At 24.6% G+C, this 72089-nt stretch overlaps 5 non-coding genes across 5 annotated transcripts; 3 read left to right on the forward strand and 2 right to left on the reverse strand.

Moving 5' to 3' along the window:
• Positions 1–26891: 26891 nt before the first annotated feature.
• Positions 26892–26965, forward strand: Trnai-aau (transfer RNA isoleucine (anticodon AAU)). The gene has a single exon. It is a non-coding gene; the product is annotated as a tRNA-Ile (tRNA).
• Positions 26966–26972: 7 nt separating this feature from the next.
• On the forward strand, positions 26973–27044 carry Trnad-guc (transfer RNA aspartic acid (anticodon GUC)). The gene has a single exon. It is a non-coding gene; the product is annotated as a tRNA-Asp (tRNA).
• A 223-nt stretch (positions 27045–27267) lies between these two features.
• On the forward strand, positions 27268–27341 carry Trnan-guu (transfer RNA asparagine (anticodon GUU)). The gene has a single exon. It is a non-coding gene; the product is annotated as a tRNA-Asn (tRNA).
• Positions 27342–33139: 5798 nt separating this feature from the next.
• Trnan-guu (transfer RNA asparagine (anticodon GUU)) lies at positions 33140–33213 on the reverse strand. Its single transcript has one exon. It is a non-coding gene; the product is annotated as a tRNA-Asn (tRNA).
• Positions 33214–33411: 198 nt separating this feature from the next.
• Positions 33412–33483, reverse strand: Trnad-guc (transfer RNA aspartic acid (anticodon GUC)). The gene has a single exon. It is a non-coding gene; the product is annotated as a tRNA-Asp (tRNA).
• Between the last annotated feature and the right edge of the window lie 38606 nt (positions 33484–72089).

A 72089-nucleotide genomic window follows, 5' to 3' on the forward strand; every position in this document is an offset into this window, starting at 1 on the left:
AAAGTTTCCCAAGTTTGATTCGTCTCTATAAGATTCTGTTCTAAATTGCCGAAACTTAGCTAAAAAATTGTACTTTTAAAATAAAGAAAAATAGAGCAATTCATATTAAAAACGATTATTAAAAAGTTTTAAATTGTTAAACAAATAATTATATAATACTCAATATCATGATATTAAGTCAATCATTTAAACAACTTTTTTAACTAAGCACGTTTCAGCATGTAAAAAGTTTTCTAAAAAATAAAGATTATTTTTGTATTATTATGTTCACTTTAATTGACAGCATAAAAAAACACTTAAATTATTTGGTACTAGGACCTTGTGCTTAAAGAACTTTTCGGCTATCGACTCACTAATCAATTTGATACCTTAAACATCTTGTCTAGAACAATTAAATAATCAAAAAAAAATTATTCTGTTTTTAAAAATATGTAGCTTATGTCATAACATGAAGTATATAAATTTTGAATAAAGTTTTACTGTGTGCAGTTAACTTTTAGTTTAGGTTGCTATACAATTCAAAAACATTAAATTTAATATGCTACGTTGTTAATACTGTGATGCTCCATCAAAGTTTGTAATAAATTAAACATTGTAGAAAGCTTATTACATTATGTAGGTATTTTACTTAGCACTCTAAATTAATTAAAGCCTAATGGTTAACATATACTAACAGAATTAACAGTTCATGAAAATAGAAACAAATAATCTTTTAAGTTAAGGGTTAACCTAGCCTAAACCGTATGGTAGCAAAACTGTTTTTAATTTTACAATTTATTGGAACTTAACCCGGCAAATAATTATTTCACACTTTATAATTTTATTAGAAACTATTTTAAACTTAAGAAAATTCTTAAAAGTGCAAACAAAAATGTAAGTAAGTATCAAGATTACTTGCAACATTTTTTATACAGTAGATTATGTTTAGAAACAAATTATTAATTGCTTTATGGTTTACTAACCTCACGTTCTCCATTTGTATTCAAAACTGAACCAGCTGTATTCATTGCTAACTTTATTTAATTTTATGATATGTCTAAGTAATAATAAAATTGATTTACTTTGGTTTCATACGTTTTGCTAATATGAGTTGAGTTCCACTAGTTTTTAATAAAATAAAACACTCATTTTAAATTTGTTTTCATTAAAAACTAGCTTAATATAGTGAACTATACCAGATAGTATTTTTTATTTAGTATTCTTTAGGCTGACAATTGTAATATGAAACTTCAACCTAAAACAAGTTTCGTTTCTATGATATTATGTAAAGTAGATTTAAAAAAAAAGAATTATTATAAACATATTTAAAAAGTACTTAAATGCTGCTTTGAAATGATTTTATAATCAAAAAAATTGTATATGATAAAAAAAATGTATACATCAGGTTTTTTATGTAACAAAAGTATAGTTATTTTTATTTAAAAATTATTTTAAATTCTTAGTTTATACTTTCAAAATATTTTCAATTCCAGGTTATTTAATTTTCTTTGCTTTGATTTTAAAATTAAAAGTTTTAGTGGCAATCCTTTCCTTACTCAATTTATCATTAGTTAAGACAAATGATAAGTACAAGCCAGTGACAAATAATAAATGTTACAGCTAAGTTTTAAAACAGTAGTTTATGAAATCTACTATTAGTCAAAACTTGGAAATTTAAACAAAACAAGTTGGGTTAAACTACCGTAGAGATTATAATAAAAAACAAATATTAAAAAGTAAACATTTATTTTATATAAAGTCTATACTTAAAAACTGAAATTAATCATCTATAGTTGTAACCTTGGGTATGTAACACTGATCACTTTAGTAAAGTTAAATTTTGAACAGTATTTCACCAAAATGAAACTGCTAAATGTGTAGGAATATGCTTTAAAACAACCAATCTTCATTCAAAAATATTTTCTCAAGCTTAGTTTTTTCATTAATACCAGAGGAGAAGGAAGGTAATCTTATTTTTAAAAGTTGTGTTTTAAACTTTAACAACTATGCTACAAATTATTTAGAGTATATTTAAAATAAACTTTTAAGATATAAGCTAACAAAGTTTGTAGGCTCAGTAGGTTAATTTTGTTAAGTAAAAACTAATCAAGTAAAAATAGATTGCTTCAAAATATATAAATCTTCCCTCTAATTGTGTCAACTTTTTTATCAATTTTTAATTAGGGTAGCCACAGATTTTTGAAAAAAAAATTGTAAAAACATATTTTATTGTGGTTTTAGTTTACTTATAAAAAAGAATTAAACTACTTTTAAAAATGTAAATTTACTACAAAGGTTCTGAAGTGATTCTTTAAGTATCTTAATTCTATAAAAGACTCTAAAATGTTATTTTTTTTAGGTTTAGTAGTTTTTTATCGTACATCCTTTTTTCATATGAATCATTCTAGATTAACAGATTTTTTAATTTTATTTGCGTAAATTTTCAAGTTAAAGTTTTTTCCAGATTAAAATGGCCAGCCTGTAACTAAATAAATTTAAAAAAAAATCAAAATGCATTTTCAAAAGGATGCTAAGGATGCAAATGGATTATCAAAAGGATAGTACTAGATAATTTATATAATTAATAAGATTTTTGAAATATAAGACATAATAAAATATTATTAACTTTAATTAAGTTAATTTAAAGTTTAATATTCTTAAAGCAACTAACTTCAACTTCAGAAAAATATAATTATAAGTTTACAAAATAAAGATTATACTGAGTAGCACTAAAATATTAAAACTGTCTGATTAGCCTAAATCTAAAGCAATTTTTTTGGAATTTAGCTGTTAAAATGGCTAAAAAAGAAACATTTTTTTATTAAATTTAACAGAATTATTAGATTTTTAAAATCCATGTAACATTCAACCCTAACTACTTACCTGACAGCTAAATAAAAAAACTTGGGATAAAAAAAAACAAAATAAGTTAGTCTATTAGCTTAAAAAGTCAAAAAAACTTTAAAATGAAATATTAGCAAAATATGGTCAAAACTATTGCTTTCTAAAAACAAACATCCTGTATAGACCTGAGCTTTCCATAAATATATTCAAGCTGAACTGACGTGCCTTGATAATGATCTTACTAAACTGAATAGAAACTAAAATCCAAAATGGATTTTTTTTTCATATTTTCATAGGGGAAAAGCCAGAATATTAATTAAACTTGAAGAGGTTCACGAGCAAAGACTAAAAACAGTTATGACGATTTCAATGTGAGATTATTAAGTAATAAATCTAAGACTAAACTTCTTGTTAAAAAATTAATGTATGCGGTAACAATTGTTATTATAAAGTTTTACAATTTAAAAAAAAAACGAACATTTTAAATTTTTTAAATTAAACTGAACACAAATTAATAGAAAAAAAAATAAATTTTATTACGATTATAATGGCTAGATAAATTTAAATATTAAATATAATTTATTTATAAAGTTTTACACGATTTATTTTATGGTTGAAATCAACAGATGATAGTATGAATGTTATTACTTATACACTAACAAAATGCAAAAAAAAAAATTTTTTAAGACAATTAAAAGTTTAATATTGCTTAATAAAAAAACTATTTGTGATGAACATTTTTGATTTTTTAAATTAATTAATTCAAGAAAATACATTAAGTTTAAAGACATTTTGTATTGTATATTCAGGTTAGTCAAACTGACATATCGATCCATAGCACTTAACGTTAATATTCAACTGACTAGGGCAATGTTTTAAATACATGAATAAAGAAACAGTAAGAAGTACATATTTAAGAACTCATTGTATATTTATGTTTTACCCGCGACTTATTTATATTTGAAAATAAAAAAACTATATGTAGATAAGTTATAACTTTTTAATAAGACAAAAACAAACTATGATCTTTATTAAGTCTATACTACACATTTATGCAAAACTACTTTATCAAATTTTTTTTAGAATATCGTTTAACTTTTATAGTTTTTTTTTTATCAAGTTAAGATCCCTACAATTTTTTAAAGTTATTTCTACTATAAAATGTGCCTATCTCTATCTTAAGATATTAAAATTAAATTATTATGTTTTTAAATAAATTTAAAAATAATCAAAATACATTCTCAAAAGGAGGTTAATATTTTTAGTTTTAGATAACTAGTAAAGTTATTAAGTTTTTTGAAGTTTAAGACATAATTAAATATTATTAACTTTAATCATGTTAACTTTGAAGTCTATTATTCTTAAAGCAAGTAACTTAAACTTCAGAAAAATATAATTATAAGTTTATAGAGTGAAGATTATACTGAGTAAAAAAAAAATATAAAAACTCTATGATTAGCCTGAACCTAAAGCAATTATTTTCGAATTTGGCTGTTATAATGGCTGAGAAAAGAACAATTTTTTTTTTATTCAACAGAACTACTAGATTTTTAAAATTTATGTAATATCCAAACCTAACTACTTACCTGACAGCTAAAAAGTATAACTTGGGATAAAAAAACAAAAAAAGTTAGTCTATTAGCTTAAAAGATCAAAACAAAACTTTAAATATGTCATATTAGCAAAATAAGGTCAAAAACATGCTTTCTAAAAACAAACATATTGTCTAGACCTGAGCTTTCCATAATTAACTTCAAGCTGAACTGACATGACTTTAGAATGATCTATACTATAGATAAACTGGTAAGAAACTAAAAACCAAAATGGATTTTTATTTGCAAGTTTTCATAGGAGAAAAGCCAGAATGTTAGTTAAACCTGATAAGGTTCACAAGCAAAGACAAAAAACTGTTATGATGAACTTAATGTGAGATGATTAAGTGTTAAATCTAAGATTAAACTTTTAATCAAAGAACTTTTTGTATAAGGTTGTTATTTTGAATTATTTCAATTAATAAAAAATTAAATTTTGGAGTTTTTTTCTATTAAATTCAAAAACTTATATAACTTAAAAACGAGATAACATTTCTTACGATTATAACAGCTAGATGATTTCAAATTTTAAAAATAATTAATTTTTAAACATGTACACCATTTATTTTATTGTTGAAATCAACAGATGATACAAAAAATATCATTAATTTTACACTACCAATTACAAAAAAAAATGTTTTTTATAACAATAATTAGTTTGATATTGCTTAAGGATGTTTTCTAGGATTTCTTAATTTTTTCCAGGTTTTTTAAGTACAGTTTTTAGTCAGTTTTTTGTACAAAACTATCTTAAAACTTGAAAAAGTGTGTCTAATAGTATAAGAATATTTAAAAAGTTCTTAAACGCTGCTATAAAAATGTTATATAATCAAAAAAGTCTTAAAAGATACAAAAACAAAACTGATTACTTAAGATATTTTATGCAAAAACATTTTTATTATTTCTATTTAAAAATTGTTGAAAATTCTAAGGTTTTTTTCAATACTTCAAATATCAAGTTTTTTTTTTGCTTTAATGATACAACTTAAAGTTTTTGTGGTAATCCTCTCCGTACAACATTGATTTTTAATGAAAATTTAAAAGTACAAGCCAGTGACAAATAAAAGAAGTTACAGATAAGTTATGCTTTAGTAGATTATGAAATCTACTATTAGTCAAAACTTTAATATTTAAACAAAACAACTTGAAATTTAAAAAAATATATATATTTAAAGTACTAAAAAATAAAGTATATACTAAATTAATCCGTTTACTTCTAAAAAATACAAAATACTTTAAAAAACAAACGATAAATAAATTGATGACTAAGAGTTTGTGTTCTAATTAGTTTAAAAATATTAGCTCTCCCAGATTAGTAAGAGTTAGTTTTTATACTAGACAAATATTTATAGTTACAAAGCTGGAAATGGATAGAATTTTACATCTAACAATTTGTTTTTAAACATCATAGGCAAAATAAAAATTCGTTTAAGCTTTTATTATCTAATAAAAACTCCACTTTCTTAGTAGTTTCATTAAAGTAATTATAAATATAATGTCAGCAGTACGCACTACTTTGTACCTTAAGCTTGTTTATTACACATTAAATAACTTCTAGCAAAAATACAAGTGTTTATTAAATGAAAATTTAGAGAAAGGTTTTTTTTAATTTTTTTTTACAACACTTGAATATCAATGCCAATAAGTAAAGTTATATGTGTTAAATGATATATCAAACATTCATTATTAAAAAAAAATGACACTGTTTCAATAATAAATACTCAAAACAAGGCAACGATAAAAAAAACTACTAAATGTTTAGCAATATCTTTTAATAAAACATTTTTTTTTCTAAGTCTTTACAATTTATTATAACTCAAAATACAAATTTATGACACAAAACTAACTAATACTAAGACTAGGTATATACATTTTAAAGAAAAGTATTATGATTTAAAAAAACTTGCACGTTTTATTAATTTACTAATTTCTAAAACTTTAAATTGTAAAAAAAAACTTCTAATTAAGCTTTATTTAATATTACTGTTATATTTTTAATTAAAGAAAAAAGATAGGCCAAATACTTTTATTTATGTTTTATCAAAACTCTGTTCAAACAAGTTGGGTTTTAAGTCAGCTGTATAAACATATGTTTATCACAGATGTTCTTGTGCTAAAACTTTATTTCAACTAACGGCGTTTCACTGCTCTCAAATAAATTTAAGAACAGATCTACGGAGTCTATAAAATGTTAACACACATTAGAAAAAAAGCAGAAAAAGCATGTATAATTATGTATAGTATTTATCTAGGTAGTAACTATAAATGGACTTTATGGTTTAAAAACAAAGTTTGGGATAAAAGCATAAAATTATAAAATTGTCTACAAAAAAAACAAATTTAATAAAATTAGGCACTAACCTCAAAAAGCTCTAAGAACAGGCGAGTTTTAAAAATGAAAATTAAATTGAGTTGTGCAGAAATGTTACGTCATAATAATTTTAACAAATAGTTCAATAATTTATACAGCTTAAAAACATGAAGTATTAAACTTGCAAGTATATGTGAGTTTTGTGAAATAAATTAGTACATAAATAGAAAGAGTTATTTAAAGTAGAATCGTCGGTTATGGGGACAGATATTCGATAAATCTTGCCGCTTATTTAGAAGTAGGTCTTTATCTTTCTGTATTGCAAGTTGGGCAAATTCTACTTACTCCGTTGGATGCATGTTTGATCTTTGAAACAATACTCCACTCCATGTTTGGCCTTTTACCGTACCTGTGAAAAAAGCTCCAGACATAATCCGATAAACGCGTGCTTTGTTTTTTATTTATATTTTTAAAAGTATGTTTATGATTAGCATATCTATCCTTGAAACTACCTGCTGTACTTCCGATATAAATTTTATCTGGGCCCTTACTTTCAACTTTAACTTTATAAATTAAATTTTTAATTAAACAATTACCTTTTAATGGGCAGTTATCTTTGTTTAGTTTACGGCAATTACATGTTTTAGGCATATTACTTAACTTATTACTATTAGGGTTAGTTGGTTTTGAATATTTATTTATAGTTTTAATGTTATGCATTTTACTTATACTTTTAGCGCTATTATCACTTACTTGTTCTAAGTTTTCTTTTATCATTTTAGAAATACTTCTAGTTATACGTTGATTATTATAATCTACACTATTGTTAGTACTATTGATATGGATATTTTCATTATCATTAATATTAAAGTTATCATTATAGCTTATATCTTTAATGTTTAAAGTTTTAATATATTTTACATTATTGTTAATATAATTAAAATTTTTACTATTAGGATTATCATTATTATTACTGTTATTAAAATTAGTATTATTATTATTTTTACTGTTATTGTTAATTTGATTAGTATAATTAGAAATATTATTCATATCTACGTTATTACTAACTTTATTACTAGAGTTATTATTTGTGTTAGCTTTGATATGTCTATTTTTAAAATAGACTGTCTTTTGCACTAACTTGTATCCTGTTTTATTAACCTAATCGTACAATTGAATTTCTTCCTATTTTTGTTACATTTTGTTGTTCAGTTGTTTTTTAAGTTTAATCTATTTCTACTTTGTGTTGTGATATATTGTTTAAATTGAAATCTTATAAATAATGAAAGTTAAACTAACACTTGTGAAACTTTAAAATTTTGTTGGATACTATAAAACTTTACTTTTAAGATTATATTTAGTAGATATCCATTTTTTATTTGTTATAAATTGCCACGTAAAATTTATTTAACCTTGGTTCAAACTAATTTTAAAAATAATTAAAATGTTTTTTTTTTACCAAGTATTGATATTGTAATTTAGAAATTGTTATCGTATAACATTATTAAGAAAAGTTGTTCTGTTGAGTAATTTATTTGGGATTTACAAATATTTTTTTTGAAAGTAAACTTTATATATATTTTCAATTCGTAGTACACGAGCGACTCTAGACTAAAGACTTAAAGCCGGTACATATAGCTCTAATGAGTTAAAAAGGTTAAAGTTTTGTTGTAAATTTAAAATTTTACTTATGTTAGACTACTTGTTTCTTCTTTTCATCTAGTTTTTTGAATGTTGAACATTAAATTTATTAACTGATTTGTCGGCGACAAACATTCTGTAGAGAAAAACCGTAAAATGCAGCACTACCTTTCAACTTAAACTTTAAGTTTCACTTTTTTTGAACGTTTTACTAACAGTTTTATACGCTAAGTTACATTTAGGAAATAAAGTTTTGTGCAAATGTTTTTCGTAAAAATAGCATTTGAAAATTTTTAAGTATTTTTTGTATTAAAGTAACTTTTCAAACACCTTTTTCGATATTTCCTGGTTAAGTTCTGATTCTCGTATTGAAAAAAATAAACGGATCGTGTTGTTTTAATTATTTAAGTCTTTAAAATAACATAACTACAGTGTTACATTTAAGCCTTCTATCCTAAATATTTCCATAATATTCTTTTGATAAAATATAGCTTAAATAATGGTTTTATTTGTAAATTTAAACAAATAAAAAGTTGCAGAGACACATAAGCTTATAATTGTTATAAATTTATGTAAATAGAAAAATGTCAAAAAACTAATTTTCTTTGTTGAGCACTATAGTTGTTTTAACAATCTGAAAAACCTAAAAAAATTAATTATGATTAAATCTTGAATTTTCAATTTATATCTGGTGAAAAAAACTCAACTGTTTTAAAAGTTTAGGCCAGGGTTTCCCAAACTCATTTTCTTAATCGCCCCCTTTTCAGAAACGTGAAAAAAAATCGCCCCCCATGATTTTACACAGTAGTTTTTCTCTTGAGTACAAACTATTGAGCCGAAAAAGTTGTGTTCGAAATGTAATTTAGACTAGTATTTCTTACGCACGCACTTGTGGGCTGTGTTCAAAGTAGTTTGCAGGGCTTGAGAAAATAAGCTACATTTGTTTTCTTATAAGCCCAGTTAAGTATATTAAAATACTCAAATATTAAAAAGCCTCATGTAATCTGTAATCAATCCTGTTTAGATATAAATTGTTTTGAAACTAATAAAATTTTTAGGGTAGTGGTGGACAACTATTGTAGTCAGCAGTTCATATTTACTAAAAAATTCTTTTTTAGTGTCAACTCGTTAAAAAAAATATAGTTACGGGCTGCATAATTTAAAAAAATAACATATATAAAAATTAAAAAACTCGAACAAAATTGTAATAAAATGATTTAGTAATATTGTAATCTTGGAAATAATATTGTGAACTGAAAACCAAATTCAAAGTGTATTTCAAAATATTAAGTATTAAAAAACTAAATTTTGTTTATTTTGCACAAGTAGTTTTTAAGATACTTAGCGGGTCGAAATTTGACTGTATATTAACCGTACATTACCCATCTGAAACCTCAACTGAAACCTGACATTATAATAAGTTCTCATAATACGAATTTCGGACATTTAGAAGTTAATACTAAGTAACTTATTTAAGCCGCACAAAATACTTAAATTACTTTATAAATAGGCATAATCTAAAATTACTATACCAGAGAAAAAAACTATAAAAAATGAACAGTTTATTTTACACATAATAAATTAAATATTAAAACATAATTTCTGATCTAGTTTGAGGAAGTTAGACCGACTGGCTGATTATCTCTTATGAAAAGTGGTTTCATCAACAGCTTCAGTTAATGCAGTAAAATTATTAAATTCAATGCTAAGATTTATTATAGGCAAGTTAGTTGTAAAATAAAAAACTTAAGTTTAAACTTTTTAAACTATATGTTTTGTAGTAGAATACCATTGAATAGTATATGACTTTGAATAACCTTTAGGAAACTAAACCTTAATTTCAATTTAAAAACAAAATCTAAAGTTTTACAGTTAATTCTGTGAACAGAAAGTTATCGATTATAAAATGCTTTTAACTATATTAAAATTTTGTTTTGTAACTGTAGCAGTCTTTTTGATGGCTCATTAAATAATGTTTAAATTTTTTTTCTCTAGTTATTAGCCTATAATATTTTACCAGAAAAAAATAGTGAAAAACCTAAAGCTAGTGTTGAACTATTAAAATAAACAACACATTCTAATTGCTAATAAATTAAAAATTAAAGTAAAACGAAAAACAGTTGTATTAATAGTTTAAAACTCCTTAATATATAGATTTTTTTACAATAATAAATAAAGTTAGAAAATAAAATTGAACTTAAGAATCTTTTAAAAGATAAATTTGAAGTCATTTCAAATAGAGACCTCAAGTCTATACTCTTTTAAAATCAAAAAAAAAAAAATGAAATAAAAACTTTAATGTTTATCAATATTTTTTTTATTTATACAGGTTAAACAAGTAATAACAAAAATATGTCAAATAAATTTTTTTAAAACAAGTACTTTAATCACTATGCTATAAAAACTTTTAGTGTAATGTAAAACGACAAATATAAACTACGAAATTAACCAGGTCAAAATAAAAATATTAACAGATTTAAATATACCATTTAATAAATACAGTAGACTTCCGCTTGAGTTCGCACTTGGAACAAAATCAAAAAGTGCAAACTCAAAAATTATTACCATTATTTTTTTACAAAATGATAAGTTTAAATATGTTATATGCAATAACGTTATGCATATGACATGAAATCAACTAAAACATAAAACAAACATTCATTAAAAAATAGATCTATATAAGCTATTAAATATTATGTAATTTTTGTTTTATTAATACTTTATTAGTAATAGACTTTATTTAAGTTAAATTTTAGAAAATACAGATTTGCACTTTTTTTTGGGTAAAAAGTGCGAACTCAAGAGGAAATCTACCGTAATTAATATTTATTAGGCATTATGCAAACCTGTTTTAGATTAAATAACTTAGTAATTTTTTTTATTATAAAGACTACTTAAATACGATACATACCAGGTTAAATAAGAAGTATTTTAAAAGATCAAACAAAACAAAAAAACTTTCATAAATAATGTCTGCTACTGAAGTCTAATATAATGTGAAGGATGAGGTTCATGACTGCTTGCAAGTTTTTCTAATCTGATTCTTAATCAGTAAATAAAGCCTCCTGTACAAAGATAATGATAACTGAACTGAAAGCTTTCTTCAACAACATAGCTAGAAGGAAAAACTATAAACAACAATCTAAATTCCTCTCAAATTATTAAAAACTTTTGCCTTAGTTTTTAATGAGTTAAAAAGCTTTCATATCGTTCTTAGGAAAAATAAACTTTAAGTTCAAGGTCGGTTTGGAAGTCTGAGAAGGTTTCCTGTAAGTCGTTTACTTAAAAAAGATCTGCCTCGAAGGGATCCATGTTTTTATCTATATGATAGCTTTTTTATGTCAAATCGAGATTTTACTACTTAATATGTTGAAATTGTTAAAAATTCTAGATTTTTTAGGTTTTTTTTTTGCGTAAATTGTCAAATTCCAGGGTTTTCCAGGTTTCTAGGTAAACTTACAACCCTGTATAGTTTTATTTCTTAGTCTAACTTAGTGACTTTTCAAAAAACAATCGGAAATATCATGACTATCACCTCATATAACTATCACCTCATGATATTTCCAAAAAAATAAAAGTATACAGGGTTGCCAGTTTACCTAGAAACTTAATTATATAACATAGATTTTTACAAACCATTTATGATCCAAAATAACTAATATGTAAGGTTATTAAATGGTGAGAGGGATTCCGATCATCTATGTGATCAGTTAAATAAAAAATATATGAATGTAAATATGTAATTTACTTGAAAATAGGAGTCATAAGTACTTGATATTTTTTTCTATACTTTACATAAACAGAATAAACTTTTTTAGTTTAAGTTTTACCTCAGGGTCAAATATTTAAACGCAAGCCAAAATTAGTAAAATAGCAATATAAAAAGTAAAAACTTTATGACAGTCCAAAATTTTAAAATCGCCCCCATTTCGCCCCCTTACTAGTTATCGCCCACCCTTTCGCCCCCTTACTAATTATCGCCCCCCAAATTACTCAAATCGCCCCCAGGGGGGCGATATCGCCCACTTTGGGAAACCCTGGTTTAGGCTGTATTGAATGTTTCTAATTCTCATGCTAGTAACAACTTTTCAATTTAAATTTCAAATTATTGTTTTTTGAAATGTAGTTTAATTTTTTCTCAAGTTTTTTTTTTTCAATGTTTGATTTTTTTAATTTGGTTAATATGTTTTTATGACTTCTGCACTTGTTAAGTAAATTTAGTGTTAGGTCAAAAATTTTTACTCTAAGGAATGAAAATTTAAGAAAAGTATTCAACTAATAAATATTATTAAGTATTTTCAACATTTTTTAGTATAAATTTTTTTTAATATAAACAAAAATATTTCATAGATAAAACTACATTATAAGTGAGAAAAACTGAGCTGAAATAGTTAGAGCTAAAAGAGCTGTGATCAACAGTTTAGAATAAGATTTAAAAAAGTTTAACAGAAATAAAGCTTAGTTTAAAAAAAGGTTTTCTAGTAAACATAAATATTGATGTTCCCACTATATTAGGGAAAGTATACTCAAATGTCAGTCTGAGCTGAGCAGAAAAAAATAGAGAATTGGCATTTTTTAAAGGTTTTTTGGTTTTTAAATTATTTATACCATTATTCCTAACCTACCCAAACATATTAAAAAATAAGTAAAAATAAAGTTTAAATAACTAAAACTAAAAATAACATGAAAGTACGTTTTTTTTTTTCTGACTTAACTTTTTTTTTTAATCAGACTGAACTTTTGGTTTACTAGCCGTGTATGGTAAGTGTTATAAAGTATTACTATTTTAAATTGCTTCAATTGATGAATATAATCAGCTACTCATAAAAATAAGTAAATATACAATTAATATTAAACAATTTATAGTTTTACTTTTTTAAAATAAAAGACAATCATTATTCTTAATTTAGTGGTTTAAATAGTTGAAAAAATATCTTATATATCAAATAGTAATGTTAGAAAAGATAGTTGTGTTTTTTGTTTATATATTTTAGACTTTAAAACGTAAATAAAAATTAGCTGATTTAGGCTTGTTTATAATATTTTACAAATTTTAAGTTTACTTAAGTTTTTCCAAAATCTGAGGCTAATTTTATGACTTCAAAAATATTTATTATTAAATATTTATTTATAATATTTTTTTTAGTCCTTTTTTTACTTTAATTATCATTTTTTATCTAAATAATTAAAATCAAACTTTAGCTATCAAGCTTTACTTTTTTGCATTTTTGAGTGCTTAAAAAGAAACTTGTAAGTCCAAAATACTTTTTAAATTATCTTCTTTCAGTAAATGCTAAAAAACGAGATACTTTCTTTCTCAGGATAGTTAACAAGTTTCCAAAGTGGGCAATTTTGACTACTTTGGGCGTTAGTAGTGAGCAGGCTAAAAAAAAAGGTAAAAAGCTAGTAATGTGACTATACCTAATAAATAGTGGTAATTTTTTGTTGACAAGTGGAGTTTATGAAAGTAAGGGAAACCCTGGTACACATTAATTCAAACTAGTTGTTCTGCTTCTAATATTGGCAACTCTGTTAGAAGACAGAAATTTAAACAGTTATCAGAAAGTTAAACACATTGCTGTTGCCAAGTTATTTTTTGTGAAAAAAAAGTGTCTATTTGTAAAGTTTTTAATGGAATATTAAAATATTCATGTCTAAATCAGTCATTATTTGTGAACCTTATAAAAACATTAGAACCAAAACCACAAGTAAAACAAAAACAATCTTAATACACATTTAAAATTTCTACAAACCATTATTTCAACTTTAGTGTCATATGTAGTTGATTTGTAATTTAGGTGCGGTATATAAATTAGCTATGGCTTTTTATTTGTTAATTATTTATAGACTTAAAAATTCAATCATTCTAAATAAGTTTGTTTGCAAGATTTTGCTTGTTAAAGTTGTTTATTTTTCTAAAATTGCAGGCTAGGATTTTTGACTTCAGAACCATTTTATTCTAGGATTTGTTTTTCTGTTGTTTAGCATAATGACTTTTAAGTGCTTAAGATTATATTAAAATAAATCATTTCAAATCTTGCTCATACGAAAAGTATTCAGTTTTATCAAAAATCTAAGCTAATTTGATATAGACCACGCTTGTTTTTTGGCCACCAAGCTGACTTTCTTGCTTCTAAAAAGAACACTTCTTAATTTTGTCTCAGTTTTTTTGCTCCAATTGCATTTACTAAAAAGGTTGTTTTCTTGTTTAAGAAAGTTTAAATTACAGTTTCCCAAGTTGGTGATTTTGTCCACCTGGGATGTAAATTAATAAATTGGAAATATAGTAATTGGTAATTACCTAGTCAAGGGGTAATATCTTATAAATAATGAGAGTAAATATTTCCATTTCTGACAATAGCGTTTATAGAAGTAGGGAAACCTTGTAAAAAACTAATACCGGCTAGTTCTTTCACTTCAAATATTGGCGATCTCGTTAGAAAACTATACAAGATAGTTTATATGTTTATTGAACAAAAAAAAAATCGCTCAAATATTTGGTCATAGGATCTGGTGTACGGCAAAACATTTCGGTTATCGAGTCGTACACCAAGAATACTTTAAAAGTCATGACCAGGACAAATTTGATACACAGCTGTTGCTATCTTTTTTATTTAACAGTATGCTATAAAGATTAATTAATTTACTTGCGGTGTTCTTAATTTTGAACCTTGAATAAAAGAGCCAAAAAAAAAAAAAAACGATTATATTTGGAAGTGAATTGATGTTCATGCCACAACTTAATGAGCCAATCAGAATAAGGGTTAGTGAGGTGTGTAAATTACTTGTTAAGACATTGACTTGTGCAGTCAGTTGAACTTTGCAAAGCTGTGTGGAAGATCTACTGAAAGAATTCTTATTCAGAACTCTTTTGTGTATGTTTGTTGTCTATAATGTTTAAATATAGAGTTAAACCATGAATTGTATGTTAATTGCTTTAAATTATTTGAGGTACATTTAAATGTTTAATAAATTATTAAGAAGGGTTGCCACAAGGTCAGGAAAACTCAGAAAACCAGGAAAAGCCAGGAAAAACTTAACAAAATAAACTAAAGTCAGGATTAGTGGAATTAATTTAAGAAAGGTCAGAACATTTAACAAAATTTAAGAAAAAGTTAGATATTGGCAGTTCAGATTTACAAAATTCCTTTTTTTTTAAGTCTTCAAATGGTAAAAATCAATTAATAATTCCTACGTCAGACTAAAATTGCAAAAACTTCCTAGAAGTTTTCAAAATTATTTAATTTCCAATGCCTTCATCTGGTATAAATAAAAAGATTATATTTTATTAAACTGCAAAATTTTTCTATTATGGTATTTTACAACAACTGCACTTAAACAAGCAGCTTTCGTATGCTTTTTGCTATTGATTTTATGTGCAGGTTTGACAAAAAAACCTTAATACCTGGAAAAACCGAAAAACCTGGAGTTTTTAACAATTTTAATATGTGTTTAGTTTGACCAAAAACTTTATTGTATAGATAAAATTTTTTGTCATCATCAAAAAACTTTTATAAAAAAACACATTTAATATATCTTTAAGAAATCTTTTCCGTGTCGTTATACTATTTAACACAATTTTTAGCTAAACTTTATAATAAACTAAAAATAGACCCTATAACGTGTAATATTTCAAACCATGAGCAAATTTTTAAAAACTTAAGGAAAGTATGACAAAAATTTTTGGCAGCCTTGTCTGTGGCAAGGAAACTCCATAGTGCAACTGTGATATATACACAAAAGTTTATATTGCAAAATTCAAAAATTAAAGTGTTTTTTGATTAAGTAAATAATTAAGTTCTTTATAATTAAGTACAAGTTTAGTATTTTATGTTACAAGTTTATGTGTATACTAAACCTCTTTATAATTTTTTAAAGTTGTTAAAAGTTTAATAACAAGTTATAAAAGAGGTATATTCCATTGTAATTTAACTTATTTGTAATTTGTTTCAAATTTAATAATAAATGATAAAAGGAAATAAATTATATAACAGTTTACTTTTTTAGGTTTTTTTAAAGTTACTTAAGTATACTGTTTTCTAATTGATTTTTAATTTAAAGATTTTATATTAAACTAAGTAAAAAGTTTATATAAGTATTAAGTTTTTTAGATGAAGATTTTATAATGTTAGATAGTATTACCTTTAGTTTATTTTACAACTTTTTTTGCTAAGTCTGACTATATTTTGATGATAGAGTTGTTTATTAAAAGTACATTAATCATACAGATGGTTCAAGTGATGAAATAGAAGTTAGATGAAGAATTTAGCAAAAAAACTGTTGTTTTAACCTGTAAAAAATAAAATTGAAAGCTTCAGATAGCTTTAAGTGTTTGATTATGTATTTTAGAACAAATTTAGAATAAATTTAAATTAAGAGTTTGTTTTAGAAATGTCAGGAAAATTTGAGTAAAAATGCAGGAAAAGTCAGGAAATTTATCTCAGCTTGATCAGTGGCAACCCTGATTAAGCCTTTTATATTTTCTTAGTAAATAAAAGTTTTTATTTTAGCTTAAGTTAATTGTTTTAAGACTTTTTAAATAGATTTGAAGAGTCAAACATTCTTTATCAGTTTTACAGTTTACTGCACTAAAACTTGGTTTATTATTAAGTTTTACTTTTTCCAAGTGATTTATAAAAGTTTTTAAAATATCTTATATTGTAAAAATAGATATTTTGTAATATTTTTTGTCGTTCTTTTAAAAATATTTCTCAATTAGTTCCATATTGAACTATTTAATAGTAATTGCCACTTCTCAATATGTCTTGTCTGATTTATATAAATTAGTCTCAAGTAAAACCTATTAGTCATAAAATATTAAAACTTTAAAATAGATAAACAGTAAATAAGTAGAATTTACTTGTGGTGATTAGTACTAGTAAATTAATTGTAACACAATCCATATTTTGTAATAGATCTTTACATAATTATCATAGAAAAATAAACTATTTATGTCTAAATCATTTATAACTTATATTTTTTTATCATATTTATTTGACGTATAATACTACAAAACTGAAATTTTATTTTTATATAATACTTAAAAAACACATCATGAATTTTTAACTAAAAAACTAAAAGTAATATCATTATGTTGCAGAACTTCAAAAAATGTCAGCAAATTGTGTAATTTGTCAGAAAGATATAAATTTCTGTACTGAAGAAATTTCAGTCTTGAACTGTGGACATCTGTATCACAATGGTTGTCTTCAGCAACGGTTTAGTACCAATTTAACATGTCCTGAATGTGGATCTGCAGTTACAAGAAACAATTTTGTGCAAAAGCTTTACCCTTCTAAAAAAGAAGATGCGGAACTAGTATACAGAGGAAGATGTGATGAAACTAAAAGTATCTCGAAAATTTACGAAGATAGTACCAAAAAATTGCAAAAAATGTTCACTGAGAGAATTGAAAGTCTTGAAAAGAAGAATTTAGAGTTGGAAGAAAATTTACAAAAGTCTTCAGATGAAAAAGAAAATTTGCACTCAAAACTAGAAAATGAAGAACTAAAAAATAAAGTTTTGAAATCCCAAATAACGAAATTGGAGGAAAAACTGTCTTTAGTAAATAGTTTGGATAAAGAAATAATAAGTACAAGTTAGTCTACATTTATGTTTCATAATTTTTCCTTTTTTTTTTATTATATTTTTACACTGCTCTAAAGAGTGAGTAGAGTTTTGAAACAAAACTAATTTGTTTCCTAATTTCTCTACAAAACTAATTAAAAAACTATTTTTGTCAGTAGAAATTATACTAGTACAAAAACTCAAACCTTTAAAAAATGTCAAAACTGGTGCTGGTAAAGGATGAACAGAAAAATAATAAAAACACTTAGAATTCTTATTTTTTATATTTTAATATTTTAAGTTATTTTTACTGCTATTACTTGAACTATTTATTTTTACTCTGCTTAACACACGATTAAATACATCATCCTATGAGCACTCAATTTATATTGATAACAAAATCCATTAAATTTCAAATGCTAGCTTCTAAGGCAAACATGTTGTAATGAACGACATGAAGTAACAAATACGATGAAATATTAAAAATTAAAAATAGAAATAAAACTTACTCATTTAATTAATCTTTTTATAGACAATGATTTCGATACTACAAACTAAATTAAAATATCTAAGTTTCTACTTTAGATTTTTATTCTTATTAAAACAGTATCATTACCTATATACTAACTTAAATTTTGATGTTATTAAATAAAATTACTTATATAGTGCAACTACTTAGATGTGAAAAATATTTAATAAGTAAATTGTTGGCATGTGTAAAATTTTGTTACAAAATCATTCAAAGCACCTCAAAACAATATTACTTGAATTCATAAGATTTTTTAAATCAAAAATGGAAAATATTTTTGTGAAATAAAGTTATCTATTTTTAAGAAAGTGTCAGTTTGTGCAAAACGTTTATTATAAAACTTTAGGTGAAAAAGTAAAAGATACCGAAGATGATCGAACAGGAGCAAAAGCCATCGTGGTTGTAAGCGCTAAACACGAATACAGTTACCAGTATCTGTTAGATGATAAAAAGTGGGTTAAAATACACAAGTTTCCACAGTTAGTAGGTGACATATGTGGGATTTATGAAATAAACGACAAAGTTTACGTAGTTGACAACAAAGGAATTTCAACACTGGACAATGATTTTTACAAATTATCATCTTATCAAAGATTTAATTTTTGCGCATCATGTTTAACTGGAAACAACATTCTGGTTTATCGAAATATTTATGACAGCTCGTATTTTGAAAGCAAGATTTTAGATACAAAAAACAAAGAAGTAGTTGATTGCAATATCAAAAGAACACAATATGAAAGTTCATACTTTGCTATTGTTCATTACTTAAATCAGTTTTGGATTCTTGGGGGAATGGAACCTGGTGATGATGAATACGGAAGCTTAGAATCAGTCAACACAATACAAGTATATGATCCAATATCAAAAACTACTTCTTTATCACCAGTAAAAATGATACAAGCAAGAAGTGGTCACAAAGCCATCGTTTATAAAAATAAGTTGTTTGTGTTTGGTGGATGTGATAAAGAACGTAGTCCTAACAGTGTTGAGATGTACTCTCCTGAAACAAACGAATTTACAATGTTGGCTCCAATGAAATATTATCGAAGTTGTTTCGCTTGTTGCAGGGTTGGAAACCTCGTTTATGTTATTGGTGGATCGTATTATTTCCCAAAATCTATGGAAATCTACAACCTAGACACGAACACTTGGACTGAAGGTGTTGATTCACCTGTAATTGAATCAAGTTTGTATGCTTGTGCTGTTAACAGTTATATCTGCTAATAAGTCTTTTATAGCTTCGTTATTTAAAGTTTTTTGTAATTTTTAGATAACATTAGATGACTATCAACTGTAGATGATTTTTTTAACAAACAGTTTTAAACTTCTAAAAGTTTCAGAAAATTTATACTGTTTAGCGTTAAAAAAGTTTGGTCTAAAGACCTAGTGACAAAGGAACTTTTCCGTTATCGAATCGTACACCAAAGTGTTCATTTAAGATGCTTTTGCTTCTAATAATTTTATTTTATTAATTTTTTCTCTTAAATTTTGCATAGTAATATTCTTTTATTATTACGTCTTGCATTTACTCGTAAAATACTTATTTTTATAAAACTAATTATTCTTTGGTTAAAATAAACGTTTGATCTTACATTGGCTTCAAATTATATTTTACAATTTTTTACCTGTTTATTTATTTTGTTTATAAACAGGTGTGACTTAAAAATCGGTAGAATAAACATTATAAAATGTTTTCAAAAATAACAAATCTAAATAAGTTCTTAATATTTTCTTACTTAAAAAATTTAAAAAAAAATTCTTTAGTTTTGTTATAAATAAAGTTACTTTTTTTGTTTTAATTCAGTTATAATTGAGTTGTTGTTAATTTAGTAATAATTTAAGTAATTGTTTTTACAATTAAAATTCATCCTAATGGCTAAGGGAAAATGAGAGAATCAAATGAGAGAGCGCGTGATCTACAGTCCAAAGGAAATTCTAGAAAAAGAATCGAAAAACTATAAATACGCCCAATCAGAGCGTGAAGCAGGTTATTTAACTCGAAACAAGCACGAAGCGACACTCTGCTGCTAGCAAATTTGAGCGTTAGCCGCCATCTTGGAAAAGCTAGATGACATCCGAGAAAACCTTTTATTCAACAACGTCGACGGGGCGAACAACTCGATTTGAGTTGTTAACGTGCCATACTCATAAGCCTACGCATACTGTAGCAGACAACTTCTTTGGATCAATTTGAACACTGAATTCCACGATTGAGTCCACAGCGTTCAAGGAAACAAACTTGAACATTCATCTTACTGAGTAAGCCCACACAGACTGCGGCGTCAAACAAAGCTACACTTCTACGAACAAGTTGTTTTCGTACTTTTAATTAATTCTGTCGTAATATTTATACATATTTATATAATCGTATCTACTTACTATTGTACTTGTATTGTAACATTTATATATATTATTATCATCGTGCCTATTTAATATTGTATTTTATCGCCACGCTCTGATTACGGAAGGGAACCGAAAGAAGACCAAGAAAGCGTTCATCAAGATTCTGTACACGAGACGGACCAACGCCGATTGCCAGAAACTGAGCTACCGGAAACCAGTGACACGTCAAGGAGGGAATCCAGAGCACGTTTGCCTTCTTATTATTAACTTTAAGTGTTTAGACTTATTGTGCGTTGTCATTGCGTTTATTTGTACATAATAAAACAACATCACTTAGTTTTATTATATTTAGTTAGATAAATTATATAGTTATGTCCTTATACCCCTAAAAAAGGCATTAGTCTTAAAAGTGCCACGCACACGTTCGCGCACCGAAATGAGTTGTTCCGAGACTACTGCTAACTTGGAATCTGATGAGAATGTCGAGCCTGAGACCGAGGCAATTTCGAAGGAAATCAGTGAGGCTCCTATTTTGGGTAACAATACAAGCAAGGAATGATACTATAAAGTGTAAACATAAATACATACATTAGTTAATATAATATATTAAAATAATTATAATTACATTAGTTAATATATGTTTAAAATTATTTTAAAATTTAGCAAGAACCAAGTGAAATTAGATATTTTAAAGCTTTTTCTAGTTTTAAAATAAACATCTTATGATATAGATTATACCTATAATTGTTTTCGTTATATATCATAATCAAATAAAAAAAAGCCTAGTTTAGACATTACTTTTATTATTATTTTAACTATTTAAGAACATTTCTTTACAAAATAAAACAAATAGAAATTTTCTATATGCTACGACTGTAAATTAAATAAAGGGTTGTAAACAATAATAAAAAAAAAATATATATATAAAATGTTTTTGTTTTTACTGTTTTGTAATTTAATTCTAAATACTAAAATATTCTTTTAGTTTAAATATTTAAAACATTTATTTATAACACTAATGCAAAAAGTTAACTCTTCAAAAATATAAATTTGAGCGAATAAAGATCCAAGCCAAGCAAGTTAACTGGAATATATAATAATATGTTATATGTAATATTTAAATTACAAAATTAAATTGGTATAAATTATTTATATAATTAGTAGTGTTAAAAATTTAGTCACACATGTCAACAAAATTAAAAGCTAATTATTTGTTACTTTTAAAACTTTTATTATATGTTAGTAAAAAAATACATAAACTATTTTAATTTGAAAATTCAATTCTACTGTATGTCTGTAGGAAGTTTAAGCAAATTTTGTAGAAAAATAAATTTATATATTTTCTTGTATTTTTGTATGTAAATTTTTTAATTGTTAAATTGTTAAATTGTTAATTGTTTTAAATGTCTGCAACTAATTTTTTTTATTTGGTGGATTGAGAGCTATAAAACTTTCATTCGCTTTGTGGCACCACTGAGTCTTTGGTTTTTGCCGAATCCTTGCTTAAGTGTGTTTAGTTTATTTTAATTAAAACTTTGGTTTGGATTATTCAAAATAGTATTTCATATCTTTTATGTATTTAAGGGAAACAAGTTTTTGTAAATAAATAAAAAGTCTATAATTAAAACCATTAATGTTATGAATTTTCTAGGTTCTCTAAAACTTATTATTACAAGTTAGTTACAACTTTTAGTAGTCATTAGTGTATAAAAGCTTATAAACTTCAGTTTTTATAATATTATTTCAGATCTTTTCCGGTAGTAAAACAAAACTTTGCTTTAAATAATGAAATATTTATTAAGTTTAAATACCTATACTAAAGTAAAATAATTTTCATATAAAAAAACTATTAATATTATATATGTATGAGTTTTTATGCTATTAATTTATTATTTAAAATTATTTCTTCCTATTATAAAACAAAATAAAAGATAACTACTATTTTTTTTTATTAAAACAAACTTACTTAATAAGAACTTCAACCAAATATAGCTATTGTAATAAAATACTATGTAATTTAAAACCTATTTTTTATGTATTGAAAAAAAAAATTTTGATAATCTAATCTTAACCATTTATTTTATAAAACTGCAAAATACTTTTAAAAACAAAAAATAAGTAAATTGGTGTTTAATAGTTTGTGTTCTAATTAGTTTAAAAATCTTGACTTTTCAAATGATTAACAGTTAGTTTTCTATTGGATAAATATTTACAGTTAAAAAACTAGATTGAAAGATTTTATGAAAATATATAAAATTTTAGGTCTAATAACTTATTTGTAAACACCATAGCTAAGCAAAATAAAACTCATTAAAGCTTTCATTGTCTGATAAAAGCTCCACTATCTTAATACTTTCATTAAAATAATTATAAATATAATGTCAGCATTACTCTGTACCTGGAGGTTGTTTATTATACTTTGAATAATTTCTATCGAAATTACAGGTGTCTATTTAATGAAACTTTTGAGAAAGACCTTGTATTTATATTTTTTTATAACACTTAATTGTCAAGTTATCACTTAAATATTTATTTTATGCTAAAAAATAAAGTTGTATCTGTTAAATGATTTTTTAAAGATTGAACATATAAAATATTAAGAAGGACACTGTTTTAGTGATAAATAGTCAAAACAAAACTACAATAAAAAACTACTAAACGTTCATGAGTGTTTTTTAACACAACAAAAAATTTGTTTACTTATTGCTACTCAAAATACAACTAAATGTCAAAATTTTCAAATATTGAGAACAAGTTTTTATATTTTAAAGAAAAGAATTAAAAACTGAAACTTACATGTTTTAATTATGTCAGGATTAAAAAATTTTTAATATGTCAGGATTTTAAAATTTTTAATATGTCAACAAAATGGTTTTTAGTTAAATTTGATTTGATTTTTTTGTGATATTTTCAATTTAAGAAAAAATAAGACAAAAGTTTTTATAATTAATTCATAAAATTTTTATTTAAAAAATTTGGGATTTAAAAATGCTGTTTAAAATTATATATAGCACTTTTATTAACTGACCTTTATGATAAAAAAAAACTGTAAAACTTTGGAATTAAAAATATATATACCTCAACTAATTCATCCCCTTAATCACTATATTTAAATTTCTTTATTCTGAATTACAAAAAGTTAAATCTTACGAAACCTTTAAATTTTTTTAACAGTTTGACTTTTTAAAACTTAAAAAAACGGACGTATCAAATTAAACCAGGGATTTGTCAAGGCTGTCTCGAAAAAAAAAAGAGTTATATGCAGAAAATAAAAGATTTCATTCTTATTTAAAAGACCTAAAACTGGTACTAACTCTAATGGGTTAAAAAGAAATAAAATTTTGTGTTAAAATTTAAGACTTTATTTATGTTAGAATACTTGTTTGTTCTTTTCGTCAGTTTTTGAACGTTGAAACTTAAATATAATAACTGATTTGTGGAATGCAAACATTTTGTAAGAGAAAAGCCTTAAAATGCAGTACTACCGATCAACCTGAACTTTAAGTTTCACATTTCTTGAACAAATTTACTAACAATTTATTACACTTAGTTAGATTTAGAAAATAGAACTTTGTGCATTTTTTTTTCGTAAAAATAGAATTTGAAAATGTTTAAGTATTTTCTGTTTTAAAAGAGTTTTTCACTCACCTTTTTGCCTCATATTTCTTGGTTAAGTTCTGATTCTTGTATTTAACTAAAAACTAATCTTCAGTTTGTTGTTTCAATTATTTAAGTCTTTGACATAACTACAGTCTTAGTAACTTTGCTTTTAGGTTCGAGTTTAATTTAAAGTAAACTAAACTTTTAAATATAAATGAGTTTTGAAAATTCTCTACATAACTAATACAATTTTTATTCTAATTGTTTAAAAATGTATACAATTTTAAGTTGTTTTTGATAATTAATTAAAAGTATTATAGCATTGATGAAACGTACAGACCGGTGCAATTGAGAAAAGTTGTGTTGGGACATCCGAAGCACAACTACAAAACTGCCCCATTCAAATTTGACATTAATCTCAATTATAAGCTAGTAAATGTCATCCAAACTTATTCGGAAGACAAACCTACTTTGATTGTTAGTCTAAATTAAAAGCATATATGCTTGTACATTATGCATAGTATTGTTTTTTTTAACGTAATAAGAAACATTGTGTATAAAATTTTATATTAACGAGTAGGTGTCAAAAGTGCACGAAGGGACACTTTTGCACGGATTGATTAATTTTTAAAATTAATATGAATTTACTTTCTTTTTTTTACTATCACTGTTACCCCTAACTTTTACACTAGGTCAGTAACTTTTTTTTCTTCTTATCTATTATTATTTTATTAAATGTATTTTTTTTTACTATAGCTGTTACCCTTGTCTCGATAAGAGATGCCGACGTGATGTCTATTGTTATCAATCTAAATTGCTAGGGGTAATTAAATGGGGATAAATATGGTTAGATAAGATATATACATTTAAAATACTTAAAAGTCAACAAAAGTTTATTTACAAATATAAAATAATCACACGACACACTAAAACTACAATTGAACACAAGTAACAAGAAGTATCTTAAACTAAAGAAAACGAAGTATTTCAGACTTAAACTTAAACATTTTATAATACAACATTTCTAGCTTTAACACACACAAATGATACTGCTACTGCTACTGCAAGTAAAGCAAGTCAAATTCCGTTTTATAAGCACTAAAACAAATGTAAATTAAATAAAAAATGTTTGTTTTTTAATACTGGAAGCACGTCACGAAATCTGCGTAAAACAGTTTACAACATCCGCTTTTAAATAAATTTGGAAAAGCTTGTTTTGAGAATAATTTAAAATGTTTTGGAAAAGCTTTTATTGTTACAAAAAGTTACATATTTATTCACGAGCTTTAAAATATTAAAATGAAATGTTAGATTCATTTCACCCTAAACATTACCCTTGGTTGATTTTTAAAGTAATATTGTTGTTTTTATTAAAAAATTGTTTTTTTTAATTATCTCTATTACCCCTTACCCTTGGTGGGTTTTCTATTTTGTTATTATTTTTTACGATCGTGCAAAAAAATCAATCGTGCAAAAATGTCTTCGTTCACATTTAACCCGTCCCCATATTTTAAGTACTAGTTGTTATTTTGAGTGTTTGTAATCGAGTACCGACTTTAATGTTGAGATATGGTATATTTAAGAAATTATATAAGAATGAAAATAAATAAAAATGTTAAAGATAGAACTAAGTTATTTTAACTTACAAAACTATCAGCAAATTGATAAACACATTTTAATTATATATCAGTAAAGATTTTGGTTTTTATAAACTCATAAGTCAACAGTTATGCATATTATAATTGTTAGTAGAAGTTTTTTTTTTTAATATCATTATACATTGGAAATAACTTATAAAAAAAAAAGAAATAATTACAAATTAAATCATTTAGCTGTAGTTACAAACTAATCAATTTCTTAAAAATGAAAACAATAACTGCTACTTAACTCCAATTAATTTTATTAAGCTGGCTTAATTTAACACTTTACTTTTTGTTACCCTTTTTTTCACAATAGTTACAGTATGAATTTTATAAGAACTAATCAATATGAATATCTAAAAAGAAAGTATTTTTAGTCTTGTAAAGTAACATTACGATATTTTTCCAAATATTTAATCTTCAACATATCAAACGAAATTTTTAATGAATTGATTTAGAACAAAAAGTCTACTAGATTTTATATTTTTTTAAATTTTTATCAAGTTAAATATAAGCGCAATTAAATGTAAACACCCATATAAATTTTTAGTATGTAAGTTTTAGAAATAAAAATATTAAATAACTAACAAAATTTATATGTATGTATATATAATTAGACAAAGTATTATTAAAACTTTATCTTATACTAAATAATTCTTCAAGAAAACGGGTTTGAAACATCATTAATTTTAAACCAAAACAAGAGTTTAATAAAATTAACTTAACCTTAAGACTTCACAGTTGTATGATAAACAGAGTTTTTATCAAGATAATTCCTTATGGTATTGTTGCGTCATAATACGCTAGTCAGAAATATAATGCTGAGGAATGCGATGCAAACGTGTGGCCGGTTAGCTCAGTTGGTTAGAGCGTCGTGCTAATAACGCGAATGTCGCGGGTTCGATCCCCGTACTGGCCACATATCTTCCTCGTTAGTATAGTGGTGAGTATTCCCGCCTGTCACGCGGGCGACCGGGGTTCGATTCCCCGACGGGGAGTTTTTTGCATACTTAATTTATCGGAATCGGTATTGTTATCCATTAATTATTTAATAACAAAACTATGAACTTATTCTTTCTAATCAAAAAATATAATAACAAAAATTATAATAACATAAGATATATCAAATATTTTTTCAACTTATCTAATATTTTTCTAACAAGTGTTAGTAGTCTAAAGAACATTTTCAAGTATATAAAGTAAATATTGAGTTTTAAACAAGTCTTCGTGGCGCAATCGGTCAGCGCGTTCGACTGTTAATCGAAAGGTTGGTGGTTCGAGCCCACCCGAGGACGTTCTTTTATTTGTTAATCATTAAAGAGTGTGCAAAATTTTTACACTGAGCGTGTTTTCTCACTTTCACACTTTTACAATAGTTTTAAGTTATTTTAAACATCCGATTCTTTAGATTGAGATTCTATCTTTTTATTTATACATAAGTATTTCTTATCTTTTTTGATCTTCAAAAAGTTCGTTTTAAATTACTAGTTAACCTTCAACACAAACTCATTATCAAATAACTAATAATAAATTGGATATACAAAATAGTAGGGTGACAAAAAATCCTAAAACTTGAGAACTTAGGCAAAATAAACCTGGAATTTGGTACAAAAAATGTGAGAAAAACCTAATACTTTTTAAATTATAGTTTTTTAAATCTGATAGTCAAAATCAGCTAGTTGTTGACAAGAAAACTTGTTTTATATGGTTCTTCTGAAAAATACCTATGATCGAAATACTTAAAAACTTTAAGAAAAACTTCGCAGATTACTTCGGAATACTTCTATTTTTAAAATTATATTAGCATCTAATAAATTAAAGGTTTTAGAAGATTTATAAATTTATGTTACTTAATTGTCCCCAACGTAAGTAAAAACTATAAGGTTTAAGTAAAAACAAAAAAATAAAATAAAGTTTTTTTGAAAAATGCTAAGAAAAGTTTGTCAAAACTACTAACTTAACTTATCAAACAAAACATATAATTTGTAAGAATAAAATAATAAAAAGTAAGAGTTGTTTTTAAAGGAATTATTTGGGCAGTTAAATTTATATTCTAATGAGAACAATTTTGATCTATGCATAAACCCTTAAAATCTCATCGCGACAAATGGTTATAATTTGTGCTGTAAACAACTGTTATTAAAATTCGGTTTGAAGTTTAAAATACATAATTTATAAAGTATCATTTATTTTAAATACGTAAGTTTGTAATTTAGAAACTTGTTATTATTTAAAATTCCAGGACTACTACGCTTTAACCTATCTCAGGTGGCCAAATATTTTTAGCGAAATTACTCCTGGTTTTCAAAATTTCTTACAAGTTTTTGAAAGTTTTAAATCTTTTTTAACGATTTTTAGTACTTAATGGTGTTTTTTGATAGATTTAAACTACTTAAACGATACAGTATAATTATTATTTAATTTTTGTTATATACTAAAATTAAATTAAACTTAATTATCATAAACTAATAAAACTAAAATTATGGTTTAAAATGGCGTCAAGTATAATATAATTTAAGCTTTGTATTGGTGGACATCATCCTAGGTAATTACCCAGTTTTTAACCTTTAACTTAATTTTAACTAAGAATAGACCTAATAACATGTACTTTCAAAAACCTGGAAGAAATTAAAAAAACCTGAAAGAAATTAATCAAAAACCAGTGCCAACCCTGACTATCGCAACCTGTTTAAGTATTATTAATCAACTTCGTCAAAATTCTTCTCAGATGATTTTAAAAAGCCTTTATGTTGATATATATATCATTAATAGCCATACAATCTAAATTTAATTTGTTTTTAGTTTAAATTTGTTACTTTTTTTTTATCATCCTATTTATATAAATAATATGTTCAAGGGTTGCCACAAAGCCAGGAAAAACTAGTAAAAATTACATAAGTCATGAAAAGATAAGGGTTTTTGGAATAATAGTAGGAAATTTATGTAAACATGCTCTTAAAAAGAAAGTTTATCGTTACTAAAAATTGCAATTTGATATTATTATTTTCTAGAATCATTTATTTTCGCAGTTGATCTTTTTCATGGTCTAATTGAGTTTTTGAAACAAACTAAAAACTTTCAAGTCTTTGGTTATGTATTTTTTATAGTTTTTTACTAAGAGTTTGATTTAGAAAATTCAGGAAAAACTTTTTCAGTTCGATCTTTGGCAAACTTGTATGTTAAAATTTACAACATTTAATATAAAATACATTAGGCATAAAACATTGCATCAGACATTTTTATTTAGCTTTGCTCTTTTTTCGCTCTTAATTTTCTCTTAATCTAAACTCTATTCAGTTAGACCAGGGGTCGGCAAACTGCGGCCCGCTGGCCAATTGCGGCCCGCGAAGGGTAAATCTGCGGCCCGCGAGCATGTTATTTTTTGAATGGAATGCGGCCCGCGAAAGAAAATTTTGTGGCCTGCGAGCATGTAAATGTGGCCCGCTGAGCAAAATTATATTTCTTTTTAAATTTTTTCGATAATACGACTTAATATGATTAGTTTGATTTACAGTCTCTCTATAAAATTTTAAAATAATTTCAAGTATTTACTGCTTTAGTTAAAAAATGTGAAAAAGACAGATTAGCGTTCTAACAGGATATGTTTCTCAGTTTCATAATTACTTCTTTTTTACAACAGTAAGTAATTATCTGGAAAAAGAGTATCAATAGTGCTTGGATTTAATAAGTTGGTTATATAATACCTATTTATTAAATAAACTAAATGCAAATATTTTCCATTTTGTACAAAAGTAATACACAGTAATTAACTAAAGTGTCATTTCTTTATAGCTTAGATATTCTTTTTCAATATTTTTTATACCTCAGTTTCTTTTATAATTTTTTTGTTTGAAAATGTTATATTTTAGTGTGAATACATTTAAAATAACATAGTAATAAGAAATAAGGTTCATTTGAAGTTTATTTTGACACATTTTAATTTTTTTTAAGTTTTCTATGCACACCAACTTAAAAAAATGCTTATATTTTAAACCACTTTTTATTTAATACTTTAGATAATTTAAGTTTAGTTTATACATACTTTTCTAACACTGTTATTTATACATGTCATATTTAAATTTGTACAGAAACATTTAAAAGAATATATATGACATAAGTTAATATAGTTTTTGTTTTGTATACATTCCATTTTTAAACATTGTTTATTTCAAGCTAAAATAATTTTTAGGCCTTGCATATCAATACACACAATTGCTGTTTTTTCGAGCTACCTATTTAATATAAACTAGATATAGGGATGGTAAATTTATAAAGTTTGTACATTCTTAATCAAAATAGTTAAATTCAAGCAAATAAATAACTAAACATTGCCACACACTCAGACTATCACTATTTGAAAACTTCAAATCTCAGGCCAACTAAGCCATTTTTTAAATTTTTGGCTAGAATTGCTTTTTGTATACAAAAATATTAGGAATGTTTTTGTTGACTCAGAATGGCTCTTTTGCTTGAAAGAGTGGCAAATTAAACTTATGATGTATGTTTTGCTCAATCCACAGTGTTAGTTTGAGTTTTAATATATGTTAAATTTTAAGTCTTGGAGCTGATATAATTCAAAATATTATTTATATTATTGTGTACATTAAAGAATGAACAATCAGTGTTGCCAAAAAAGTTGAATCCCGGAAAAGCTTTGAATTTGTGAATTTACGGTTTAAAATTCTAGAAAAAAACTTGAATTTGACAATTTTTGAAAAAACCTGGAATTTCAAACAATTTTTACATTTAAAGTAATGAAATTTCGATTTGACTCAAAAAAAAATACCAAATAAATGTTTTTTTATTAAAAACTATATTATAGTAGCTTATCAGTATTTTTTTATATTGATAAATGTTTTAAGATGTTTTTTTAAACTTTATAATAAAAATAAAAGAAGGAATCGTACTTCCAAAAACTCCGTATTGGTACATTGCACCTTTACTTGAAAAATTTCACCGATTGTTGTGCTTAGCGTTGGAACTAAAAAATTCTACTAATATGTCAAAGTTAGTAAAAACATCTCTAATAAAAATTCTCAGATGTGCAATAGTTTCTTTATTAGTGCTCTCATGTTAACAGTTTGATTAAAGTCCTAATTTGATTTATGCGACTTTATAACCTTAATGCATTTCCTAAACACGACTTCATGTTGTCATTAATGAAATAAACAAAAGTTTTTCATTACCGCCAACATCAATTTTTTATAAAAGTTTTCAATTATAAACGATAATTTTAGGTAATACATTTTGCTACCTTATTACTTGCCTTAACAACTTTTTCTGATTATTCTGTAGTTACTGAAGATAATAATGTGCTCTGTCGGAAACGACTTTGGTGATTTTTTTTATTGTTTCTCGCAATAACTCCTAACTAACGCTTTTTTTATTCTTGTAGCTCGTCTTATATTTTACAATTAATATTTTTAAATGCGATATTCTTATTGCAAATAAATAATTACTATAATTTTTAATAAAAAATAATTTCTACCTGCTAATGACTCAATAAAATTTTATACTTTTGTTAAATTTGAGAAAGAAAACTCAATTGTCCATTCCAGATGACTTATATATTTTAGCATGTAATTTATTTACTGTTAATAACCTTTGTTGTTTCTTTATGTAGTGAACTTTATATTAACTGGATTGCTACACAAACAGGCTATTTTAAAAGCTTGAAAACTCAGGTGTGTGTGAAGCTTTTATTTCAAACACTTTAAAGAAATCTTCCAACTCTCAGAATAGTTTTTATGACTGTTGTGTAGTTTACTAATTGCATTTTTTTCTTGTTTTCTTACACTTTGTTTACTTTTTGATAATGGTGATATTTTAACTAGGTATTTAAGCTTGATTAACAACTATTTATAAGCTTTTTCAAATTTTAATAGATTTAAGCTGGTTTGATACATCTCAGACATTTTTGCTTTTTAGTGGCAACCATTTAAAAGTCTAATTACTAATAAAATATTTTATTAAAGTATTTGAGAATTAGTTATGTTAAATCATTTGTTTTGGGATACAAACAGGTATTAATTTTATTGTGTTAACTAATTACTAAATTTCTTAATGAGTGTAAATTATTTAACTTGCAAAAACTTTTTTCGAAGTAAATATTCTTAGAAATATGAAAAAGTGTTGATGATATAACAAATGTATAAAAGTAACCCATAAATTGTCTTTCAAGTTAGGTTCTTATAGAGAGTTAGGTTGTAAGTAAAATTAAAATGTATTAAGTTTAACTTATTAAGTGCTTATGAAAGTACACATTTTATTAACAATATTAGTACATAATTATTAAATTACATAAGTATATTAGTCAATGTAAATCATAATCTAATGATTATTAAACTGAATAGGCATTCTATGTATAGCTAAAAGTCATTTTAAATAATAAGGTGAATAAAAGTAAAACTTTTCTCTAGTGTGACTAAAACTAAAACCATAAGGTTATTCAAATGTCACTAAAACTAAAACTGCGGCCCGCGAAGACTTTGGAAACTAGAAATTTGGCCCGCGACCACCAACTGCCTGCCGACCCCTGAGTTAGACCAATCAGAAATAGGCTCTTGTTGACTGACTAGACATGATATTCAAAACAATGTAAATGCAAGTGACAAAGTAGTTTAATTAATTAAAATAATAATTTAACTAATAATTTATCGGTTACTTATTAAAACTTCTGTACACTTTTTTAAGTCTAAAAAAGATACAATCAATTTTTTTTGAAATATCAAAGTTGTTAAATACTATACTTTAAAAATTTAAGGTTTTTCTTACATTTTTTGTACCAAATTCCAGGTTTATTTTGCCTATGCTCTCAAATTCCAGGATTTTTTGCCACCCTACTATTTTGTATATCCAATTTATTATTAGTTATTTGATGATGATTTGTATTGAAGCTTAATTAGTAATTTAAAACAAACTTTTTGAAGATCGAAAAAGATAAGAAATACTTATGTATAAATAAAAAGATAGAATTTCAATGTAAGAATCGGATGTTTTTAATAACTTAAAACTATTGTAAAAGTGTGAAAGTGAGAAAACACGCTCAGTGTAAAAATTTTGCACACTCTTTAATGTTAAACAAATAAAAGAACGTCCTCGGGTGGGCTCGAACCACCAACCTTTCGATTAACAGTCGAACGCGCTAACCGATTGCGCCACGAAGACTTGTTTAAAACTCAATATTTACTTTATATACTTGAAAATGTTCTTTAGACTACTAACACTTGTATATATTTGATATATCTTATGTTAATATAATTTTTGTTATTATATATTTTGATTAGAAAGAATAGATTAATAATTTTGTTATTAAATAATTAATGGATAACAATATCTATTCCAATAAATCAAGTATGCAAAATACTCCCCGTCGGGGAATCGAACCCCGGTCGCCCGCGTGACAGGCGGGAATACTCACCACTATACTAACGAGGAAGATATGTGGCCAGTACGGGGATCGAACCCGCGACATTCGCGTTATTGGCACGACGCTCTAACCAACTGAGCTAACCGGCCACACGTTTGCATCGCATTCCTCAGCATTATATTTCTGACTAGCGTATTATGACGCAACAATACCATAAGGAATTATCTTGATAAAAACTCTGTTTATCATACAACTGTGAAGTCTTAAGGTTAAGTTAATTTTATTAAACTCTTGTTTTGGTTTAAAATTAATGATGTTTCAAACCCGTTTTCTTGAAGAATTATTTAGTATAAGATAAAGTTTTAATAATACTTTGTCTAATTATATATACATACATATAAATTTTGTTAGTTATTTAATATTTTTATTTCTAAAACTTACATACTAAAAATTTATGTGGGTGTTTACATTTAATTGCGCTTATATTTAACTTGATAAAAATTTAAAAAAATACAAAATCTAGTAGACTTTTTGTTCTAAAACAATTCATTAAAAATTTCGTCTGATATGTTGAAGATTAAATATTTGGAAAAAAATTGTAATGTTACTTTACAAGACTAAAAATACTTTCTTTTTAGATATTCATATTGATTAGTTCTTATAAAATTTATACTGTAACTATTGTGAAAAAAAGGGTAACAAAAAGTAAGGTGTTAAATTAAGCCAGCTTAATAAAATTAATTGGAGTGAAGTAGCAGTTATTGTTTTCATTTTTAAGAAATTGATTAGTTTGTAACTACGGCTAAATGATTTAATTTGTAATTATTTAATTTTTTTTTATAAGTTATTTCCAATGTATAATGATATAAAATAAAAAACTTCTATTAACAATTCTAATATGTCTTAAGTTATCAAATAAATGGATATTAGTTAAACTTACATTTTAACAAGTACATTTTTTGTGTCATTTAATCATATAAATATGATTAAAATTTTATTGATTATCATAAATTAAATACAAATTGAGCTAACTAAAGCATAACATCAAATTGAGCATTTAAAATCTAACAAACAATTTTGTTTATTTAGAAACGTTAATGAGATTTGAATATTAATTAATTAAGTCAATGTTTTAAAAGAAAAAAGTAAACCTGACCGTTGGATTAAAAGTCCAACGCTCTACCGACTGAGCTAGCCAGGCTCACGACAACCGGTTAATTATTCTGCATATAAAACTGATTATCACGTCATAATGCATAACTGTTGACTTATGAGTTTATAAAAACCAAAATCTTTACTGATATACCATTAAAATGTGTATATCAATTTGCTGATAGTTTTGTAAGTTAAAATAACTTAGTTCTCTCTTTATCATTTTTTATTTATTTTCATTCTTATATAATTTCTTAAATATACCATATATCAACATTAAAGTCGGTACTCGAATACAAACACTCAAAATAATAAATTTGCCTTAAATCAGGTTTATTGGCAAAATAAATAGTAATAATATTTAAAATAAAAACAGACCGTAAAACTTGTTCTTTTAAAAACCTGGAGGAATTTTACCATAAACATTTGTTAACCCTGTTGTAAAGGTTACACGTAAAGTAAAAAAAAATCGTTATTACTCAAAAATTCTATCATATAGGAAAAAAACTCAAAAAATAAACAAATTTGAAGTAGCTTAACAATGTCTTTTCAAAGTTGTTTTACTACTTACAGGGTTGCCACTCGGTCAAGAAAAGTCAAGAAATCAGGAAAAGTCAGGAAAATTTTAAAAAATGACAAAAGTCAGGAAAAAATGGGGGGTTTTGAAAAAAAGTCAGAAAAAATCAGGAAATTTGATAAAGTTTTAAAAAAGTCAGATTTTGTCAGTTAAAATTTACAAAATTCCTTGTTTTCAAAGCCTTCAAATAGTAAAAATTAGTAAAATATCTTTTATAAAAATGCAGAAATTTTCTATTAACATATTGAACAAGTACCCTACTTGAACAATCAGATTTTGTAAGCTTTTCAGCAGTGATGATCTGTAGCAAGGACACTTTAATAGTGAAACTGTGATATATACACAAAAGTTTATCTAGCATAATTTTAGAATCAAAGTGTTTTTTGTTGAATTAAATAATTGAGTTCTTTATAATTAAGCAGTTAGTTTAGTATTTTATGTAACAAGTTAATGTGTATACTGAAACGGAATGCAGACCAAATAAAGATAACCATATCTTCACTAGATGAAGAGGTTGAAGTGCTAAAATTATAAATAAATTTTAGTACATACATTTTAATACAGTATTTGATTAAGTTTTTTTGTTTTAAAGTTTTATTTGTAAAAGTTCCTTATATGTCGTTTCGTTTATTTAGATACATTTATGCTAGGAAATTCTAAAAAACTGTTTCTTATTGTTTTAAGGTTCAACTGTAAAAAGTTGTTATTTTTTAAAGATTTTACTTGTTAAAGTTCGATATTAATTCAAGGTTTTAACTGTAAAAGTTCCTTATATGTTGTTTTGTTTATTTAGATACATTTATGCTAGGAAATGCTAAGAAAATGCGTCTTTTTTTAGACAAGATTTGTTTATAATGTAATAATACAAGTATTTTGCTAATAGAGCTGTTTTTTTTACAAACATCAATCATACAAAGATGGTTTAATTGATGTAATGGAAGTTTGATGATAGAATTCAGCAAAAACTGTTGTTTTTAACCTGCATTAATATTAGGTTGAAAGCTTTATATAATTTCAAGTGTTAGATTATGTATTTTAGAATAAGTTTAATATAAGAGTTTGATTTAGAAAAGTCAGGAAAATTTTGGTAAAAAATCAGAAAAAGTCAGGAAATTTTTCTCAGCTTGATCAGTGGCAACCATGACAGTGTTACATTGAAAATTACAGTTTTTTATTCTAAATCTTTCCATTATATTCTTTCAATAAAATTAAGCATATTTTATGGTTTTATTTGTAAATTTAAACAAATAAAAAGTTGCAGACACACATAAGCTTAAGCTTGTAATAAATTTAAGTAAATAAAATAAGTCAAAAATTTAATTTCTTTAATTAAACACTATAGTTGTTTTATAACTTGAAAAACCTCAGAAAATTAGTATTGATTAAATATTGATTTTTCAAATTATATCTGGTTAAAAAACCTCAAGTATGTTTCAAGCTGTTTTAAAAGTTTAGGCTGTATTGGGTGTTTCTAATTCTCATGCTAGTATCTAATTATCTTTTTAAAGTTCACATTTTTTTTTTTAATATGTAGTTTAATTTTTTCACAAGTTTTTTTTTTCAGTATTTGAATTTTTTAACTTAGTTTAAAAATATGTATGACTGATTGCACTTGTTAAGTAAATTGTGTGTGAGGTTATAATGTTTAGGAAATTTAGGAAAAGTATTTAACTAAAAAATATTATTAAGTATTTTTAACATTTTTATAGTAGAATTTTTCTAAATATAAACAAAAGTATTTTATAGATAAAACTACATTATAAGGGAAAATAATTGAGCTGAAGTAGTTGTAGCTAAAAGAGCTGAGAGCAATAGTTTAGTGTACAATTAAAAAAAATTTCACAAAAATAAAGCTTTAGTTTTTTAGACTTTTTCTAGTAAACATAAATATTGACGTTCCTACTAGACTAGGGAAAGTATACTTAAATATCAGTCTGAGCTGATCAGAAAAAAAAAGTGAATCAGCATTTTTCAGAAGTTTTTATTTTATTTTCATTCATTTAAAACCTTGTTCCTAACTTACCCCACCCAAAAATTTTAATTGTTGAGTAAAAAATAAATTTTAAATAGTTAAAATTTTTTTTGCTGTCTCAGCTTTTTTAAGTTTTTTATTTTATTTAGACTAAACTTTTAGTCTACTAGCCGTGTATGTTAAGTGTTACATAGTATTACTATTTCAATTTTTTTCATTTAAAGAATTTGTTCAGGTACTTATAAATCAACTAAATAAACAATTTATATTAAACAATCTATGGGTTTCTTTCTATTTTTAAGACAGAAGAAAATTATTATTTTAACTTTAGTGGTTTTAATTAGTTGAAAAAAAAACTTATTATTCTAATAGTGCTGTTAGATAAAATAGTTTTTTTTTTGTTGATCTCTTTTAGACTTGAAAATTAAAAAAAAAATTAGCTGACTTAAACTTATTTATAGTTTTTTACAAATTTCAAGTTACCTTAACTTTCTCCAAATTCTCAAACTAACTTTTATGATTTAAAAAAACTTATTACAAAATACTTATTTATAATACTTTTTTGTAATCCTTTTATTACTTAAATTATCTTTTTTTCCAAATTAGCTTTAACCATCAAGCTTGCATAACAAGAAACTTGAAGATTCAAATGATTTTTTAAATTATTTTTCTTTTAGTTAGAGCTAAAAAACTTGCTTAGGATAGTTTTAAAGTTACTAAAGCGCGCAATTTTAGGTACCTGGTGCGTTAATAATGAGTAGGTTATGAAAAATGTAAATAGATAGAAAGTAATTTTATCAATATTAGTGGCATTTTTTGTCGAGTGGATTTTATGTATGTTAGGAAAACCCTGGTACAAATTAGTTCAAACTAGTTTTTTTGCTTCTAATATTGGTAACTCTGTTAGTAGACAAAAATTAAACAGTTATCAGAAAGTTTAACACATTGCTATTGCTAAGTTATTTTTTAGTGAAAATATTATGTTTATTTATAAAGTTTTTCATGAAATATTGAAATATTCATTTCTAAATCAGTCATTATTTGTTAACCTTATCTAAATGAAAAAACTAAAACCAGAAGTAAATAAAGAAAATGCTTATACACATTTAATATTTAATAAATTTCTATTTTAGATTTGGTGGTTTAAAGTACTTGTTTTTTGTCAATTTTTGTGCGGTGTTTAAATTTGCTAGAGTTTTTTATTTGTTAGTCATTTAAAGACTCAAAAATTCAATCATCCTAAATCAGGTTATTTGGATGATTTTGCTTATAAAAGTTAACTTACTTTTTTTTTCAAAATTGAAGGCTAAGATTTTTGACATCAGAATCATTTTATTCTAGGAATTTTTTTGCTGTAGTTTATCATAATGACTTTAAAGTGCTTAAGATTGTATAACAGTAACACTTTTCAAACCTTGCTCATACTAAAAGTTTTCATTTTCATCAAAAATCTGTGCTAGTTTAATTTAAATCACATTTGTTTTTTGGCCACCAAGCTGACTTTCTTGCTTCTGACAATAATATATCTTGTTGTTGCTTCATTTTTTTTAAAATTCAATTAATAGCTACAAAAAATGTTATTTTCTTGCTCAAGAAAATTTAAATCACAGTTTCCTAAAATTGGCGATTTTGGCTACCTCTGGCGTTAACTTTAAATTTGCAATAAAGTAAATTGATAATTAGCTAGTCAAGGGCTAATATCTAATAAACAATGACAATATATATTTCTTAATTCTGACGAGAGCGTTTATGGAAATAGGAATTCCTTGTATAAATTAATGCAGGCTAGTTTTTTCAATTTAAATATTGGAAAACCTGTTAAAAAACTATAAAAGGTGATTAAATACACAGCTGTTGCTAGCTTTTTTATTTAACAGTATGCTGTAATGAAATACTTAATTTCTTGCATTATTCATTATTTTGTACCCTGAATATGAGAGCCAGACAAAACGACCATATTTGTCAGTGAACTGATGATCACGCCACGACCTAATAAGCCAATCAAATAAGGGTTAGTGAGGTGTGTAAAGTACTGATAAAGACATTGACTTGTGCAGTCAGTTGTATTTTGCAAAGCTGTGTGAAAGATCTACTGAAAGAATTTTTATTCAGAGCTCTTTTGTTAATGTTTGTTGTATATAATGTTTAAATATAGAGTTAAACCATGAATTGTATGTTTAGTGCTATATTTAAATGTTTAATTAATCATTAAGCAGGGTTGCCACAAGGTCAGGAAAAACACAAAAAACCAGGAAAAGTCAGGAAAAACTTAACAAAAAAAAAACAAAAGTCAGAAAAAATAAAGTTTTTTGAAGAAAGGTCAGGAAATTTAACAAAATTAAAGAAAAATTTAAATATTGGCAGTTCAAATTTACCAAGTTCCTCATTTTTCAAAGTCTTCAAATGGTAAAAAACAATTGATAGTTTTTATTTCAGGCTATTTATTTTTTGCTAAATTTTTCTAGAAGTTTAAAAAATTACTTAATTTTCAATGCCTTCATCTGGTATTAATAAAAAAAAGTATTTTATTTAACTATAAAACTTCCTATTATGGTATTTAACAACAACCCCACTTGAACAAGCAACTTTTGTATGATTTTTGGTATTGATTATCTGTGCAGGGTTGACAAAAAAACCTTAATATCTTGAAAAACCGAAAAACCTGTAATTTTTAAGAATTTTAACATCTTTTAATTTATAAAATTTTGATTTGACCAAAAAATTTATAATTGACATAATTTTTTTTTGTCATCATCAAAAAATTTTTACAAAAAAACACATTTAATTAATTTTTAAGAAATCTTTTTTATGTCGTTAGACTATTTAACACAATTTTAGTTGAAACTTTATAATTAACTAAAAATAGACCTTATAAGGTATAATTTTACAAACCAGGAGCAAATTTTGAAAACTTGGAGAAATTTTGACAAAAATATTTGGCAACCCTGTCTGTGGCAAAGAAACTTCCATAGTGCAACTGTGATATATACACAAAAATTTATATTGCAGAATTCAAGAATTAAAGTGTTTTTTGTTTAAGTAAATAATTAAGTTCTTAATAATTAAGTAAAATTTTAGTATTTTTTTTGACTAGTTTTTGTGTATACTATACCTCTTTATAATTTTTCAAAATTGTTTTAATTTAAATAATATGTTATAAAAGAGGTATATTCCGTTGTAATTTAAGTTATTTGTAGTTTGTTTTAAAATTAATTGTAAATGATAAGAGGAAATATATAATATAACAGATATATAGTTCACTTTTTTATGTAATTTTACAGTTACTTACGTATATTCTTTTTAAACTGATTTTTTATTTAATGATTTTATATTACATGGTTTAGGTAGTATTTTATAAGTCCTGGACATGACGTTAAACTGTTCCGGTGCATGACTCGATATTCGAAAGATTTTTCGTGCACCAGGTCTTTAGACCAAACTTTTTGAATGTTTTCTGTCTATTAAGCAAGGTAAACAATATATATAAGTATTACATGTTTTAGATAAATATTTTATATTATTACCGTTAAGTTGTTTTACAACTTTTTTGCGTAGTCTGACTATATCTGTCTGATAGAGTTGTTTATTAAAATACATCAATCATACACAAATGGTTCAAGTGATGTAATGGAAGTTAGATGATTGAATTTAGCAAAAAACTGTTGTTTTAACCTGTAAAAAGATAAAGTTGAAAGCTTTAGATAGTTTCAAGTGTTAAATTATGTATTTTGAAATAAGTTTAAATTAAGAGTTTGTTTTATAAAAGTCATCAAAATTTTAGTAAAAAGTCAGGAAAAGCCAAGAAATTTTTCTCAGCTTGATCTGTGGTAAATCTGATTAAGCCTTTCTATTTTTTTTTGCTAACTAAAAGTTTTTACTTTAGATCATATTAGTTATTTTAAGTTTTTTCAAATAAGTTTAAATAGTCAAAAATCTAAAATTGTTTTACAGTTTACTGCACTAAAATTTGGTTTATTATTGAGTTTTACTTTTTCCAAGGGATTTATAAAAGTTTTTAAAATAACTAATATGTTAAAAATAGAGATTTTGTAATATTGTTTTGTCGTTCTTTTTAAAAATACTTCTTAATTAGTCCCGAACTGAACTATTTAATAGTAACTGCTACTTCTCAATATGTCTTGTCTGGTTTATATAAGTTATTCTCAATGAGAACCTATTATTTATAAAACTATAAATAGGTAAATAGTTAATAAGTAGAGTTTACTTGTAGTGAGTAGTACTAACAAATTGGGTGTAACACATTCAATATTATGTCTAAATAGATCTTTATAAAATTATCATGGAAAATTGAACTATTTATGTCTAAATCATTTATAACTTCTATTTTTTTATCATAATACTAAAAAATTAAAACTTTATTTCTACATAATAATTAAAGAAGTATATCATGGATTTTGTTTTAGAAAACACATCATTTTGTTACAAAACTTTAAAAAATGTCAGTGTCTTGTAGAATTTGTCAAGAAGATATAAACTTCTGTACTGGAGAAATTTTAGTCTTGAACTGCGGACATCTATATCACAATGGATGTCTTCAGCAATGGTTGGATACCAATTCAACTTGTCCTGAATGTGGATCTGCAGTTACAAAAAACAATTTTGTGCAAAAACTTTACCCTTCTAAAAAAGAAGATGCGGAATCAGTATACAAAGGAACATCTGATGAAACTAAAAGCGTTTTAAAAGTTTACGAAGAACCCACAAAAAACCTGCAAAAAGTGTTTACCGAAAGAATTGTAAATCTTGAAAATAAAAACTTAGAGTTGGAAAATAATTACAAAAAAGTTATGAAAGATCTGCAAAAGGTTTCAGATGAAAAAGAAAATTTGCGCTCAAAATTGGACAATGAAGAACTGAAAAACAAAGTTTTAATATCCCAAATAAAAAAATTAGAGGAAAAGCTGTCTTCAGTTATTTGTTTGAATGAAGATGTAATAAGTACAAGTTAGTCAATATTTATGTGTTATGAATGTTTTTGATATTTTTCAACATGTTTCATATTAATCTATAGAATGGTGTTAGGTGTTAATTAATTTTGTTTCTTAGTTTGCTTTACAAACTAGTTATAATACTTCTTTCATCCAGAAGGTACTGAAAAAAAACTTGAGTTTATACTTGATATAAAAACAAGTGCTGAAAAATGAATAGCACAGGGGTCGGCAAATTGGGGCCCACGAGCATATAAATGTGACCTGCTGAGCAAAAATTCATTTTAAGTAATTTTTTTTTATACTTTGGTTTAACTTGTTTAATCTCGTTTTAAGCCCCTGTATAACATTTTAAAAAAATTCTAAGACTTTACTGCTTTAATTTAAAATTGTGAAAGATAGATTAGTAATCTATCAGGGCTTTTTTCTCAGTTTCATAATAACTTTTTTCTTACAACAGCAATTATCTGAAAAAGAAAGTTAAGAGTGCTTGGATTTAGTATGTTACTTATATAATACCTATTTAGTAAGAAAACTCAATGCAAATGTTTACCATTTTTCACAACAAATAAACAGTAGTTAACTACGATATTATTTCTTTACAGTTTTGGTTTTTTTAATTTTTTTTATTCCTAAGTTTATTTTATAGATAATCATTACTAAATGTTACATTTAAGAGTGCACAAAAACATTTAAAATTACATAATAACAAGAACTAAAGTTTTTTTTTTTTTGGTTTTGACACATTTTGATTTTTAGAGTTCTTTTGTGCATTTTAAATTATTTTTTATGCACACCAATGTACAAAGATGCTCATATTTTAAACCACTTTTTATTTAGTAACTTAGTTAGATTAAGTTTAGTATATGCATAAAATATCCAAGATCATTGTTTCTACATGTAGTATCTAAGTTTGTACAACCACATTTAAAACAATACATATAACATAAATTAAAATAGTCTTTGTTAGGTATATGTTTTCATTTTTCAAACAATATTTAATGTCAATTTAAGTTATTTTTAAATACGTTGCGTACTAATAAACACAATTGCTGGTTTTTGGAACTACATATTGATTACAAACTAGACTAAAGGAAGGTAAACTTATTAAGTTTGTCCATTGTAAATCAAAATAACTCAAGTTCAAGCAAATAAGCAGCTAAATGTTGCCAGACACTCAGACTATGACTATTTGAAGAAATCAAGTCTCAGGTCAAATTATTTTTAATTTATTTTTTAGCTTAAATAGCTTTTTGTATACTAAAATATTAGGCTAGGTTTTGGTCACTAAAGCTAGCTTTTTTGCTTTAAAAAGTGGCAATTTAAACTAACGATGTTTGTTTTGTTCGATCTACAGTGTTCATTTTTATTTAATATATGTTAAATTTAAAACCTTGCAGCTAATACAACTTAAAATATTATCTATGTTAATTGTATACATAAATTTGTATACAATCAGTGTTATTAAAAAATTATAAACCCGGAATAGCTTTATATTTGACAATTTATGCTTACAAAATCTGAAAAATTCTTGAATTTGAGAATTTTTGTAACAAACTAAAATCTTAAAAGTTTTTAAAAACGTGTAAAGTAGGTAATTATCAATTTGACAAATTAAATCTACCACATAAACAATTTTTTTTAAACACATCTAAAGAAGCTTAACAATCTCTTTTTAATATTGATATGTTATTAAAGATATTTATTTTAGCTTTTATTTAGTTTTATACTTAAAATAGAAGCTAAAAATTGTACTTAAAAAAAATTTTATATTGGTGCATTGTACCTTTGCTTCTAAAATCTCTTTGTCTATTGTTGTGCTTTGCATTGAAATAAACTCAAAAATTCTTCTAAAATGTCAAAGTTAGTAACAATACCACTAATAAAAATACTTAGATGAATAATATTTGTTGTATCAGTGCTGTCATTTTAACAGATTGATTAAAGTCCTAACTTTATGTATACAAGCTTATAATCTTCAGACATTTCTTAAACACGACTTGTTATTGTCATTGAAAAAATAAACAAAAAAACTTTACTACCGCAAACACAAACTTTTTAAAAGAGTTTGAAATTCTAAAAGGTAACTTCTTTTTAGTCATAAATTTTGCTACTTCATAACTTTCCTTTACAATTTTTTTGGTCACTCTTTAGTTATTGAAAATAATCATGTGCTTTGTTTTAAGTGAGTTAAGCGATACGTTATTTGTATTTTTCCCAAAACACCTAACAAACGTTTTTTAATTCATATAGCTTTTCTTACATTTCACATTTACTCATTTAAATGCAATGTTTTAATTTCAGATAAATAATTGCTTAATACTCAATAAAAAATAACTTTTCTAATTAATTAATGACTTAATAAATTTTTATAATTTTCTTAAAAATATTTAAGAAACCTTTATGTCCATTCAAGCTGACTCAAAATGTTTTTCTGCTTTACTTTTTACTCACTCTTAATAAACCTCGTTACATTTTTTACATATAGACATTTTTTTTAAACTTAGATGTGTGTTAAACTTTTATATTAACAAATTTTAAACAAATCTTAAAAAACTCATGAAATTTTTTATGACTGTACTGCAGTTTACTAATTGTATTTTTTTCTTGTCTACTTAAAAATTGTGTAATTTTTTATAATTCTGATGTTTTAGTTAGGTATTTAAGCTTGATTAAGATCAAGTTTTTAGCTTATTTAACTTTAATAAACTTAGGCTGGTTTGATATAACTCAGAAATTTTTGCTTTAAAGTGGTAACTATGTGGATGACTAATTAATCATAATAATTTATCTTCTTAAAGTTACTTACGAGCATTAATTACTTAAAATAATTTGTTTTAGCTTTTCTACAATACAAATAGGTTCTAGTTTTATTTAGATAACTAATTACTGAAGGTTTTAAATAGTGAAAACTATTTAATACGCAAAAATTGTTTTCAAATGTTGATATATTTTAAAATATGAAAAGGTGGTTCAAAATATGGAGAAATGTATAAAAGTGACCCAAAAATGCTTTTCAAGCTCGGTTTTTATAGAGAGTTAGGTTTTAAGTTAAATAAAAATATATTGAGCTTAGCTTATTTTGTGTTTAAATAAGTACATAGTTTATTAAAACTTAATTATTATAGTTAATGTGAATTGATTCCAATGAACATTTATAATTTAAATATAAAATATGTGAAGCTAAAAGTCATTTGTAATAATTAATTGAGTAAAAGAAAAACTTTCTCTAGTGTGACTAAAACTAAATGCAAAACATTATTAAAGTTGTACTAAAACTAAAATTTCGGTCCGCGAAAATTTAAAAAACATGAAGTTTTGCCCGCGAGCACCAACTGCCTGCTGACTCCTGGATTAGCAGTTAAAACAAAAAATAGCTTAAGCAACCCAATTTTTTCAATTTCTATATTTTAAACTATTTTTACTAGTAAAATTTGAACTCTTTACTTTTACTTTGCTTAACACACGATTAAATTGATCATCCTGTGAGCATACAACTTGTATTTGTAAGCAAATCAGCTCAAACCCGAAAGCTAGCCCGTAAGGCAAAAATTTAGTAATAAACATGAGGTAAAAGATACGATGACATATTGAAACTTTTTTTTTTTTAATTTTGTTTATTGATAAACACAGGTTCAGATTGTACCAACTTAAGTTAATTACTTAAAATCTTAACTCTTTTTTTTTCAAAGTGTCATAACTGTATACTAGGGTGCTTTTTATACAGTGATTTTTGAGTGATCAGCCAGCAAATTTTAAATTTTCGGAAATATAATAAAAACATCTTGTGCAAAATTTTAGATGATTCGAACAAACTTTTACTTTGGCGATTATCTGAAAACCACCTTCATGCAAACTGTCTGGGACTTTTAAAAAATCAACCATTGAGTACTTTTAGTGGCTATTAATCGCAAAAGTACAATGTGCCGATTTTAAAACGATTTAAATTAAGTATTATTGTAACACTTTCCTTAAAAAAAATACACGTAAAAAGACCTAAAAATGGATATAAATTACATAAAATCGAAAAATGTCTCAAAAAGATTTTTTTAAACCATCTGAAATTGTTAACAAAGTATATTTGTGATATCTCGCAACATGTAAAAACAGTTCAGATAAAAATTTCAAAGAGAAACTTTTTGGATCCTATACACTTTGCATTTGGTTGGCTTTTATAAAATTAATTGGTGCAAAATAGAAAACATCTTCAAGTCGTCTAAAATTTTGTACAAGGTGTTTTTATGATATTTTCGAAACATGATATTTTTTCCAGCCGAAAACTCAAAAGTGGTGTATAAATAAGCACCCAAATGTAAGCTGATTTCATTCTCAAAATTATCAAAAAATATATTTATTTTTGGCCACTACTCAGATGTCAATTAAGTTTATTAATTAAAATGTTGGTACTAATAAATTATTATTACAATATATTTAAACCCTTTAATGTTCTTTACCACTCAAAACAACACTACTAAAATTAAATAGATATGTTTTCAAATAAAAAAAGAAATTATACTTTGCATTATTACTCACTTTTGTTTTTAAGATAATTTAAACGCTTTAAACGTAATATAAAAATAAAATTAGGTGAAAAAGTAAAAGATACCGAAGATGATCGAACAGGAGCAAAATCCATCGTGGTTGTAAGTTCCTACTACGAATACAGTTACCAGTATCTTATAGATGATAAAAAGTGGGTTAGAATAAACAAATATCCACAGTTAGTAGGTGATATTGGTGGGATTTATAAAATCAACAAGAAAGTATACGTAGTTGATGCAAAAGGAATTTCAACACTGGACAACGAGTTTTACAAGCTACCAACAGGTGACGAGTATAGTTTGTGCTTTTCATGTCTAGCTGGAGACAACTTATTGGTTTTTCAAGAGTTTTATGAAAAACCATTTTGTAAGTTGTTTGACACTAAAAACAAAAAAGTTGTTGATTTTAGTTTTCAGACCATAAAAAAACAGAAAACCTCATGTTTTTCTGTTGTTCATTACTTAAATCAATTTTGGATTATTGGTGGAAAGGAACCCAATTACGATAATGAAGGAGCATGCCCAGAATCGGTCAACACAATACAAATATACGATCCAATTTCAAAAATTACTTCGTTATCACCATTGAAAATGGTGCAAGCAAGATCAAATCACCAAGTAATCGTTTACAAAGATAATTTGTTTGTGTTTGGTGGAGAAGAAAAACAACTAAGTTCACTGAACTCCGTAGAAATGTATTCTCCAAAAACAAACAAATTTGTAATGATGGCTCCAATGAAACACGCTAGAAGTGATTTCGCTTGTTGCAGGGCTGGAAACCTCGTTTATGTTATTGGTGGATCGTATGAATTCCCAGAATCTATGGAAATATACAACCTAGACACGAATGTTTGGACAGATGGAGTTGACTCACCTGGATTCGATTGTCACCTGTATTTATATGCTTGTGCTGTTAACAATTATATCTGCTAATAAGTATTTTCTAGTATCGTTATTGAAAGCTTTTGCTCAAAGATATAGTATACAATTGCTAAGAATTTAATTCAGATGTTCTATTTTCTTTTAAACTATTTTAAATTATTAAAACTTTATAAAAAGTTATTCTAATTTCCTTTTGCTCTTAATAACTTTACTCCTCTTTTTTTGAGTTTTTCCCATCTTTTATTATTACATCCCGCATTTTACCCTTAAAATACTTTTTTTCTTGAAACTGAAAATTGTTTGGTTAAAATAAACGTTTTCTCTTACATTAGTTATAAGTTTTATTTTCATAACTTAGCTGCTTATTAAGTTAAATTATAAACAGATATGAGTTAAATATTGGTGAGTTAAACTTTAAAAAAATTGTTTCAAAAACAAAAAAATTAAAATTTCTTCATAATATTTTTTAACATAACATTTTAAGAAGTATTTCTTGAAGTTTTGATATATATGAAGCTACTAGTGATACTAGTATTGTTCTTATTAACTTACAATAATTATTTAAGCAATTAAATATCATTTAAAATAATCACTTCTAATGTTTGTTAACATTTTATGAACATATATTAATTTAGCGACTTCTTAAAAGAATTCAATGATCTTCAAAACTTCAAACCATCGATCAAAATCTACAGGTCCTAAACCTTTACTTTCGTGTGCCGTGAGAAAAGCTTGAGTTAAAAATGTTTGCTCACACCAATTTGATTCTTTCATGTATGGCTACTATGGTTACAGAAATAAGTATTATTAAAGACAATTGCTATAAACTAACTAAAAAAAAAGAACGGAATTAAAACCGAAAAAACTTTAAAGAGTTGTAGTAACAGTAGTTATAGAATTTAACAAACTTTAGAATCAGTTTTTGCCATAAAACTGCAAATGTAGTATAACGATGGTTCCATTTAAAGTTTGAAAAAATATATATGTATCTTGAACACTTTTATCAAATAGAGCTTTGTGATACTTGTTTTGATGTTAGTAGTGGTATAATTTTCTTATGCAATATTAAACTAGTTTCATTTACTTGAATGTTTAAAGGAAGTTGTATATTTTTGTTAACATAAAATGAAGAAAATTTTTATTTGTTTATAACCGATAAAAGCTTAAAAAAACTTAAAAAGAATACCATCTGCATACAACATAAATAAAAGTATGCTAGTAGTTCCCAGTTTACTTGAGTATTATTTTTACAGTTAATATGAGTTTTCAAACATTTAAAGAACAAGTTTACAGCAACGTATTAAACAAGTTTTAATTTTAAGTTATAACTTTATTATTCCAAACATTTTTTTTTAAATAATAATGGTTAGATGTAAATATATCAAACATTGTTGTGTTTATTATTTGTATGTACCACAATTAAACTAATAGTCAGTTTTGACCTTAATTACTTTACACATACTTTAAAAATATTTTAAATTTAGTGTTACGAAAATTATTCTTAAAAGAAAACTAAAAATCATGGAATGCTATCAAAATTCATAAAGTTCAAAAATAACTATGACAAATAAAGATAAACTTTGACATGCAGAGGAATAACGATGTTTAAAAAAAATAAAAATCTATATTTATTTCGTTTTATAACGTTTTTTTAAATATTAGGGTTGAAAGTGTTCCCTGCAAACAGTCAAAATTTGTCGCGAAAAATTACTTTGAAAGTTATACTAGATATCCTAATGTTAAATATGAATTACAAAAAAAAGCCAATTTTCATTTTAAAATAATATTTTAAACTTGCACTTGATAACTCAGCCACGTCATGAAATGTTAAAATTAAAAATAACAAATAACAGAGTTTTTATTTGTTAAAATTTGACCGCAACTACCAAATTCCTACTGATCAATGTTTTAATCTTTTACTTTTCAAAAGTTTTTTTTTAAGGAATTTTATACAAGTAAAGCTAGTAAATGTTTTTTTTTAGCTATCAAAAATTTATGTTATGTTTTAATGATTAACTAAAATACTAATTGTCATTTAATTAAACAAAAAAAAAATATATATATAGACACAAGTGATCTAAAATAATCAGTTTAATAGAATTAGTATCTAGTAGAAAAAAAAATTGAACTAAGTCGTACTTAACAAGTTTTCGTTAAGTGATTTTGTTTTTTTTTCCTAAGTACGTTTATCTAAATTAACACCAGAATTTTATAGTATATGGACCAGTAGCGGAGCGTGGTATTTTTGTTAAGGTGTGCACAAAATTTACTCACTTAAAAAAATAATCTCCAAACTTAAAACTTTTGTTTTAAGTTATATAAAAGGCATATTATAAGTACTTTAATTAGAATAACTTTATTATATAAATAAGACAAGGTTATTTTTCAAAATTAAATTATTCAAATCGAAATTGAGCATTTTTTGAACTACTATAGCTAATTTTTTTTTAACTGAAATTCAATTTTAGTTTGCTATACTTGGAAAAATGTAAAGTAACCAACATAGAACTTATACTTCACTTTTTATTAATAAACAATAACTTTTATATCAAAACACTTTTTTTTTAAAGTATTTCGGAAAACATTGACAAAGTTGTTAATATCTTATAAAAAATTCATATAAAACAGGTAAAATATTTTTCAAAATAAATAGCAAAATAAAAAATAAAGTTTTTTCATGCCAAACAAAAAATATGTAAAACAAACTACAGGTAATAATAATAATGATCATAATAACAAAAAATGTTTATTTAAAACATGTAGCAATTTTCTAAAAGTCAAAACTTTTCTCTATAAAAGTAAAAAAAGAAGACAGAGTTTAGTCAGAATTTATTTCGAATATATATTAATTAAGAAACATAGCAAAATCTTGTTAATAGTTCACGAGTTGCAAACCAAGAAAGTAAAAAGTAACGAAACACTTTAAAAAAGATTTAATTTAGTTTAAACTCAACTTTTATGTTTGCATGTTTTCCACAAAGAGCCCAGTAAGCACATTTAATAAATATTAGACATTGTTGACACGAACATAAAATAGATTCGACGATAAAGTTTTCTATCCACATTCGATCAACAAAACCCTTCTTGATTGTTTTTCATACGCTTCACTAAATCCTATCGTTCATCAACACGTCGTTAATCCACAGTATATGTAGCATTTGCAGCCTACAAAAGCTAGAAATAGCCAGAGTCAATAAAATAAAAAGCTGAAACAAAAGACACAAACTGTTTGCAAATTGTCTACAAATTCGAAAACTTTCTTTAGAACTTAAACATTTGCTTGTTTTGCATGTCATTTTTTATTTATTTATTTACTTAAATTCATTTTAATTTATAAGTACAAAATGTTTTTTATCCTATTTAAATAGCTTCAAAAGTCTCCAGCTTCAAACTATAAAAACTAAATACTAGCATTAACTTAGTTCAAACCATATATTAGTTACGTCATAATGATAAAAGTAATATTATTGAAAAATTTATAATGCACTTTATCTAGTTTTATTTAACCTCAGTCAACTACTAGCCTATCAAATTATTAACTTAATCTAAATCCCTTTGTGTATGGTTATGTGTAAGTTATTTACTTTATTTGTTTACTTTAAGCTGATTTTGTTTTTAAATCTAGTAGTTTCTTCTTCAAAACCTAAGTTAAAGTTTTCAATCTATTCAGTAGTTCTAGCTAGAACATACAGTTTTCATATTTAGCCGCAAAATTTTTTATTTATTGTAGTATCTAAATTGTTTGCATTTTTTTTTAAATATATGCCGTTAACATTTTTTTAGAGTTAAAAACAGGTATACTAACATTTTCCGCCCGCGCTCAATTCCCACCCGGATAAAATCCCACCCGAATCAATTCCAACCCGAATCAATTCCCACCTGATCAATTCCCATCCGATCAATTTCACTCGGATCAATTTCCACCCAAATCAAATTCCACCCGATCATTTCTCACATGAATCAAATCCACCCGATCATTTCTCACATGAATCAAATCCACCCGATCAATTCCTACCGAATCAATTTCCACCTGATCAAATCCAACCCGAATCAATTCCAACCTGATCAATTCCCATCCGATCAATTTCACTCGGATCAATTTCCACCCAAATCAAATTCCACCCGATCATTTCTAACATGAATCAAATCCACCCGATCATTTCTCACATGAATCAAATCCACCCGATCAATTCCTACCGAATCAATTCCCACCTGATCAAATCCAACCCGAATTAATTCCAACCCGATCAAATCCCATCCGAATCAATTCCCACCCGATCAATTTCCTCACGTTGAATTCCCATCCAGGAAAATTACCACGCGAATGAATTCTCATTTGACTCAGTCCAGTTCATAAATATTTCAAATAAAATAATATCAACCTATATATATATATATATATATGTTAAATGGGTAATTCAGATCAATAGTTTTATGCATAAATTCTAATCGTTTAAATTTTGTACATGTAAAGTTAAGAAGAAAAATTGATCATAAATTTCAGTCAAGTTCCATTGTTTTTAAGTTTAAAATTTCATACTACTTCATATATTTCGACCAAAAAAGTATTCTTTAATAACCTTTAACAATTATGAAAAAAAATATAATAACTTTTAATGAGAGAAATTCAATTTAACTAATTTTTATTGTTTTCATTTTCAAAAAGCTGTACCTAACTGCAGGGGCGTGTTTAGACTGGTTACCTGGAGCCTGTGCGACCATGAAAAAAGACGTAAAAGAGAAAAATAAAGTTTCGTTTATTAACCGATAAAACTGTTAATTCATAAACTTTTACTTGTTTCGCTTGTGCTTTCTTTCCAAAATTGTAAGTGTTAAAACAACGGGTATCAAAATTCTTTAACCACCAAATGCAATAACAAAATGCAAGCATTTTATTTTATCGTAAAAAAGGTTTGTTTTTGTGATATGCGCTAATAAGAAAAAGCTTTACTTTCTTTTTATTGTGTCATAAACGGCTTATAACTTTTGAAACTTTGTTTGTAAAGAAGACTTTTCATTAACTTATGCGTTAACTACAACTATATATTGCAATTTTATTTCTAACAGATTTTTTAAAGTTATACAGGCTAATTCAAGCACATCTTTTAGCATGTTATATTTATAACATGTGTTTTTTTATTATTATTATATGGTTATTAATATATATACAATTTTTCATCTCTCCAATTTCAATAATGTTGATGTTTTAGTTATTTTTAAAATGTAGAACACAACGCTAAAAAAAATTCGAAGTTCTTTAGTGGGATTGATTCAGTTAAATCAATTTTTATATAAGGCATTTAAGCCAATAACTTAAACATTGTAGTATCTGTGTTTCGTTTTTGTTCGTTATTGATTTATTTTATTTCTGAAATTCGTAAATAATGTTTATAATTATAAATCTTTGGTTAGTTCTCATACTACATTCTTAATGAAGATAAACTTATTGAAAAGGCTTTAAACATAGATTTTAAACCGGGGTAAGCGTTTTCGGGGTAAACCGAAACAGTCATCAAGAAGACAATTAAGGCAACTCAGTCCAAAATGAATCGCTTACCCTTTTTCGGCCCACATCCTTGCCCAGTGTACCTCCGTCTTCCTTATATGGGTGAAAACTCAATAGGACTGGCTAAGCAAGCTTCATTGGCTATAAAATCCACCTTTAACAGCGTTTCGCTACGTGTTGTGTACAACACCAACCGCCCACTTAACGGAATCGTAAAAGATGCCACACCTACCCATGATTTGAGTAATGTAGTTTACATATTTAAATGTCATTGCGGAAATGACTACGTAGGTCGTACATCTCAACGTTTCCACGTCAGGCGAGAGCAGCATGTCACGAAAAAGCTTAAAAGGTTTATTTTTAATGACGACGTGAAGCCTAAAGGTGAACAGTCATCTATTCATCAGCACCTCCTCAAAAACCCTGTTTGTGCCTAGAACTACCTGGATATTAGGTTCGAAATCCTATCCCGAGCTAGAAACACCTACTATCTTTCAGTTCTAGAATCTCTATTTATTAGATCTCGCGAGCCAAAAATTTGCAAACAAAGAGATTTTTACAATTTAAAACTTTACAAATAGGGTCTTTAGTAGTATTAATTTTTGTTGTCGTTATTGTCGTATTTTTAATGTGCTTTTTATTTAACTTAGTTTAAGGTAAAAATTTCTACTGTTTTAAATGTTTTTGTTTTAGCAATTTTGTCTTATAAATTACTTTAAGTTAGTTCAGTACAGCTCTATTCTATTTTTCAAACTTTTTCTAAACAGACTTTTATACTTTATGACGTAACTATTTTTTGTTAGACTTTTTAAATTCATTATATATAACTAAAATTACTCTACAATATTCATAGTTTTTAGCAATGTTATTCTGAAGAGAGCTAAACGAAATTAATAAATAAACTTTTTTCGAAAATGAGTCAGTTATGTTTAAACTTTTTAATTAAAACCAGTACCAAAACCAAACTATTCAAAAATTTTTAGGTAAGCATTTTTCTCGATAAAAATGTTTTTTTTTTATTTGATAAAAGTATAACTGTTGTATATTATGCATAGCATAAAATAAGCTTAGCTTTTCTTTATATGCTTTAATTTTTTTCAGAACTTTCTTTTTTTTTCAAAATGTTGTACCAAGTAGACTGCCTTTGGTAAACTGCCCCATTAAATAGACTATGCCACATTTTTTTTTACCACTTTATAAACTTCTAGTTTTTTATCTATGGTTAGTGCAACTCGTAGTTTTTTTATTGATGTCTTGTCTATTTCTAAAACGTTGTATGTTGAGTGTGTCAATCTTATTTAACGTATAAATAAAAGTAACAATAATTCTCATGTACCTCGTCTTAAACAAAAAGTATTTGAAATAATATAATTTATAATATGTTTTAGATTAGAAATCAAACATAAAAGAACTACCATACATTTTTATAAAAACACTTTGATTTTTATCGAACACCTAAATAACTTAAAATTTTTAAATGAAAATTTTATGTCATATTTTAAATAACATTTTAAAATAAAAGTTTAAATTGTCTTACTTAACATACAGAAGTTGTAGATAACTTAAATAGTTTTGTCAAATTAAAAATGTAAGCTTTGGTAGTAAATTATGTCATATAATGAACTAAGTTGCAGAATTTATAAAATAACATAAACATTTTTGCCTTATGAAATCTGAAATACTTGTATCACACAAACATTTTAGTACTTAATAATTTATTATTTAAGTTTTCTTCCTGACTGAAACTATCCTGATAAGTGAGCGTCTTGATAAGTGGAGTGAAAAAACACTGTATTTATTTTTAACCTAGTTTTGTAAGTCAGATTATAAATGTTGTAGTTTTGAACATAAATATAATGTGCAATTAACAAAAGTGATCGAAATTTCCAAACTGTACTTTATTATATCATTTCAATGTTTATATTGAGAAGTTATAATATTTGTTAACGTACTTAAAAAAATATATCAATTTAATATTTTAGATAGTTAGTTTGGAAATTTAACATGAACCAATTTTACTAAATAAATTTGTTTATATAAGGTATTACTAGTAAAGTTAGTTTTGATTACAATTAGAAAAATCTTAACAATACTTTAGTAGTACTCAATTTTCATTTTTACTTTTAAATCTACTAATTAAAAAGTTTAGTAAGTGTATTTAGGAAACAAAAAACTTATTACTTAACTATGACAAAGTTTAAATAAAACCTAGTTAACTTTTAAAACAAATAAAATTAAAATTCTATTAAATTATAAGCTTAAAGAATTTTTAGAAATTAAAATTGTGTTTGCTAACTTTCTTTTTAAAAAAAATACTTAAAGCAAAATTTGATTGATAACGTTCAAACTCATAAAACATATAAATTTCTTAGATATCAATAATCTTAAAAATGTTACAAAAATTTATCAGCTAATTTCTGAACAAGCTATGTCCCTATTAGACACTTGCTTACACTATTTTAGGCTCTTTTATATAAATGAGTGTAACATTATTGGAAACATAGAACATTGATTATATTTATAAAACTTTTAAACAGTATACTTTAAGAGGGTTGTTAAATTTTTTTCTTAATTTTTTCAGGGATTCTGAGGTTTTTTCAGATTTTTTTAAGCTCAAGTTTTTTGTTAATTTCAAGCATAAAATTAAAACAAAAGTTACATTCTGTTTAAATACTATTAAGTTAAGTTAAATATTTTAGTACTTCTTTTAAAAGTTTTATAAAAATAAATAATAAATTTAATGGCAAAAAAAGTATTGTACATGTAAAAGTTGTTCAAAGTTTCAGATTATTCCAGTTTTTCTATTAAAATCTCTGAAGTTAAGGGTTTTCAAAGGTTGTTTTTTGCTTAGATTGTCAAACTTAATGATTTTCGAGGTTAAGAGTTCCATGTTATTTTTGTACTTAAACTCAAACTAAGTTTTTTAATGATGTTAAAAATGAAAACTTCATATCTAATTAAAATTTTTTATTTTATTTATTTCATCTTATATGACCACAAAATAATCCATTTTTTAAATTTTACTATATATTATAAGACTTAGTCAGCTAAAGTAAAAAAAAAACAAAGCATGTTTATTAGAAAAAAACACTAATTAACAAATTTTAGCATAAAAAAAAAGTTAACTTAATATACTTAAACACACATAAATAGATTATCTACATAAATTTTTGAAGAAAATTGGAAAAATATTTGTTTTATAAAAAAAAAGTGTTAAAATTTAACTTTGCTAGTTTAATGTATTAATTTTCTCTTTATAAAACAAAACAATAATTAGTACAATTTGTTAAGTATATTCAAAAAACTTGATTGAGTTCTATATGCAATATATGCATATAAAGTAGTTCTATATGCCAAATAGATTAAGTAAATTTGCTGTACAACGAATAGTTTTAAGTTATAACAAAATAAAAGTTTTAAAATTTTTAAAATAAAACTTTAACTTATTTTTAAGACAATTTAAAAAAATATAGTTATTTTTTACTTAGTTTGAGTAACTAATATTCTACAGTTATCTTTATGTTGCTCATTTTAAGTACTATTGTGGGCACAGTTATAAATTTGTTTGTTTTTTATGTTTTTGCAGACGTTGCAGTGCTGTTACAACATCAACTGCTGTAACATATTTTATGATTAAACTACTTAGAAAGGAAATAAATTACCCTGAATCTATTATTATTTTGTTTTAGTTTTACTTAGAGTACCTTTGCTTTTTATTAGTGTTTGACAATTAGTTTTTATGGAACAAAATAAATTTATAATTTACAAACTCTATTTTTTTTTTTACTCTGCAATAAGAGTAAGAATTTTAATAATAAAATTGAAAATAATATCAAAGTTATTTTTTGTTTGTTAATATTAATCAAACTGGTTTGTATAATTATCAACGTCGAGTTTTTTGCTTTCAAATTTAAGTTTATGAGTTTGATTGATCTTTAATTACAACTGCTTTTAAAAATTCTTTTATTATACTTAACAAAAAAAAAATTAAAAAATAAAACATTCTTTTTAAAATAGGTTTATTATTTAAAAGCGCAAACCTTTAAAACTTATGAAATTATATGTATTTTGTACGCTGGTCTAAAAGTAACTTTTGAAACACTTTTTATAATTTATTTTTAACATCTTTAACTATAAGGTATGTAAATTTAGATATGAATTATCTTTAAACATTGATTTATCTAAATGTTCAAAAATTAGATTATCACTACCTTTTTATGTTTTTGCTTATGAACCTATTTTGGATCTTTTAACATTCCGGCTTTTCTCTTATGATAACTTACTAAACTTACTAATGATAACTTCTTTATTTGATTTTAGTTTAGTTAAGCCACTCTCAATATAGCCCTAAATTTTATTTGGAAAGCTAAACTTAATATGGATGCTTATTTCAGGATAAGTTTTATCATTTCAAACATTTTCATTTGTTTGTTATTTACTGTTATTTTTATTAAGAACCTTAGTTAAAGTTATATTCTTATGTGAAGTTGTTATTTTATTTTAAAGTTTTAACCATAGTTTGTTTATGTAATATGACTATTTAAAACTTTTCTTATTCCAATTTAGATTAGATGTGACCTTTTTATGTTTTAAAAGATCTATCAAAAACTTGAAATCCTTAGAAAACTGGAATCTAAACTATTAGCCATAAAAAAGAGAAAACATAATTTCTAAAAATTTTGAAAAATACCTGGAGTTTTATACAAAAATCAAAGAAAAGCCTGGATCTATAATTGTTTAAATTTTAAATTTTTTTTGAAAAATTTACTAGTAGGTATACATTTTAAGACAATGAAAGTTTAGTTTCAAAGTTCATTAAAATTTCAAAATTAAAAAAGTAATGATATTGCAGGACACACTTAACTAAAGAAATAAGAATCTCAATATTCTGTTGTAAAACATTTTTTAAAAAAGTTTTTTTTTATTAAGAAATTAAGAGATAGTAAACTTTTGAACAATCATACAAGAAGAACTTTAAAAAAATTGATAAAAAAGTCGTACATAGTGCAATACAACAAAAAAAAATTTTGCTAGCAATATAAGTATTTCAATTATGTTGTAAGTAAGTTAAATTCATCTAAAAACACTTTTGATAACTTAACATCAATTTATTTTTAATTATGGTCAAAAATAGTTTTGTTTTTTATCCTGGAAAAATACTGAAATATATTGAAATTTTTTTAAAAAGCTAGAAAATTAAGAAAACCAGGAAAACAAATCTCTAAACACAGGAAAAAAAAGAGCTTTAAATTATGAGTATTTTTTTAAATAATGTTAATATTGTAAATCAGGATTTCCCAAACTTATTTCTAAATGGCTTGCTTTAAGAAAATTAAAATACCTAAGGCCTTCTTCTATAAGATTACTCAAAAATATATCGTTAACAACATATATGACCTTTTTTTCTCTTACTTAAAAGATTACTTTTCAAGGTATAGTCAGATTTTAAAAATTTTTTGAAATATATGTTAAACATAGAAGCTTTTTACGACTGATTTTGTCTTAGTTTTAATAGGATTTCAACTTATTCAGAATATTTATCATAACTCAGTGTATAAAAAAAACCTCAGGCTGAGTCAAAAAAGCTCAGTTTGTTCTTCGCTTATTTTATTTCTTTGGATGACTAAGAACAATTCAGGATATTTTGACTTATTTAAACTTAAGCCTATAATATTTTTTAAACTCAGGATAGTTAAAAAAAAGTTATGATAGTATTATTTTTTAGATTTTATATGATATTTAGAAAATTTAGTTTCTAATTTTTAAACCTTGATCACCAATTTTGTTAAAAAAACTTATTTTCTCTAGTTTTAAAGTTAAACAAAGATATAAGGGTTTTTAAAAATCTAATTAAGGACAGTTTTTTGTCAACCATTACAGTTTTTTTTTTCACTAAAAAAGTGGCAACTCTCTACCTATAAAAGACCTGGAAAAGTTTTCTAAAACCTGAATAAATTTAGAACACCAGTAAAAACACTAAACCTTCACAAAAAAAAAGTGTAAATGAAGGCTGTAGGAATATACTTCTTTTTAACAAAAAAATATTAACTCTATATTTTAAGCTAGTAGTATATATTATAAGATTTGTTTATAAAACTATAAGTAAAAAAAAAAACTTTTAAAGTATAACCAGTTTCATAAAATTTTTGAATTAAATGTTTAGAATAGATGACTTTCCCATAGTTTTAACGGGATACCATACACTTAAAAGAGTCAGTATAACTTAATTAATTTAAAAGTCTCAGAATAACCAGGATAGCTCAGATTTTTTTTTTAGTAATCTTAGGCTGACTCAGGATAGTAACTTTATATTTCTCAAAATATCAGGATAGTTTTATTAAAAGAAACAATCTTAACAGTTTTTTTTTAAATTTTGAATAAAATTTAGACATTTTGATCTTTTATCACCAATTAAAAGAAAACCTTAATTATTAAGTTTCAAAAATTAAAAAAAACATTTTAACTTTTTTTAAATTTCATGATGTTTAAGTACAGTTTAAGGTTCCTCAGGATAGTTACTTTGTCAGCAAGGACAGTTTTTTTTTTGATTAGAAGATTGGTTTCCCTGTTTAGAAATATCACCAAATAAATAACTCTTGGACTTTTTTAATAAAGAAGCTTGTACTTTTAAAAAGTGTTTTCTAAATGACTAGAAATAGCTTTTAGTAAGCATATTTAAAAACTAAAAATTATACAACTTTTACGCCTGAAAATAAGATAATAAATTTTGTTTTTGTTTTTAAGAAGCCTAAAACCATAGCAATTTAATAGCAAGTTTTCAATAAGTTTTTATACGTAATTAGAAGTTATACACAACTAAAAATTAGATGATGTAAAACTTTTTTGTTTAATGAAAATATTTTTTTATCAAAAATATAGTTTTCTATTTTGTCTACAGGGTTGCAATTTTAACTTAATATAGCATTAATAAAAACAATCAACCGTGAAAATTGAAAAATCACAAATTTAAATAACTTTATATACCGAATGATATAAGATAAAAAGACCTATTAAATAGAAATAAATTTTATGCGTTTTATACTATATAAATAATTCTTAAACTATCACTAAAGTACCTTTTCAGAAATTTTTGAGTTAAGTAAAGATGCCAGTAAAAATGAACTAATAAAGCCTAAAATATTTTTTCAAAATTTTTGCTACCCTGACTAAAAAAGTATTAAAAAGTTACTTAAAACTAAAGAAAGAGCTAAACTTTAATGAAATATTTTTTTACCATACCAGTTTTCACCTCCGAGTTTTCTAAGTTTAATATCATACTTTATCACTACTTTATAACCTATATCTCAAAAGTTTCTAATCAAATATACTTAATAACAACTATTAGCTTGAATATCACAATTGAAAGACAATTTTCTCAGGAAAAAAGTACCTTTTTACTCTTATGGAACTTATAAATCAAAATGTTTATAAATAAAGTTTGGTTATTACAAAGCAGATCTCTACATATTCAGCATTTTCAGTTTTGTGATATGATTTTAAACTTTAACTTTACTCAAGTACTCAGTATTACATACCTAAGGTTTAAGTCATAAATAATAAAATTAAGTTTTTAACATAGCCTTTATATAAAGTATATGCTTTACTTAGTAAAATAATATTTCTTAATAATATTCTGATTGACACTTCGACTCAATTTCTTTTGTTACAAACATTTAAATTTTAACTAATGATAGGTTTTAAAATAAACTGTTTCATATTTTAGTCGTACTATTTATAGTTCGTCGCTAGCTTGTACTTTAACTTGCCTTTATCTATTATTATTTTATCTATAATTTCAATATCTATAATGCAAGATTACAAAAAAAAAACCTAGAGATTGAAAAAAAAAAGAAAAGGAAAATATGGAGTTTAAGAAATTTTAATTGGTAAAATAAACAAAAGTTTACTAGATAAAAAAATCTATTGTATTTAATAAATTATTTCTTTTCTATCATTTATAGTTTTTTTAGTTTAAAACCGTTTTTAAAGTAGCAGCTAAGTAGTTTGTTTTTATTTTAAAGACAGTTTTTTAATTTAAATTTAATTTTATAATAAAGCTAGATAAAAAACACGTACTTTTATAAGCCTGAATGAAATTCAGACAACTGAGATTATTTTAAATTTTTTTTTTAACAATCCAGATAACATGTTAAATTTTAAAATAAGTTAGTTGAATATATTTTTAACAAGCAATGTTGCAATTTTGTAAACTTTTTTTTATTTAAAAAACAGAATTTGCATTTTTGATAGATTTGTCTGATGCATTAAAATCAATTGAAGTGTCTAAAAATGCATAACTGATAGTATAAATTAAGATAAAAACCTTTTGTTAAGTACATGTATAAGAGATTTAATTACTTTTTAAGTCTTAAACTTGAATGAGATCCAATTTATTTTATGAAGTAGTTTTTATATGCAGTAGCATTTTTTTTTTGCCTAAAAAAAGTTCCTCTTTTAAACTTTATTTAAATCTTGTAAAATCTGCATAACTTGTATTTTGAATAACTAACTCATTAAAAAGAATATTCAGTTGAAAACTCTGTAGTCTTATTTTTAGGGTCCTGTAAAACTTATATCTGAGTTGTTTTCATAAGACTAAACTTGTTTTGTATGTTGATGTTTTCGAATCTTTTTAAATTCTGCAAAATATTTTAGATGATAATTGCTTTACGAAAAAGAACATTAACTAAAAACTTAAAAGTTGGATTTTTTATAGCGACCCTAAAAAATGCACATTGTACGTTATCTAAAAATGTAAAGTTTTTTTTTAATTTTATTTGTAATATTATAAATTTAAATACTAAACTAGTAATTCAACCTTTTACTCGTTCTCGAACCAAAAAACTTTGAGCAGTTTTTTTTTTTTTTTTAATAAATCACTTTTAATAAAACTCATTAATTTATTTGTTAAATATGTACAAAACTCTCAAACGTAAATGTACAAATTTTAATAGAATCGAAAAAGTTTGTTTATTGTAAACGTTTAGGATATTTTTTATACTCAATGAAAGGAACAATTAAGTAATATTATATTAATAAAAAGAATTAAATATTTGTAGGATTACTAATATTTTACTAAAAATTAATTCATTTAAGTAATGGAAGAATTACTATTAAATGATAATGATTAAGATTTAGGTATAAATCACGAAAATGAGGTAAATAAAAACGCTTTTTGTATTATGGTAGAAATAGTTTTTGATTTAAATTTATTTATTTCATTTTTGAATTACATCAAATATGCTAAATCATAATACTTTTTGTTAAATTTAGTTAGAATGCTTTTTTTTTTTTGACAGTTGTGAACTAAATGTCTACTTTTATTTTCTAAACTTGTGTTAAAACGATGTTTGAGCGAATATTTTCAGAATAAAAATTGTTTTTTCTTCATTTTTCTCTAGACCAAATAAAAGTCGAGCTTGTAGAAAACTTTAAGAATTGTCTTACAAATCAACACATATTAGAGATTTGATATTCTTTAAGGAACATTTTTCATAGACTGCTGAAAACATTTTCAATTTAGGCTAACTACTGACTCTGAAAAACCGAACTTTGGTTGTAGTGTTTTTTAGGTAATTTAAACTCGTTATAACTTCATATTTATATATAAGTTTTTAAACTATTTATATTGTAATTTAATATTAGTTTCACTACTGTTCCATTAAATTAAACATCGAATATTATAAAATCAGTCAACCTTAAAGCAAGTTGAACTGAAAGAAGTTCTTATTTTTAAAATATAGCCATATAAACAAGCCACAGTGTCATTGCAGTAAATTCTATTCAAAACCTTTAAGATGTAGTTCCAGAAATAAAGTTATTTATTATTTTAATGTTTGTTATAAAGTTCTTTTTGAAATTGTCTTTAGTTCTTTGGTTAAATTTAGTTATAGTGTACAGTGTGGTTGTTCAGTACATATTTTATTAGAATAGTGGAAAGCTGTACTAAAAGTATTTTTTTATTAAACAATATAATAAGATTACGTGAAGTAAATTAAATTAATATAACTTATATTTTAGTGTAAATGATGAAGTCTATTTATATAGTTTATTTAAACACCTATTTGAATCTTAAATATTAATACTGATAATATATTATTATATTATTAGCTGTATACTTCCAATCTAAAATCTAAAAACTGCAATTTATTATTTTAGAACACATAATATTAAAGTAACTGAAATTAGTTTAGACTTATTTTCCTTACTTAAATTTTTTACCATAAAACTTACTATATTAAAAAATGTTTTAATAAAAACAAAACTAAAAGAAGTTTCTATTTTTTTTTTTCAAAAACGGCTGCAGTTTTTACTTCTAAATTCCAAACACTATACAAAAAAAAAATCTTGTTCTTATTTAGATACATTATAAATAAATAAAATAAGCAATGGATAGTTCATCATCAGATTATTCAGTTTTGAACCCATATGGAGAGAATGCGGTAAGTTATTCATAAATTTATTTGCAATATGTTCTATATTATATTTAAATGTATGAAAATATTATAGAGCAATTGTAATACTTACTTTCATTTTGTTATGAACTTTTAGTGTATTGTAAAACTTTAAAATATTCACAACAAATTTATAAAGTTTGAAACAACTATGTGTAAGTTAGATTGGCATATATTAACAATAAAAAAGCACACAACAGGATTGTATACAGCTCAGCCTAGTAAATAACTAAAGTAAACAACGAAATTTTAAATAATCATCATAGTAATTAAATTACGTTAATAATTTTAACGTTTTTGAATTTTATAGCAGCCTAATCCAAACGCAAACTACGATTATTAAAATTACATGCAATTTTATAGTAAGGTTTTTATATATTTTATACACAATACTTATAATGAATTTCTATGTCAAAACTTTTAAATTAAAATAATGATATTTACATATACATATATATAATTTCAGTAGTTTTAATTATTTTTCAATTTATTTTTATTTAAATATTTTTCTTTTCTTTTTTCACATAAAAAGTATAATTTTTTTTTAGCCAAAATTATACAATTTTGAACGAAATCTTGAAAGAACATATCAAACTTGGGAAAATTTAGTTCATAGTATCAGGACCTACTCTGATATTGATAGGTTTCTAGATACTATACACGAAAACAAACATTTCTATGAAACTGAATTTAACAACAAGAAACAATGTCTAACAAAATGTATTTTTCAAATCGACGCGGAACTGGTTGAAAATACCGAACGCCTGCAAAAATTACAAAATCAGCGATTTGCAACAAACATGAAAAACCAACTGGCTATCCTTCAACAAACTCATCAGCTTAACTCAATTAGAGCGAGACGTACAAATATTGAGCAATCGCAAATTAAACTTATGAAAGTTTATAAAAAGTTTTCTGATAAATTTGATGAAGCATATGATCATATCTGGAATATTTATTTGAACTTAGAACAGCAACAACAACAAAATGAAGTACAATCACAAGGCTTGACTCCAGAAACAATTCAGACATTTAATCTTTTTACAGCTGATAAATCACATGCTGGTGATCAATGTAGTATTTGTATGGAAGACATAGAAGTTGGTAGAAAAATGAGACGTCTCACTTGCGATGGTCAGCATTATTTCTGTCAGAAATGTATTGAAAGATGGTTTGCTGACCACAACACATGTCCTTTATGTAGGCATGTATTCAATTAGTGTTTGAATAGTTTTTTAAAACTTTTCTGTTCATTTTCATATTGGTCTTTTAATGTATGGTTTTAAAATTATATGTAAATATTTGCAAACAAATATTTTAATTTAGTTTAACTTTCTTTGAAGAATAGTTTTAGTTTTTAAAGTTTTTAAGATATATACCAATAACATACTATTAATATCATGGTTTTTTTATTACCTCAAATTCAAAAACTATCTTCCTTTAAATCTACCGAATATTAACCTTCTTTTATTGGTAAGATTATATTTTGTTTATTCGTCAACTTACTTGTTTTATCGCTTCTACTTTATTTGAATTGAGTTTTTATACATTTTAAGATTATTTTATAAACAATACAAACAATTAACGTAGTTTATTAGACATGGATAAAATAAGTTTGTATTTTTGAAATTTTATCAGAAAAAAGTTTAATACTATTATTTTTTTTTTTACTATATGCTCTTTGCAAGACCTGAAAATAATATTTTCAAAAAAGATACTACATTTAAAAGCTGAATTAGTTTTATTTTACTTAAGATGTAAGTCAGACGACACATGTAAGTTTAATTAATGCCCTATTGAGAGTATATTGTATTATTATCGTTATAAAAAAAACCTGACTTGTTATGTTTTTGACGTTAAGTTTACAAAGTAAACAGTTGTTTCGGAAAAAAAAAACTTAGAGTCAAAATTTTCAAAAAGTTAATAATCTTACTTGTTTAGCGTATTGAAAAATTAGATTAAGACAAATATAAATTTACCATTACTTTAAGTCGTCGATATCGCGTTTTTTAGTTGATTTTTAAAAAATTTTAACTAGAAAATGGGCGAATTTTAATTTTTTAGTGGTCGTACAATATTCGATTGATCCAACATTGCACAATAAACAATATAATAAAATAATAACAATAATAATAATAGTAATAATAATAATAATAATATTAATAATAATAATAATAATAATAATAAAAATAATAATGATAATAATAATAATGTTTACTTTAATGTAAGGCTTAAATTTATTATCCGAAGTAGACGATATAAAGAGTAAACACTAAAAGGATCGAAATTGTTATGGGTAGTATACTAGCAAAGGGCTATCAAGAGTTCTATGAATGAAATTTATTAATAATTTTTTGAAAGAAAAACAATTATTGAAATGAGTTCGAGAAGCCATACATATACAACTTTAAAAAACTAATTCAGCTGATTTGTAGTAGGTTGTGGTTAATTTGAGTAGATTAGTTGATTTGTGGTTGATTTGTAGTAGGTTTTATTTGCATTTAACACATCTATAAACAACAACATATTCTGAAACTGTTCAAGCATAAGCTATTTCAAAGTTTTCAAAACTCAAATATATTCAAAATATTAAACTTTTAAAAATGAAAAGGCCACTGAAATAAATCAATTTAGTAAAAATATATACATAATCAAAAATAAGTTCCGTTAGTCATTGACTTATTTAACTCATGTTTTCTCTAAGTGTCCCTTTTATAGCATTTTCGAGGAAAAAAAGTTATTGAATAATTACGTTTATTTGATAAAGATTTTGAATAACTTTTAAGTTTTGTATTTTTTTTTTTTCGAAATTATGTCTAAAAGACGCTTATAGAAATGAGTTTAAGGAAACCTTTGGCTGACCTTTTAATAACCACTTTTAATAAGATAAAGTTTTAAGCTTAATACAAATGCAAACTTGCTTACAATTAATATTAACTAGACTTCTATACTTGTTTCTAATAACCAGAGACCTAAAAGAAATTTTAAACTTTAAGTTATGTAATGCTAAATAGTTAACAACACTTTTCAGTTAAAGCTAAACAACTACTTTTTTGATTTAGAAAATTTCAAAATAAATTTAGCTTACAACTAATATTTTATTTTATCTAAACCGGGGGTCGGCAGGTTTTATGTGCTTCAAAAAACATGTTTAAAAACAATCTTTTTCAACTAAAAAATTGGGCGATAGAATATTCTTTTTTTACAACACTAAAATTTTATTTTAGTTTTCTTAAAAATATTAGTGTATTAACTAGTTGAATAAAATTTTAATTAGCCCGCGGGCCGCAGTTTGCTGACCCTGATCTAAACTGATAACTATACTTTTTATATTATTCTGTTGATAATAAAAAAATACTATTTACTACTTAGGTTTTCATAAACACTTAACTATTTAAAATAATTCCCAACGATTTTAAGAAACCCAAAATATAATTTCATCAACTTTACCAAACAAGTTAGTTTTTTGTAACGTATAGGAAAAGAAAAGCCCAGAAGTCTAAACTTTTAATTGATATTAAAAATAAAGAAGTATTTACTTAAATAACATAAATAATCGAATGAAAAAATGCTAGCTATTTTGATTATGCCGGACAGCCACTTGGTTATGAGAACTATAGTTTTACTGACTTTAAACAGCTTTAGTTTGAAATAAGGTAATATAAAAACTATTTTTCGTCACTAACCTTTGCAAGTATTAAATAATGACAAGAAGCTGTTTTTAAGAAACAATAAAAACAAATAATTTTGTATAACCAATAGTGTTAATACCATTTTCTATTGTTAAGCACAGCAACCAAAACATCAATTACAACATAACCATAAAGATTATACCTAATTAATTATAATTTGTCTGATCTAAGTTTTGTTTATAACTAAAATTAAAATGCTGTATTGAAAAGCTTTATAACAATGATTTTAATCTTAATATTGCGGACTGCATAAAAATATTTCGTATGTTTTATAGAAATTAAAACCTTTTTACGTTTGACTTCAGCTAAAGTTTCAGACAAAATAACTCTGATAGTTTTTATTATTCGTTTTAATAAGACAGGATTTTAAAATAAAAGATTATTTTAGTTTAACCTAAGAAATTACTAATAGTTCATTTTAAAATTAAAAGTATATATGTAATAGGTTTTTTCACACATAAAATAAAAAAATTTTTCTATACTCTAAAAAAACTAATTAATGTAATTTGTTAATGCTATTTTTATTAACTATGTTCTTAATCTGATCTAGTATAAACATTGTATTTTAATTTATTTTTATAAAGAGTATAATATTTAAAAAAAAAAAATTCGAAGACTATGCCACTAAAACTTAGAGTTTAAGATACTAAGCATTTTTGTCCCATACCGCTACCGGGAACCGCCGCTCAGATTAAATCCGCGCACAACTTCCAACTCATCAAACCCGAGATCAGCTATCCGTACAAAGCTAAGTATTAAGGGTAACAGTTGTAGAAAATAAAAGTAAAAAAAAAATTGAATTGAAATTGTACAGGGGTGGGAATTAATAGCAGTTCCGATGTGTAAAATACTCTGTCCTATGATTACACTATAATAAATTTATACCTATGAACTGTTTATTATTGTCTATAATAGAAAGCAGAAAATCATTATAGTTCTTTATCACACTGTAATAGTTTGTTAGATAAAAGAGAAAATGTGTTCTTTTTAATAAGAAATATAGTTTTTATTCTTACTTAGACTTCAATTATATACACCAAACGTAAATTTACTTTATTTGTAGTAATAAACTTAAGAAAAAAATGCTTTATACCTTTGTTATTTAAGTTTATAATGAGTGGCATAGATTAAATAAAATAGATCTTTATCATTAAACAGCAAATAGTTTTAAAATAACTTAACAAGTTTTAGCTAATATTACTAGGATTCCTTAACATAAAGAAAAATTCTGTTTTTTAACTTTTATACTGGAACGAACACATCCCAGCTGATTATGCTAAATTGGGTGGGTCAACGAAAATCATAAGGTTTCCTTAATTTATTAACTTAAAAGATAAAAATACTAAATTTTTGTTTTGTTATCTTTAATACGTTTGATACTTCATTTTGAAGTTAAAACCATATATTTGTATTTTTGCATGTTTTTATAGTATTTTGATGTTGTTTAAATATTTTCACGAAAGTACTTTTTATGATTTATTGTTTTAAGCTTGTTTTTAACAACCAAAAAATCTATATTAATATCCAAAATACTGTAGATTTAGATTGACTTAACTTAAAACAATAATCATTTTAACTATTAGAAATGGCATCTTATTTATTAATATATATCTAATTATATTGCCCCTTCTAGCTAAAATCGTACATTAGTTAGCTTTATTGCAATTTTTACGAAACCCTGATGCAGTGTAATTTTTTATTTTAAAACTTTTATTTATAGCAACGTTTAAGTTAAAAGTATGTTTTTTACGTGGTTAAACTTTCCACGCCTTCGCATATAAGCATTCTGGCGTTGCAACTATAAAAAAAGGAAAATCTTATTTAATGTTTCTAAAAAATGTAGATATAATTGAAGTTAAGAGTAGTGGTTGTAACAAAATATTTAATATAACTGTTTTTTAAGCTACTAAAGTTTTGTTATTTGGTTTTAAAACAAAATGTTATTCAAAACAAGCTGTTGGTATATTATTACATTACATATGCTTAATAGATTTATAATTATTTATTTATACTTGGTCAAACTTTGTTATCTTTAGTTAAATTCATTGGTCAATCTAATGTTTTAGAAATTGTCTGAAAAGTTTTATTTTTTGTTTTTATTTAACTATTTAACATAAAATCTACTATTGTGTATTTTTATAAGGTATTAATTGTTGCTTAATACTAAATCTAAAATATATTAAATCGTTTGATGTAAGAGCGTAATTTAATAAATCTTCTTTATATGAATTGAAAATTTGTTGCTTTGTTTTTGTTCGTTAGCTTAAATTTATTACATTACTTCCGTAAGTAATTACAAGTTACTTTAGAAAAACTTTAAAGAACTATTTTTCTTATTTAGAAATTTATTGTTGTTTTAATGCTAAACAAAAATTTTCAAATTAACAAAAAATAAAATAAAATTTTGATTTTTTTTATAAGTATTTAAGTTAACACATCAACTTCAATTTAAAAAATTGTTATTTTATAATTTTATTTTTTATTTACTTAAGTAAATTATAACTTATTACAAACTAAAAGCTGAGCAAAAATCTGTTTATGAATATTTTCATACATTTGCTCTAACAAAAATTTAAATTTATGAATTAGGAGGCAACAAAGAAAGAAAAACTATATATATGATAAATATAACTCTATAACAATAATCCGACGAAATGTTAACCGGTCTAATAATTAAAAATGTTACATCATTTAAACTATCACATATCCTATTGATAGTAAGCCTAGAATAAAATTTAAATTTCAAACCAAAATTTCTATAACTGGGTGATGTCTAAAACTTATAAATGAAATCTTTAATGTAATATGAAAATAACTGAATGATTTAATAAATTATTAGTTATTACAAGTTGATAATTAACAAAGAAAGGTAAATTGTCCTTTTGTTTCTGCTAATAGGAAACTAAGTAAAACTGTATCGGAAGTTATCTAATAAAATGTAAATTCCGAAAATTGTGTTGCAAACAAACTAAACTTAAAGTAATAAAAATGTATACAAAAAATACTACAGTATTGTTAAAACATTATAAAAGCAATGTACTCCAATAACAACTATTTGGAACGTATTTATTTATTGTAGCGAAATTTATTTCAGTCAAATTTATGCCTACAGAGAGGGCATGTGTTATGTTCAGCAAGCCATCGTTCAATACATTCTTGACAGAAATAATGCTGACCATCGCAAGTGAGACGTCTCTTTTTTCTTCCTACATTTATATCTTCCATACAAATACTACATTGATCACAAACTTGTGACTCATCAGCTGTAAAAATCTGAAATTGTCTAATCATTCTTGAAGTGAGACCTTGTTGTTGAACTTCATTTTCATCTTGTTGTAAATTAGGATAAATACTTCTAACATGATCGAATTTTTTGTTAAATTTTTGACAAAATTTGTCATAAATTGTCTTTAGTTTTTTTCGGCTTGAATAATATTTGTACATCTAATGATAATTAATTGAGCTTGTTCGAGGATAGTAAGAATTGTTAGTTGCTTTGTCTTGTTTGCTGCAACGTTTCGCATTCCGAACCCTTTTAGCCGATTAATGTTCTCATTCAGCTATTTGTAAATTCTAGAAGTATGCTTTGTTAGACTTCGTTTCTTGTTGTTAAATTCAGATTCAAAGAAATTTCGATTTTATCATAAAGTCCATAGAAGCTTTTCAATATCAGAAATATTTCTTATACCCTGAATTAAAACTTCCTAAGTTTGATACATCCTTTCGAAATTCTGTTCTAAGTTGTCCAAACGTGGCTAAAAATAAATTGTACTTTTTAAATAAAATAGGAGAGTAATTCTAGTAAATAAAACTGAAATAAAAAGTTTTTAAATTACTAAAGCCTTATAGATATGTAATTGAATATCATAATTTGACTTAATCATTTAAACATTCAACTTAAATTTAAGCACGTTTCAGCATGTAAAACGTTTTTTACAACAATAAAGATTATCATTTATAAAATTTATTTTTTTGACAGTAAAAAATTAGAAATCAAAATGTTAGTTCTAGGACCTGGTTTACGAAGAACTTTTCAGCTATCGACTCGCACACCACTTTGATACCTTTAAACCTCTTGTCAAGGACAATGTTAAATATTTGTAAAACTATTTTCTATTATATCTTTAATAAAAGGTTGCTTTGAAAACTTATAAAATATTGAATGTAACATAAAAAAAACTTTATTAAATGTTTTGTATAAAAGCTTACTTTGTGCAGTTTACGTTTAATTTAGGCTGCTACAATATTTAAAAATGTTAAACATATTATACTAATTTAAATAATGTGATGAACCTAGAAAATGTTGTATTGAAAAAAGAATATAGAAAGCACGTCATATTTTGTAGGTATTGTAGTTAACTAAAACAAATTAGATATAGCGATATAGTTAACTTATACTATTAGTAAAAAAAATAAATTGAAAACAGAGATCATTAATTTTAATTTAAGATTTGAATAGCCTGAACTGTATTGTAGCCTAAGTTTTTTTTATTGTTTATTTATGCAAACCTGACTCGGCATTAATTTTTCTCATTTTTATATATTTGTTAGAAACAATTCTTAATAGAACAACATTCTAAAATGAACATGACAAAATGTTGAAAAGTATTAAGGTTTACTTACAATATTTTTTATACATTAGAACAGTGGCGTAGCGTGGTATTTTGGTAGCGCAAATTTTTTCTCAAAACATCCCCTAAATTAAAACTTTTGTAATTGGATATAAAAAGAACTTTTTATGAGTAACACAATTGAAATAAATTCATTTAGGAAAATAAGTTCGAAAAAACTGTTTTAAAAAATACTTGTATATTAAACAATTAAACAATTAAAAAAGTATAAATTTCATTAGAATTACTTATTTTTGTGTTAAGTTAGGCTATTTTTCCTAAAAGAACAAAATAGTTCATAAACCTAAGAACGCTTATAAAACATTTTACGTAATAATA

This window comes from Thalia democratica, chromosome 7, assembly GCF_965202585.1.
Source record: "Thalia democratica chromosome 7, ktThaDemo2.hap1.1, whole genome shotgun sequence".
Classification (NCBI taxonomy): domain Eukaryota; kingdom Metazoa; phylum Chordata; class Thaliacea; order Salpida; family Salpidae; genus Thalia; species Thalia democratica.